Raw genomic sequence first — 61,758 nt, 5'->3', positions numbered from 1 at the left:
GTTTGGACTGATTCTACAGTAATGTTTTGACTGATATTATACAGTAATGTTTTGACTGATATTCTACAGTAATGTTTTGACTGATATAATACAGTAATGTTTTGGACTGATTCTACAGTAATGTTTTGACTGATATTCTACAGTAATGTTTTGACTGATATTCTACAGAAATGCTTTGACTGATATAATACAGTAATGTTTTGGACTGATATATTACAGTAATGTTTTGACATATTCTACAGTAATGTTTTGGACTGATATATTACAGTAATGTTTTGACTGATATTCTACAGTAATGTTTTGGACTGATATTCTACAGTAATGTTTTGACTGATATTCTACAGTAATGTTTTGACTGATATTCTACAGTAATGTTTTGGACTGATTCTACAGTAATGTTTTGACTGATATTCTACAGTAATGTTTGGACTGATATAATACAGTAATGTTTTGGACTGATATAATACAGTAATGTTTTGGACTGATATAATACAGTAATGTTTTGACTGATATTCTACAGTAATGTTTTGACTGATATTCTACAGTAATGTTTTGGACTGATTCTACAGTAATGTTTTGGACTGATTCTACAGTAATGTTTTGGACTGATATTCTACAGTAATGTTTGGACTGATATAATACAGTAATGTTTTGGACTGATATAATACAGTAATGTTTTGGACTGATATAATACAGTAATGTTTTGGACTGATTCTACAGTAATGTTTTGACTGATATTCTACAGTAATGTTTTGACTGATATTCTACAGTAATGTTTTGACTGATATTCTACAGTAATGTTTTGGACTGATATAATACAGTAATGTTTTGGACTGATATAATACAGTAATGTTTTGGACTCATATTACAGTAATGTTTTGACTGATATTCTACAGTAATGTTTAGACTGATATTCTACAGTAATGTTTTTTTACTTAAATTTTACAGTAATGCCTACTTGGTACTCTCAAAGCACTAGTTTAATGTCATTTTCATGTTGGATTCTCCTGGTAAAGAACTGTAAACAACTAGCGGGGAAAATATGTATTGTATAACACATTTTTTTACATTTACATTTTAGTCATTTAGCAGACGCTCTTATCCAGAGCGACACCGATTGTATACTGTAAATGTTTGTGTGTTTAAATATACAGGGTGGTTTTTGTTTGCCGTAGCCTAGCGTGCCAGGCTCACAGCATGACAACAGGAATTATATGATTTGTTTAATTCTTCCATCAAAATATATATATATTTTTTTATACTCCACTTCATGACTCAGTGGTTGTACATTTCAACATTGACAAGAAGACGCTTCAGGAAAAAAGCCCCAAGGCGCTGTAAAAATACTAAACTCAAAACCCACACGTTTTTTAATCACACCTATGAATTAGTCGGGCCTTCCCTGTGGCTCAGTTGGTAGAGCATGGTGTTTGCAACGCCAGGGTTGTGGGTTCGATTCCCACGGGGGGCCAGTACCAAAAAAAAAATGCATGAAAGGAAATGTATGCATTCACTACTGTAAGTCGCTCTGGATAAGAGCGTCTGCTAAATTACTAAAATGTAAATGTAATTGTTTGGTCCTGTGTGGATCAGTTGGTGAAACATGGCACTTGCAACGCCATGGTTGTGGGTTTCGATTCCCAGAGGACCAACACAAAAAAAGTTTGAAAATGTATGCATTCACTACTGTAAGTTGCTCTGGATAAGAGTGTCTGTATAAAATGAAAACTGACTTAATACATGACAAAGGCAGTAAAACATGACCATGGTATAAAACACTGCAGCAATTACTCAACTTACATTACATAGAATTACACTAGAATGACGTAGCACACTTCACAGACAGGAAGACCGATCGATAAAAAATCTTAAAGCGCTTAAAAAGCAAATTAATCAATCGGCAAATGGAAATAAAAATCCAAAGATGAGATCTGGAAGCCAGAAACAAAGCAGTTTGTTGCTTGGGATGGAGTGGGATCTCTGTTACAGCCTTGGGAGGGAGTGGGATCTCTGTTACAGCCTTGGGATGGAGTGGGATCTCTGTTACAGCCTTGGGAGGGAGTGGGATCTCTGTTACAGCCTTGGGAGGGAGTGGGATCTCTGTTACAGCCTTGGGAGGGAGTGGGATCTCTGTTACAGCCTTGGGATGGAGTGGGATCTCTGTTACAGCCTTGGGAGGGAGTGGGATCTCTGTTACAGCCTTGGGAGGGAGTGGGATCTCTGTTACAGCCTTGGGAGGGAGTGGGATCTCTGTTACAGCCTTGGGAGGGAGTGGGATCTCTGTTACAGCCTTGGGAGGGAGTGGGATCTCTGTTACAGCCTTGGGATGGAGTGGGATCTCTGTTACAGCCTTGGGAGGGAGTGGGATCTCTGTTACAGCCTTGGGAGGGAGTGGGATCTCTGTTACAGCCTTGGGAGGGAGTGGGATCTCTGTTACAGCCTTGGGAGGGAGTGGGATCTCTGTTACAGCCTTGGGAGGGAGTGGGATCTCTGTTACAGCCTTGGGAGGGAGTGGGATCTGTTACAGCCTTGGGAGGGAGTGGGATCTCTGTTACAGCCAGGTAGTAGATGTAATATGGTCCTGGTCAGTTCTTTGCTTGGGAAGGAGTGGGATCTCTGTTACAGCCAGGTAGTAGATGCAATATGGTCCTGGTCAACAGTTTTGCACTATATAGGTTGCCATTTGGGACACAGTAAAGTCTCTATTTCTTCAGAAAGACTTTGAAAGGATCCTTGAAGTCCTCCTGGCATACAGAACAGCGTTCTTTTGAAAATGTCTATTTTCTGATGTAGTCAACGCAGTACGAAGGTGTAAAACAATGCAGCAATGATTAATTCACTAGACTGCAGTAGAACACTTCACATACTTCTTCCTGCTACATGCGTGGAGGCATCTCCATGGAAGATTTTCTCTTGCAGACTGGACATTCCCGATTTCTCTTTTTTCTCCAGTATTCCTTTAGACAGCATTTACAGAAGCGGTGGCAACAGGTCAGTCTGACACCCTCCTTGAAGTCACCACCGCACAGAGTACAGCTTGGTTTAGATTCTTCACTAGAAAATAAAGGAAAGCCGCACACTCTAAGAGCTCAGATGCAAAAATTTAATCACCAAAGTTTCGACAGCGAAGCTGTCTTCATCAGGGTATCATCAAACACTGCGAGATGAGTCATTTATATAGTGTCAAGAGACACACAGGTGTTTGTAATCATGGCCAAGTGTGGCCTAATATCATTGGTTAACTCAAATATTTAAAAAAAATGGCATCCATACAAATGGATAGCATACGATCATAGCATTTGTAGTCTAAAATGTATCTAACAAACAATTACAATGGCAAAATCACAATTATCACAAGAATGGCTTCAGATCAAAGTCTATGTTGAGACCGAAGGGAGCAAGGGTCTTTAAATTAAAGATCCAGGCAGCCTCTCGTTTTAACAATAAATTATCAAGGTCACCCCCTCTCCTCGGGAGGGTGACATGTTCGATACCAATATAACGCAGAGACGCAGTACTTTCACTTTTAAAAGACGGCGTGTTCTCTTCAGCTACACTTTTAACGCACTGTTTTTCAGTCCTGAAATGCTGCCAAACTTTCTTTTTAAGTATAATAACTTAAATGATTCAGGAGACACGTATTTTTTGCCATTCACTTCATATCTAACGTTCTACATATCTTTGCCCACACTCAAGTCTCTCGAGCCAGATGTCTTAGTTCCGCAAACAACTTCCACTTTCGGTTTTATGGCGAACTACACAAAAAATGTGTACTGTCGCCACCAACTGGACGGGGGTAAAACAATATTACAAAATAAAAAGAAATACCTTACGGGAAGAGGAAATTAACACTAATCCCCATACACTAAAAACAAATGTTTACACATATACATTCCCACTCCTTCAGTCCTTAATAGCTATTAATTAATCTATGAATGGCAATATAGTGATATTTCTCCGTTTCTATTTTAGATTTCAAATGATAAGATAGGTTAATAAACATATTTCTTGTTACTATTAATGAAATGATGTTACTGTAAATGGTTAGCTAACTGATGTATCCTAGCTGCCTAGACTATATCATTTCTGAAGAGGTGCCATTTCAGAATGAGGGGTGCTGTATTTCTGCTGGTGTTGCTATTCTGTCTGTTGAGGGCATTGTGGTGGCTAATTTCTGCATTACCAAATGAGGAGAGTTAAACTTCACACACCAGTCAGAGTTATACTTAAAATTACATCTTTAATAATTAAGATGCTTTTGCAAAAGCACTTTGACTTTCAATGAACCATTGAAAAAGTGACTACACAAAAGTACAAAGATCTTTTATAGCCAAGATACACCCCTCAATATACATGACGAACCACAGATACATAGAATGGTCACAAGGTTAAGTTTTGTATGAAAGATATCTATAAAACATAGCAGACAGCAACTGCTGTATCAACAGTTTTCATTGTGTAGACCAGTGTCTGGTCCTCCTACTCCAAACTGGAACCGTCTCTCCCTGGTACGGTATAGAACAGAACCATTAGCTCATCCAATGGCATAAATCAATTGTCAACTCCAGATACTCCCATCTCAAGTAAACCCCCTCTTGACTCCACTCCTGGACAAGCTCACTGAGGGAAGTGAGCCTCTAGGTCATACACTACCCCAGGATAGGTGCAAGATCTAAGAGAGGACACACACATACATGGTTCCAGACACAGCCATACACCACCCCACAAAATGGAAAAGGAGGGAGTGACTTGCTCACAGACATTGTGGAGACAAGTAATTGGTTCCCCATTAATCACGCCATCCCTTCACATGGTTTAGAATAGGTAAAGACACATTCACATATGAAGACAATGTTCCCTCCTGTCCTCTTCCCTTTCTGATATTCTGCATAGCACCAGGGACATGTGAAAGACAAGCCTGACCTCTCCCCTCTCTGGGCCCCAGTTGACTGAGCCCCAGCTGAGGGAAGAAGTACAACTGCCAACACCAGTCCAAAGAGATACATACTAATAACAAGTATCTCACATAAGCATATTATGCAAATAAAACATCTTAATTATCTATGTTACCCAACTAATTCGGATTCATCTGCCACAGCATGAGCTCAGGAAAGGAGGAGTGGTCAGAGAATGACATCATTCAATCGAGTGACAGTGAAGAGGTAGAGAGCAGGGTGAGTTTCAGATTAACCCTTGTGTAGTTTTAACATTCTGTATACCCCTTGTCTTAAGGGTAAAAAATGACCCGCCTTCACTAAACCCCTAAAATAAAGCAGCTTAATTGAACTTTAAACCCCAAATCTATTTTGCACGAAGAAACAACCTGTCATTCATTACAAACTGTGTGAATATGTGTTTTCCCTCTTTACAATGCAGAAATACTGCATTTAATCAGTGGACACCACTCGTTTTTATTACAACACACCTGTCAAAATTGTTTTCTTTACTAAAGTAGAGGTTTATTATTATTATTAATGCTAAAGGTACCGCGTAGGTGTAAACATAACTTTTTAGCAAGACATAGCACTTGTATGGCCTAAGAAAGTAGCAGAAATGTGCAGAATGCATTTTATTAAAGGGAAACAACGGTCTTGAACATTTTTGGCAACAAAGTCATATGTTCTTATCTACTGTATAATGAGGAATTCAACTACAAAAATACTATTCTTCTCCCATGTTTTAACCATTGCCCCTGACCACAAGGTGTAACAACAATTAGAATAAAATAAGATAGATACAAAACAAAAACGTGAAGAAAATAAATCAATCAACTCTAATTAGCACATGTAGGACAGTATGCAAGTGTGTGTGCATGGACTTTGCAGATGTATTTCTCACATGTGCAGCACATAGTATTTGTTTTACAGTCCTTCTTTGGGGGGCAGAATTGGCATCTCCTCCTCTTGCCTGCCCCAGCTGCAGCCTCCGGTGGATCAGGACAAGATTCAGCCCCCTGAACAGCTTTCACAAGCGCTGCAGAGACTGCTGTGACTCGGAGTTGCTCCTTTTTTGAAATGTGTGGGGTTACAAGTGCCTTTCCCAGCTGCTCCAGGAACACCCTCCTCATGTTCCGCTGATCAGGCATCCAGGTAGGGTTGATCTTGTTTCATATCACAGAGGCATTGTATGAGGACACATCAATGATGTTATGGAAGATGACCAGGGGCCAGTCATCCTCCTGCAGCTGTAAGTTCCAATCACCTTGTCCAGGTTGTCCACACCTCCTTTGTTGTGGTTGTAGTCCAGGATGATGGCTGGCTTCCTGTCCTCACGATCACTGATCTCAGCCGTTTTGTGCAGTGTGCTCAGGAGGACCACATTCTTGTTCCTCTTTGGGAGGTAAGAAACTAGAGTGGGGGTGAAGGCAAACTTTGATGAAAGGCCTCTCTCCCCCTTGTTGCGAGGACTGCAGGGGGAGCTCAGGCTTGTTCTTTCTAACTGTGCCAACCATGGTGAGCTTCCTCTTCAGGAGCTGAGTTCATAAGAGGAAGAAATTGTCACACGTGACATTGTGCCCCCTCAGTCCCCCTGTCACATCAATCACAACCCGCATCTCCTGGTTCTTCTCCGGGCCTCAACTGGTCGGCTTCCCTGTGTAGACTTGCATCTTCCAAGCGTAGCTGGATTGTGCATCACAAACCACCCATATCTTGATGCCATACTTTGCTGGCTTGCTGGGCATATACTGCCATAAAGGACAGCGACCTTTTGACAAAAGAGATTACTATCAGTAATTAGTATCAGTGTCACAGAAAACAATCACATAAATCAATGATATTACAGCAATATATAATAAAATGAACAGTGAAAATCACTTACATTACAGATATGAAATGTACCTCTGAATGGAACCAGGTGCTCATCCACTGATACTTCAGGCCCAGGGTTGTAGAGGTATGGCCTCATCCACTGTTACTTCAGGCCCAGGGCTGTAGAGGTATGGCCTCATCCACTGTTACTTCAGGCCCAGGGTTGTAGAGGTATGGCCTCATCCACTGTTACTTCAGGCCCAGGGTTGTAGAGGTATGGCCTCATCCACTGTTACTTCAGGCCCAGGGTTGTAGAGGTATGGCCACATCCACTGTTACTTCAGGCCCAGGGTTGTAGAGGTATGGCCTCATCCACTGTTACTTCAGGCCCAGGGCTGTAGAGGTATGGCCTCATCCACTGTTACTTCAGGCCCAGGGTTGTAGAGGTATGGCCTCATCCACTGTTACTTCAGGCCCAGGGCTGTAGAGGTATGGCCTCATCCACTGATACTTCAGGCCCAGGGCTGTAGAGGTATGGCCTCATCCACTGTTACTTCAGGCCCAGGGTTGTAGAGGTATGGCCTCATCCACTGTTACTTCAGGCCCAGGGCTGTAGAGGTATGGCCTCATCCACTGTTACTTCAGGCCCAGGGTTGTAGAGGTATGGCCTCATCCACTGTTACTTCAGGCCCAGGGCTGTAGAGGTATGGCCTCATCCACTGATACTTCAGGCCCAGGGTTGTAGAGGTATGGCCTCATCCACTGTTACTTCAGGCCCAGGGTTGTAGAGGTATGGCCTCATCCACTGTTACTTCAGGCCCAGGGTTGTAGAGGTATGGCCTCATCCACTGTTACTTCAGGCCCAGGGTTGTAGAGGTATGGCCTCATCCACTGTTACTTCAGGCCCAGGGCTGTAGAGGTATGGCCTCATCCACTGTTACTTCAGGCCCAGGGTTGTAGAGGTATGGCCTCATCCACTGTTACTTCAGGCCCAGGGTTGTAGAGGTACGGCAGACGCTCCACCCACTTCTCCCAGACCTCTCTTATGGCCGTCAGTTTGTCTCTCACATGTTTTGCAGGTCTTGACTCACGGTTATCAAATCGTAGCATTCTTGAGAAAGTGTGAAAGACTTTCAGTGGCATCATGGCATGGAAAATCACCCTTCCACTCTCTGCATCCCAGAGACTACATGTAGCCTCACCTCGAGACCTATACACACCCGCTAAGATTAGCAGCCCTATGTAGACACGCAGGTCAATCTCATCCATCCTTTTCCAGTTGTCTCCATATTTACAGAAACCCTCCAAAAATGATTTTTTCGATGGCTGGTGTGATGAGCATGTAGAATGTTGAGCCGATCTCCTGGGCCTAGGCAACTGCACGTCTTGTGGGTCCTGGGGTCATCCTTATGACATTTTGTGCTGCCATCCTGCCCTGGTTGTCATACAGTGACAAGGACCATGTTATTTTGCTGTTCAAGTTGAAAAATATCATTTAGTGGGTTTTCTCTGCTGTTAACATAGTGGCAGGTCATTTTTTACCCTTAAGACAACGCAAGGGGTAAGAGCCAAAGAACTGAGGCTACAGAGACACCCCACAAATGACTGGCCAGACCACCACACACCCCTGCAGTACACTCCTCTCCCCACCCGCCATGTACTCACACACACACCTACAATTTAGGCAAGATCTAGGCCTGTATTCACAAATTTTCCGAGTAGGATCACTGATCTAGGATTACTGACCAGGGCCCCCTTGTCCATGTAATTAGCAGCAAGCCTATCAGAGGGTAAGGTGGAGCCCTCACCATGTCACCACCCATCAATCACTCTCAGGCTAGGAGTTGTCTGGACACGATTCTCCACTGAAAGAGCTTAATCTGAGCCCGGGACACAGACCCATTGAGAACAACAAGCAGTTAGATTGTATTGTTTGGTCCTGTGTGGATCAGTTGATAGTGGTACAGCATGGCACTTGCAACGCCATGGTTGTGGGTTTCGATTCCCAAAGGTCCAACACAAAAAAAGTTTGAAAATGTATGCATTCACTACTGTAAGTTGCTCTGGATAAGAGCGTCTGATAAATGACTGAAATGTAATGTCAGACAAACGCCAATTTAAATGTAATTTAACGTATAAAATGAAAACTGGCTTATTACATGAGAAAGGCTGTAAAACATGACCATGTTATAAAAACACTGCAGCAATTACTCAACTTGCATGACAGAATTACACTAGAATGACGTAGCACACTTCACAGACAGGAAGACCATTACTGATTGAGAAGAAATCTCAAAGCGCTTAAAAACACTAAATAACAAAACAGCAAATGGAAATAAAAAAACAGAAGGATGAATTCAGGAAGTGAGAGGGAGTCAGTTCTTTAGAGGGATGGAGTGGGAGAGAGAGAGGGAGGGAGAGGGATCTCAGTCACAGCCAGTCTGACTCAAAGGTAGTGTTGCATCAACTAATGGTTGCATGTCATTGACTGACAGATTGCTATATCATATGTGGTTAGCGGATACTTTAACTGAACAACAGTAACATTTCCCTAGACAAAATAGTCAAAAGGCCAACGAGGATAGATGTGTTCAGTACACCTGGCATTCAAAATGGAAAACCCCCCCGATATATTCCAAATCTGTCCCATTAAGTCGATGTTGAATGAGATTCAGCAGCAGGCACAAACACTGAAAAACAGCAAACAGAACATAACCTGCAGTTCTCATGTCTCTCATCAAACAAGGGTTACTGATCTTAAGAGACAATAAAGTTAACAATAAACTGATTTATTTCAATTTATGCATTTCAAATTGGTCAACAATGTTCCCACAGCAATCGTTTGTGTCAATTGCCTTTTAGCCTGAAGTTTTGTTTTCACACGAAACCCGACTTGTGTAATTATCAGCTCTAACTGTACTATACTGTTACAGAGACCTTCACTGGCATAACCCTTACATAGTCCCCACTGAGGAACGGAAAAATTCTCTCAGTGAAACTCAGTGAAAATATTTGAGGGTTTTTGAAGAAACAGCCAATCCGTTGGTTATTGACAGGATCAGAAAGTGACACCGTTTCTTTGTCCCAGTCCAGCTGCACTCGGATCCTCTGGGGTTTCACTTTAAAGGGTTCAAGACAGTAACATGCATTCGGTGACACTTGGTCAATATAGTCACTCCCTTCTCTTGAGAGTACATACCAGACTCCACTAATATGCCACCGAGACGTCTCCTTCCTATCGCAAGACTCTATGGCTACACCTACTGCCCACTCTTTGCTGTCCCCAACCTCTACGTCCCAGCTGTGTATCCCTGAGCTGAAGCCCTCTGAGCCCAGGACAGCATAGCGGTGTTTAAACCTCTCTGGGTTGTCAGGAAGCTGCTGTTGGTCATCACTGAGTCTGCATGTGAAGCTGGTCAGGTCACCAGACAGGATGAGATCTGGGTGAGCAGTGTTGGGGTCCAGAATCACAGGAGCTGAGAGGAGAGAGAACACACACAGATTATTTTAAAGTGGGAACTCGTAGTAGTACGAGCAGGTCATTTTTATACAAAACGGATTACTTTTTTTCCCCTTCAGGATTGCGTCCCGTGATTTACACATATTGAAATAAGTGTGATATTGTTAATTTGTTTTATTATCTTGGATATTTTATTCTATACGATTGTAAAGCGTCTTTGGGTCCTTGAAAAGCTCTATATAAGTCCTATGTATGCATGTATGTATGTATGTATGTATGTATGTATGCATGCATGCATGTATGTATGTATGTATGTAGATGCACTATTGTAAGTGGTTGTTCCACTGGATATTATAAGGTGAATGCACCAATTTGTAAGTCGCTCTGGATAAGAGCGTCTGCTAAATGACTTAAATGTAAATGTATGTATGCATGTATGTATGTATTATCATAAAATAGTACTCACTGTACTCAACAATTTCCTGCATGTTCTCCCAGACTCTGAACTGCAGGTTGCCAAGGTGTCTGGCCACGTCGATCAGTGCTCCTGAAACCCTCTCTGGATCTGGCAATATGCACTGAACTCTGGGAGAACATTAAGGAGTCAGTACTGCTGTAGGGTTGGGTTCAAAACCACAGCGTGGAGAGAACATGAAATCAAATCAAACTTTATTTGTCAAATGCACCGAATACAACAGGTGTAGACTTTACCATGAAATGCTTACTTACAAGCCCTTAACTCTTCTTGAACTACACTGTTGGTTAAGAAAATATTTACCAAATAAACTAAAGTAATCAACAAAAAGTAACAATAACGAGGCTATATACATGGGGTACAGGTTAGAGGTAGTCAGTACTGCTGTAGGGTTGGGATAGAAACAGGAGGAAGATCCCTTACCTTTTCTTGATGACCTCGTAATCCTGCAGGAGAACAAAGTGTCAGATTAGACATGACTATCAAAGACATTATCAAGTTGTAGAAGTATCTATCATCTCTACTTAAAACAGAGGGAGATCATTCCTTTTTGTTTCTTACCTGTAGCAAAGAAATGTTTTCAGCCCCTAGCTCCTCCTCTAGGGTTTGGATGGTGTCAGAAAGGGACGATCTCTCTCTGTTCATCTCCTCAATCTTCCTCATCATCATTTGACTCTTGTAGTCTTCGTCCTGCTTCAGGGCAGCTATCCTGACAACCGTTTCTTTTCGTAGAAACTGGTGAAGCTCCTCAAACTGTTCCCTTATTTTCCTCTCTGTGGACAGAGCCTGGCTCTGAAGACAAATATCCAGAGCTTGAGATGAGTTTAAGTTTATTCACCACGTCCACAGAATACAAGGTGTTATACGGTACAATGAAATTCTTACCTTGAGCTCTTTCCCAACAATGCAGTGATGATAATAATAATTTAGATACTAATATAATACTACTAACAAAATAGATACAAATATAAGACAATCATTTAGATACTAATAAAGATAATTTAGACAATAATAATTTAGATGATAATAATATATAGATAATAGATAAATAATTTAGATATTAATAATATAAATAATGATAATAGATAAATACTAATAGTATAGATAATAAAGATAAGAGAGGACATGCGAGTTAAAGAAACAAGACTGCAAGTATATACAGGTCAGTACCTTATTCAATGTTCAGGGGTACTGGAGTGGTTGGTTATACAGGTCAGTACCTTATTCAATGTCCAGGGGTACTGGAGTGGTTGTATATACAGGTCAGTACCTTATTCAATGTCCAGGGGTACTGGAGTGGTTGTATATACAGGTCAGTACCTTATTCAATGTCCAGGGGTACTGGAGTGGTTGTATATACAGGTCAGTACCTTATTCAATGTCCAGGGGTACTGGAGTGGTTGGTTATACAGGTCAGTAGCTTATTCAATGTCCAGGGGTACTGGAGTGGTTGTATATACAGGTCAGTACCTTATTCAATGTCCAGGGGTACTGGAGTGGTTGGTTATACAGGTCAGTACCTTATTCAATGTCCAGGGGTACTGGAGTGGTTGGTTATACAGGTCAGTACCTTATTCAATGTCCAGGGGTACTGGAGTGGTTGGTTATACAGGTCAGTACCTTATTCAATGTCCAGGGGTACTGGAGTGGTTGGTTATACAGGTCAGTACCTTATTCAATGTCCAGGGGTACTGGAGTGGTTGGTTATACAGGTCAGTACCTTATTCAATGTCCAGGGGTACTGGAGTGGTTGGTTATACAGGTCAGTAGCTTATTCAATGTTCAGGGGTACTGGAGTGGTTGGTTATACAGGTCAGTAGCTTATTCAATGTCCAGGGGTACTGGAGTGGTTGTATATACAGGTCAGTACCTTATTCAATGTCCAGGGGTACTGGAGTGGTTGGTTATACAGGTCAGTACCTTATTCAATGTCCAGGGGTACTGGAGTGGTTAGTTATACAGGTCAGTACCTTATTCAATGTCCAGGGGTACTGGAGTGGTTGGTTATACAGGTCAGTAGCTTATTCAATGTCCAGGGGTACTGGAGTGGTTGGTTATACAGGTCAGTAGCTTATTCAATGTCCAGGGGTACTGGAGTGGTTGTATATACAGGTCAGTAGCTTATTCAATGTCCAGGGGTACTGGAGTGGTTGGTTATACAGGTCAGTAGCTTATTCAATGTCCAGGGGTACTGGAGTGGTTGGTTATACAGGTCAGTACCTTATTCAATGTCCAGGGGTACTGGAGTGGTTGGTTATACAGGTCAGTACCTTATTCAATGTCCAGGGGTACTGGAGTGGTTGGTTATACAGGTCAGTACCTTATTCAATGTCCAGGGGTACTGGAGTGGTTGTATATACAGGTCAGTACCTTATTCAATGTCCAGGGGTACTGGAGTGGTTGGTTATACAGGTCAGTACCTTATTCAATGTCCAGGGGTACTGGAGTGGTTGGTTATACAGGTCAGTACCTTATTCAATGTCCAGGGGTACTGGAGTGGTTGTATATACAGGTCAGTACCTTATTCAATGTCCAGGGGTACTGGAGTGGTTGTATATACAGGTCAGTACCTTGTTCAATGTCCAGGGGTACTGGAGTGGTTGGTTATACAGGTCAGTACCTTATTCAATGTCCAGGGGTACTGGAGTGGTTGTATATACAGGTCAGCACCTTATTCAATGTCCAGGGGTACTGGAGTGGTTGGTTATACAGGTCAGTAGCTTATTCAATGTCCAGGGGTACTGGAGTGGTTGTATATACAGGTCAGTACCTTATTCAATGTCCAGGGGTACTGGAGTGGTTGGTTATACAGGTCAGTACCTTATTCAATGTCCAGGGGTACTGGAGTGGTTGGTTATACAGGTCAGTACCTTATTCAATGTCCAGGGGTACTGGAGTGGTTGTATATACAGGTCAGTACCTTATTCAATGTCCAGGGGTACTGGAGTGGTTGGTTATACAGGTCAGTACCTTATTCAATGTCCAGGGGTACTGGAGTGGTTGTATATACAGGTCAGTACCTTATTCAATGTCCAGGGGTACTGGAGTGGTTGTATATACAGGTCAGTACCTTATTCAATGTTCAGGGGTACTGGAGTGGTTGAGGTGGGTTTATACATAGTGACTGGTAGAAGGATATACATGTAAACAGGGTTGAAAAGTGACTGGTAACATGAATATATATACACACGCACACTTGAAGTCGGAAGCTTTCATACACTAATTTTGTAGTCATTAAAACTCGTTTTTCAACAACTCCACAAATTTCTTGTTAACAAACTACAGTTTTGGCAAGTCGGTTAGGACATCTACTTTGTGCATGACACAAGTAATTTTTTAACAATTGTTTACAGACAGATTATTTCACAATTCCAGTGGGTCAGAAGTTAACATACCCCAAGTTTACTGCCTTTAAACAGCTTGGAAAATTCCAGAAAGTCATGTCATGGCTTTAGAAGCTTCTGATAGGCTAATTGACGTAATTTGGGTCAATTGGCAGTGAACCTGTGGATGTATTTCAAGGCCTACCTTCAAACTCAGTGCCTCTGCTTGACATCATGGGAAAATCAAAAGAAATAGCCAAGACCTCAGAAAAAAAATGGTAGACCTCCACAAGTCTGGTTCATCCTTAGGAGCAATTTCCAAAAGCCTGAAGGTACCACGTTCATCTGTACAAACAAAAGTATACAAGCACAAACACCATGGGACCAGGCAGCCGCCATACCGCTCAGGAAGGAGACCAGTTCTCTCTCCTAGAGATGAACGTACTTTGGTGCGAAAAGTGCAAATCAATCCCAGAACAACAGCAAAGGACCTTGTGAAGATGCTGGAGGAAACCGGTACAAAAGTGTCGATATCCACAGTAAAATGAGTCTTATATATCGACATAACCTGAAAGGCAGCTCAGCAAGGAAGAAGCCACTGCTCCAAAACCGCCATAAAAAAGCCAGACTACGGTTTGCAACTGCATATGGGGACAGAGATCGTACTTTTTGGAGAAATGTCCTCTGGTCTGATGAAACAAAAATAGAACTGTTTGGCCATAATGACCATCGTTATGTTTGGAGGAAAAAGGGGGAGGCTTGCAAGCCGAAGAACACCATCTCAAACGTGAAGCACAGGGGTGGCAGCATCATGTTGTGGGGGTGCTTTGCTGCAGGAGGGACTGGTGCACTTCACAAAATAGATGGCATCATGATGAAAGAAAATTAAGTGGATATATTGAAGCAACATCTCAAAACATCAGTCAGGAAGTTAAAGCTTGGTTGCAAATGGGTCTTCCAAATGGACAATGACCCCAAGCATACTTCCAAAGTTGTGGCAAAATGGCTTAAGGACCACAAAGTCAAGGTATTGGAGTGGCCACCACAAAGCTCTGACATCAACCCCATTGAAAATTTGTGGGCAAACTGAAAAAGCGTGTGCAAGCAAGGATGCCTACAAACCTGACTCAGTTACACCAGCTCTGTCAGGAGGAATGGGCCAAAATTCACCCAACTTATTGTGGGAAGCTTGTGAAAGGCTACCTGAAACGTTTGACCCATGTTAAACAATTTAAAGGCAATGCTACCAAATACTAATTGAGTGTATGTAAACTTCTGACTCACTGGGAATATGATGAAAGAAATAAAAGCTGAAATAAATCTCTATTATTCTGACATTTCAAATTCTTAAAATAAAGTGGTGATCTTAACTGACCTAAAACAGGGAATTTTGACTATGATTAAATGTCAGGAATTGTGAAAAACTGAGTTTAAATGCATTTGGCTAAGGTGTAGGTAAACTTCCGACTTCAACTGTACATACACACAGGAAAAGAAACACTACATGCAATTTCTAAATTTTTACTGAGTTAGTTCATAGAAGGAAATCAGTAAATTGATAAATCAATGCATTTCACGACTGGGCAGGGGCCATGCCCCCCAGTACTGCAGTGCATCTCCTCCTCATGGACTGCACCAGATTTGCCAATTCTTGCTGTGAGATGTTACCCCACTCTTCCACCAAGGCACCTGCAAGTTCCCGGACATTTCTGGGGGGCATGGCCCTAGCCCTCACCCTCCGATCCAACAGGTCCCAGACGTGCTCAATGGGATTGAGACCCGGGCTCTGGCCATGGCAGAACACTGACATTCTTGTCTTGCAGGAAATCACGCACAGAACGAGCAGTATGGCTGGTGGCATTGTCATGCTGGAGGGTCATGTCAGGATGAGCCTGCAGGAAGGGTACCACATGAGGGAGGAGGATGTCTTCCCTGCAACGCACAGCGTTGAGATTGCCTGTAATGACAACAAGCTCAGTCCGATGATGCTATGACACATCGCCCCAGACCATGACGGACCCTCCACCTCCAAATTGATCCCGCGCCAGAGTGCAGGCCTCGGTGTAACGCTCAATCCTTTGACGATAAACGCGAATCTGACCATCATCCCTGGTGAGACAAAACCACGACTCATCAGCGAAGAGCACTTTTTGCCAGTCCTGTCTGGTTCAGCGACGGTGGGTTTGTGCCCATAGGCGACGTTGTTGCCGGTGATGTAAGGCAGGTCCTCCCCAGACAACAGGCCTACAAGCCCTCAGTCCTGCCTCTCTCAGCATATTGCGGACAGTCAGCACTGATGGAGGGATTGTGCGTTCCTGGTGTAACTCTGGAAGTTCTTGTTGCCATCCTGTACCTGTCCCGCAGGTGTGATGTTCGGATGTACCGATCCTGTGCAGCTGTTGTTACACGTTATCTGCCACTGCGAGGATGATCAGCTGTCCATCCTGTCTCCCTGTAGTGCTGCCTTAAGCTTCTCATAGTACGGACATTGCCATTTATTGCCCTGGCCACATCCTCAGTCCTCATGCCTCCTTGCGGCATGCCTAAGTCACGTTCACGCAGATGAGCAGGGACCCTGGGCATCTTTCTTTTGGTGTTTTTCAGAGACAGTAGAAAGGCCTCTTTAGTGTCCTAAGTTTTCATAACTATGACAAAACAGAGATGCTTGTTCTAGGTCCCAAGAAACAAAGAGATCTTCTGTTGAATCTGACAATTAATCTGGATGGTTGTACAGTCGTCTCAAATAAAACTGTGAAGGACCTCGGCGTTACTCTGGACCCTGATCTCTCTTTTGAAGAACATATCAAGACTGTTTCAAGGACAGCTTTTTTCCATCTACGTAACATTGCAAAAATCAGAAACTTTGTCCAAAAATGACGCAGAAAAATTAATCCATGCTTTTGTTACTTCTAGGCTGGACTACTGCAATGCTCTACTTTCCGGCTACCCGGATAAAGCACTAAACAAACTTCAGTTAGTGCTAAATACAGCTGCTAGAATCCTGACTAGAACCAAAAAATTTGATCATATTACTCCAGTGCTAGCCTCCCTACACTGGCTTCCTGTTAAGGCAAGGGCTGATTTCAAGGTTTTACTGCTAACCTACAAAGCATTACATGGGCTTGCTCCTACCTATCTTTCAGATTTGGTCCTGCCGTACATACCTACACGTACGCTACGGTCACAAGACGCAGGCCTCCTAATTGTCCCTAGAATTTCTAAGCAAACGGCTGGAGGTAGGGCTTTCTCCTATAGAGCTCCATTTTTATGGAATGGTCTGCCTACCAATGTGAGAGACACAGACTCAGTCTCAACCTTTAAGTCTTTACTGAAGACTTATCTCTTCAGTAGGTCCTATGATTAAGTATAGTCTGGCCCAGGAGTGTGAAGGCGAACGGAAAGGCTGGAGCAACGAACCGCCCTTGCTGTCTCTGCCTTGCCGGTTCCCCTCTTTCCACTGGGATTCTCTGCCTCTAACCCTTTTACAGGGGCTGAGTCACTGGCTTACTGGTGTTCTTCCATGCCGTCCATGGGAGGGGTGCGTCACTTGAGTGGGTTGAGTCACTGACGTGGTCTTCCTGTCTGGGTTGGCGCCCTCCCTTGGGTTGTGCCATGGCGGAGATCGTTGTGGGCTATAATCGGCCTTGTCTTAGGACGGTAAGTTGGTGGTTGGAGACATCCCTCTAGTGGTGTGGGGGCTGTGCTTTGGCAAAGTGGGTGGGGTTATATCCTGCCTGTTTGGCCCTGTCCGGGGGTATCATCGGATGGGGCCACAGTGTCTTCTGATCCCTCCTGTCTCAGCCTCCAGTATTTATGCTGCAGTAGTTTATGTGTCGGGGGGCTAGGGTCAGTCTGTTACATCTGGAGTATTTCTCTTGTCTTATCCGGTGTCCTGTGTGAATTTAAATATGCTCCCTCTAATTCTCTCCTTCTCTCGGAGGACCTGAGCCCTAGGACCATGCCTCAGGACTACCTGGTATGATGACTCCTTGCTGTCCCCAGTCCACCTGGCCGTGCTGCTGCTCCAGCTTCAACTGTTCTGCCTGCGGCTATGGAACCCTGACCTGTTCACCGGACGTGCTTGTTGCACCCTCGACAACTACTATGATTATTATTATTTGACCATGCTGGTCATTTATGAACATTTTAACATCTTGACCATGTTCTGTTATAATATCCACCCTGCACAGCCAGAAGAGGACTGGCCAACCCTCATAGCCTGGTTCCTCTCTAGGTTTCTTCCTAGGTTTTTGGCCTTTCTAGGGAGTTTTTCCTAGGGAGTTTTTCCTAGCCACCGTGCTTCTTTCACATGCTTTGCTTGCTGTTTGGGGTTTTAGGCTGGGTTTCTGTACAGCACTTTGAGATATCAGCTGATGTACGAAGGGCTATATAAATAAATTTGATCTTACTTGACTACTGTCTGTAAGCTGTTAGTGTCTTAACGACCATTCCACAGGTGCATGTTCATTAATTGTTTATGGGTCATTGAACAAGCATGGGAAACAGTGTTTAAACCCTTTACAATAAAGATCTGTGAAGTTATTTGGATTTTTACAAATTATCTTTGAAAGACAGGGTTCTGAAAAAGGGACATTTCTTTTTTTTGCTGAGTTCATATAAACAGGAGTAAAAGTGACCAGTAGCAGGATAAATACTAATGGTAATCAATAGACAGCAGCTTAATGGAGTAATACATCTAATTGAGTGGGTAGAGACCTGTGAATGGGCATAGAATCAGTGTGGAGTCTGTGGGAGAAGGAGCGCAGTAGTTGTTAGCCATTTAACAGGGGATAGAAGCCATTTAGGAGTCTGTCTGAGCCTTTATGAAGCGGTACTGCCTGCCAGACGGGAGCAAAGAGAACAGTCCATGTGTCGAATGGCTGGAGTCTTTGCCCCTTTTTTCAGGCCTCTCTCAGACACCGCCTGGCATGTATGTCCGCATGTGAACGGGTACACACCAGTGGAGTACCGGCACCTCAAATGTTCTACTGCACCTCATAGAATATTGGCTCTGAAATATGATTAGTACTGGCACCTATTATTTCAGTCCACTAAAATCTCTAATTTTACTATTTACGGATGGAAAATGTTCCTAACTTTCAAAAAATTCCCTGGTTTACCAGAAATCCTGGTTGGAAAACTCCTGGAATTGAGAGGGAATAAGGTGGACATCCAGTAATCCTCCAACCAGGAGTTCTAGAAAACCAGGTAATTTTGTAACTCTACTATTGTTATTCTTTAAGGTCATACGGTTCATCCCCAAATCCAGGGAACTAAGGGAAACATAGCCAGCAGATACGACCCGCTTGCTTACAGCTGCACTAGGTTTGGACAGGCGTCCTGGTTAGGTTAAGACACTGCGAAGCTGGTGGGAGATATGGCTCAGAAAACATACCTCAACCCAACGATGAAAAACACCTTTTACTCCAAATTATCCCATCTGTTACACCAAGAAGATTCAGCAACTGCTAGTTTTCTGGAAAACTGCCCTTTTAGTCCTCATGCTAGGTAGCAGAAGCCACAACAGCCATTTTGGAATGGCAGTATCAGACTATCAGCTACTTTGTTGTTCAACGCGATGTGCTGGAAATGTGATGTTGGAAAGGGAAATGGCGCAAATGGATGTTCTGTTTGAATCAGATGGCGTGTCGAATGGAGAATGAGAAGAATTGTATTACGGTGGTAAATACAAAAGGAAATAAGGATTGATGTTACCTGGGAGGTCAGTTTGAAGTCTATAAAAATCGTGGATGCGTTGGATAAGGTGGCATCGGTGAGAGAAACGAGAAATGTGATTATTTTGGTTTTCTGCGCATCTATGGAACAGAAGGAGAGTGCTCAGCACCTCTAGAAGATATAGGTTGGAAATGTGTCGTGTGTGGATCTTCAATGCAGGGAACCTATCAAGGGTGTCATCTCTGGGGTGATGCTAGAAGCGAATGTGAAGGATATACGTGACGAATTGGATCAACTGGTTGGTGCACACCGAATGACCCGCATGGAAAGAGGATGCACACTCCATCATTCTATTGTTTTTTGATGAGGAGTCTCTCCCTTCTCACATGTATTTGAGTTTAGTGAGATTCCCTGTGAGAGGGATGTGATTTGAACTGTGACTGAAGGAGGGGGATGTTTTTTGATGCAGTCCACGGAATGCCAAGAGTGTGCAATGCTGTCATCAAGGCTAAGGGTGGCTACTTTGAAGAAGCTCAAATATATTTTTATTTCTTTAACACTTTTTTGGTTACGACATGATTCCATGTGTGTTATTTCATAGTTTTGATGTCTTCATTATTATAATAATAAAAAAATGGAATGACTAGGCGTGCCCAAACTTTTGACTGGTACTGTGTGTGAGTGAGTGAGTGAGTGAGTGAGTGAGTGAGATATAGATAGAGATATTTTACCCCCTTTTTATCGTCAATTTTGATCTTGTCTCATCGCTGCAACTCTCCAACGGGCGAGGCGAAGGTCGAGTCATGCGTCCTCTGAAAAATGACCCACCAAACTGCGCCTCAACACCCGCCCGCTTAACTCGTAAGGCAGCAGCACCAATGTGTCGGAGGAAACACTGTTCAACTGACGACCACGGTCAGCCTGCAGGAACCCGGCCCGCCACAAGGAGTCCCTAGAGCACGATGAGCCAAGTAAAGCCCCCCCAGCCAAACTCTCCCCTAACTCAGATGACGCTGGGCCAATTGTGTGCCGCCCTATGGGACTCCCGGTCACGGCCGGTTGTGACACCGCCTGGGATCGAACCCGGGTCTGTAGTGACAACTTAGATCGCTATGCCACTCGGGAGGCCTGGCTCTGCAGTGTCTTAATCTACACAGGAAGCCTGTCCGACCGTTGCGCAGTTGTAAGCAAGCGAGTCAGATCTGCTGGCTGAGGGAAACTCTACAACAGAAACATAAAAGCCACTCAGTTCTTACCGTGATAGTATCTGCCGTTTGAACACAAGTTCGACTGTCTGCCTCAAGGACCTCCAGTTTGTTCTGTAGGAGCTTCAGCACAGACTCCTGGAATGAAACATGAACATTTTAAATATATCAGTTTACTGAGAAAACATTTTCTCTAAAGGGCATCAGCACCTACACTAAGGGCATCAGCACCTACACTAAGGGCATCAGCACCTACACTAAGGGCATCAGCACCTACACTAAGCAGTGGTGTTCAGTAATTGTTGCTTTTTTTAAGGAAATAGCTAAATGTAACAGGCATTTATTCTATTGCCACACAGTTTTTATTTCTCACTCACCTTATATTCTTTGGCAGCTTCGTCCATGGGGCAGAACTTGTGGTTTGTGTGTAACTCAGAAGTCTGGCACACCAGGCAAGCTGGTTGTCCGTGGTCCCGACAGAAAAGTTTGTATTTCTCCCCATGCAGACTGCAGAGGACACCTGCAGATGCTTTCTCCTTCGAGTAGGCCTCACAGAGGTTCTTCAAAGCCCGGTTGAGGGGTGCATCACTGAGTTTTGATCTTTTCCTACAGACTGGACATTCCTTTACTTCTCTCTCCCTCCAGTAGCCATGTATACAGTCTTTACAGAAGCTGTGGCTACACAACAGGATGACTGGGTCTCTGAAGATGTCTCGGCATACAGGACAGGTGAGGTCCTCCTCTGGAAGAGAAGATGTGGTGGCCATTTCCCCCCTCAAATCACACGTCTTCCTTCGGGAAAAAGAACAACCGTACTGGCAAACTTTCAGGTGAGTTTCGCTGCTAACTCAAACAAGCACTTGCTTGCTGCTTCGTTATTGTTTCTTGACGTATTGTTTGTAACACATGTAGCTTACACTTGCAACGTATTGAGTAATACAATGACGTGAACTTACTTCTTTGCTGTGTTGTTATTGTGGCTCTTTTATAATTTTATCGCCATCCGCAAACAAACGATAGGAGTGTCGTTATCGCATACCAATGTGACGCATGCAAGAATAACTAAGTACTTCCGGTTCACGGATTTTTGGAATCCTTCAGAATAAGACTTTTTCTTCTATGGTATATTGACGATCACACATCCCGCCATCTACTATGCGGGATGGAAACAGGATTCACCCCAAAAAACGTAACTACCAAACATTTAATACAAAAAAAACGATTATGTTAAAAACAAATGAAACAGATCTGATCCATACACAGGCTCCAGGTGAACCTGGGAGTGCGGGTTTTCCGGCGCCAGGACCCCTTCTAGGTCTTCATTTTCAAAAACGTTTCTGCCGCAGCCACAATAATGTCCAGTTTCTTCGACTTCTTTGAAACTTGTGCTGTACAGTTTATAACTGTGGCAATGAACGCAACAAAATCAAACTTTTTAACACGCAGGGTATTTTTTGTCTGGCGGCAAACATTTACTACATGCTGTGGTGTATCCACTACCATATCTTCACTAGCATCACTTGTTTTCTCAATTTGAATTGTCTCCGCATAGGAAATTTGATTGACCGCTCTAACGTTTGCCACCTCAATTTCACCCTTACAGACCACTCCATGAACTCAGGATCATGATCCCCACCACAATTACAACTGTCCTACACACCGTTCTTCAGTGTACTCTGTTCGTCTGCACACACTTGAAACATGGCCAAATTCTTCACAATTCGTACACTGCAGTGGTTTGGGGACGCACGCTTTACGGCGTATCTTACATAACCAAGCTTCCCATGCGTAGGTATTTGTTCTTTATCAAAAAACAACAGGACCGACACTTTCTTTTTTTCCTCCCTTCACCCAGCGGGTCCGACGCCGGGCACCAACCACACCAGGAATTTTCTTCCGGTATTCAACCTGGACATCCATCGTTAACCCTGAGATGACTCCTTTGACGGGAGCTCTACTCCGAAATTCAAAACACAACATTTCTGTTGTCCGGATTATTTTGAGGCCTATTGCAATCTTCCTCTACTCTTCAGAAATACAATTAATCAAAATAAGACCACTTCTGGTCACTCTGATAGACTCCCACTTTTACAAGCGCATACTTCACAATTTTCGACACCTCAAGTGGGTATCCTACATACCGTATGCATCCTTACTCAGCAAACGCATGCCAAGAAGAAGCGATTCATTATTTTTTACACACGTATCCTCCACTCAAATTTTAGACAATTTCCTTTTGTTAGATTTTTTGACACTAATGTTGTCCATTCAGAACATTCATCTTCACCAACTTTGCTCGACGCGCTGCTTGATTCGAACTCAGCCTCCACTTCTGCCATCTTCACATCACCATTAAATCAGAATAAGACTCCTGTCCTGTATACTATGTAATTTAATAATTAGGGCGAAAATGATGGGAAATATGAAGAATTATTGATAGATTTATACTAGTTATCATAGAAAGAATACTTTAAAGTATTTATATAAGATATTATGTGATTTATTTGTCACATGCGCCAAATACAACAGGTGTAGACCTTACAGTGAAACACTAACTTACAAGCCCTTAACCAGAACTGCAACTTTAACAAGAAAAATATATATATATTGATATACACAGCTGGTCAAAAGATTTAGAACACCTACTCATTCAAGGGGTTTTCTTTATTTTGAGCTATTTTTACATTGTAGAATTATATTGAAGACATCAAAACTATGAAAAAACACATGGAATCATGTAGTAACCAAAAAAGTGTTAAACAAATCAAAATATATTTTATATTTGAAATTCTTCGAAGTAGCCACCCCTTGCCTTGATGACAGCATTGCACACTCTTGGCATTCTCTCAACCAGCTTCATGAGGTTGTCACCTGGAATGCATTTCAATTAACAGGTGTGCCTTCCTCAAAGTTAATTTGTGGAATTTCTTTCCTTCTTAATGCGTTTGAGGCAATCAGTTGTGTTCTGACAAGGTAGGGGGGGTATACAGAAGCTAGCCCTATTTGGTAAAAGACCAAGTCTATATTATAGCAAGAACATCATTACTTTAAGACATGAAGGTCAGTCAATATGGAACATTTCAAGAACTTTGAGTTTCTTCAAGTGCACTGGCAAAAATCATCAAGCGCAATGTTGAAACTGGCTCTCATGAGGACCGCCACAGGAATGGAACACCGAGAGTTACATCTGCTGCAGAAGATAAGTTCATTAGAGTTACCAGCCTCGGAAATTGCAGCCCAAATAAATGCTTCACAGAGTTCAAGTAACAGACACATCTCAACATCAACTGTTCAGAGGAGACTGTGTGAATCAGGCCTTCATGGTCGATTGCTGCAAAGAAACCACTACAAAAGGACACCAATAAGAAGAAGAGACTTGCTTGGGCCAAGAAACACGAGCAATGGACATTAGAGCAGTGGAAATTTGTCCTTTGGTCTGGAGTCCAAATTGGAGATTTTTGGTTCCAACCGCCATGCCTTTGTGAGACGCTGTGTGGGTGAACAGATGATCTCTGCATGTGTATTTCCCACTGTAAAGCATGGAGGAAGAGGTGTTATGGTGTGGGGGTTCTTTGCTGGTGACATTGTCTGTGATTTATTTAGAATTCAAGGCACACTTAACCGGCATGGCTACCACAGCATTCTGCAGCGATACTCCATCCCATCTGGTTTGGGCTTAGTGTGACTATCATTTGTTTTTCAACAGGACAATGACCCAAAACTCCTCCAGGATGTGTAAGAGCAATTTTAACAAGAAGGAGAATGATGGAGTGCTGCATCAGATGACCTGGCCTCCAAAATCTCCCGACCTCAACCAAATTGAGATGGTTTGGGATGTGTCGGACCGCAGAGTGACGGAAAAGCAGCCAACAAGTGCTCACCATATGTGGGAACTCCTTCAAGACTGTTAGAGAAGCATTCCAGGTGAAACTGGTTGAGAGAATGCCAAGCGTGTACAAAGCTGTCATCAAGGCAAAGGATGGCTATTTGAAGAATCTCCAATAAAAAAATATATTTGGATTTGTTTAAAACTTTTTTGGTCACGACATGATTCCATGTATGTTATTTCATAGTTTTGTATGTATGTATGTATGTATGTATGTATGTATATATATATATATATATATATATATATATATATATATATATATATATATATATATATATATATATATATATATACACTGCTCAAAAAAATAAAGGGAACACTTAAACAACACAATGTAACTTCAAGTCAATCACACTTCTGTGAAATCAGACTGTCCACTTAGGAAGCAATACTGATTGACAATCAATTTCACATTCTGTTGTGCAAATGGAATAGACAACAGGTGGAAATTATAGGCAATTAGCAAAACACCCCCAATAAAGGAGTGGTTCTGCAGGTGGGGACCACAGACCACATCTCAGTTCCTATGCTTCCTGGCTGATGTTTTGGTCAATTTTGAATGCTGGCGGTGCTTTCACTCTAGTGGTAGCATGAGACGGAGTCTACAACCCACACAAGTGGCTCAGGTAGTGCAGCTCATCCAGGATGGCACATCAATGCGAGCTGTGGCAAGAAGGTTTGCTGTGTCTGTCAGCGTAGTGTCCAGAGCATGGAGGCGCTACCAGGAGACAGGCCAGTACATCAGGAGACGTGGAGGAGGCCGTAGGAGGGAAACAACCCAGCAGCAGGACTGCTACCTCCGCCTTTGTGAAAGGAGGAGCAGGAGAAGCACTGCCAGAGCCCTGCAAAATGACCTCCAGCAGGCCAGAAATGTGCATGTGTCTGCTCAAACGGTCAGAAACAGACTCCATGAGGTTGGTATGAGGGCCCGACGTCCACAGGTGGGGGTTGTGCTTACAGCCCAACACCGTGCAGGACGTTTGGCATTTGCCAGAGAACACCAAGATTGGCAAATTCGCCACTGGCGCCCTGTGCTCTTCACAGATGAAAGCAGGTTCACACTGAGCACGTGACAGACGTGACAGAGTCTGGAGACGCCGTGGAGAACGTTCTGCTGCCTGCAACATCCTCCAGCATGACCGGTTTGGCGGTGGGTCAGTCATGGTGTGGGGTGGCATTTCTTTGGGGGGCCGCACAGCCCTCCATGTGCTCGCCAGAGGTAGCCTGACTGCCATTAGGTACCGAGATGAGATCCTCAGACCCCTTGTGAGACCATATGCTGGTGCGGTTGGCCCTGGGTTCCTCCTAATGCAAGACAATGCTAGACCTCATGTGGCTGGAGTGTGTCAGCAGTTCCTGCAAGAGGAAGGCATTGATGCTATGGACTGGCCCGCCCGTTCCCCAGACCTGAATCCAATTGAGCACATCTGGGACATCATGTCTCGCTCCATCCACCAACAGACTGTCCAGGAGTTGGCGGATGCTTTAGTCCAGGTCTGGGAGGAGATCCCTCAGGAGACCATCCGCCACCTCATCAGGAGCATGCCCAGGCGTTGTAGGGAGGTCATACAGGCACGTGGAGGCCACACACACTACTGAGCCTCATTTTGACTTGTTTTAAGGACATTACATCAAAGTTGGATCAGCCTGTAGTATGGTTTTCCACTTTAATTTTGAGTGTGATTCCAAATCCAGACCTCCATGTGTTGATAAATTGGATTTCCATTTATTATTTTTGTGTGATTTTGTTGTCAGCACATTCAACTATGTAAAGAAAAAAGTATTTAATAAGATAATTTCTTTCATTCAGATCTAGGATGTGTTGTTTAAGTGTTCCCTTTATTTTTTTGAGCAGTATATATATATATATATATATATATATAGGGAGAGAAATATAACAAATAATAGAGGAGCAACCGTAAAATAACAGTAGCGAGGCTATATACTTGTATTTTTTATTTATTTATTTCACCTTTATTTAACCAGGTAGGCTAGTTGAGAACAAGTTCTCATTTGCAACTGCGACCTGGCCAAGATAAAGCATAGCAATTCGACACATTCAACAACACAGAGTTACACATGGAATAAACAAAACATACAGTCAATAATACAGTAGAACAAAAGAAAACAAAAAGTCTATATACAGTGAGTGCAAATGAGGTAAGTTAAGGCAATAAATAGGCCATGGTGGCAAAGTAATTACAATATAGCAATTAAACACTGGCATGGTAGATGTGCAGAAGATGAATGTGCAAGTAGAGATACTGGGGTGCAAAGGAGCAAGATAAATAAATACAGTATGGGGATGGGGTAGGTAGATAGATGGGCTGTTTACAGATGGGCTATGTACAGGTGCAGTGATCTGTGAGCTGCTCTGACAGCTGGTGCTAAAGATAGTGAGGGAGATATGAGTCTCCAGCTTCAGAGATTTTTGCAGTTTGTTCCAGTCATTGGCAGCAGAGAACTGGAAGGAAAGATGACCAAAGGAGGAATTGGCTTTGGGGGTGACCAGTGAGATATACCTGCTGGAGCGCGTGCTACGAGTGGGTGCTGCTATGGTGACCAGTGAGCTGAGATAAGGCAGGGCTTTACCTAGCAGAGACTTGTAGATAACCTGTAGCCAGTGGGTTTGGCAACGAGTATTAAGCGAGGGCCAACCAACGAGAGCGTACAGGTCGCAATAGTGGGTAGTGGATGGGGCTTTGGTGACAAAACGGATGGCACTGTGATAGACTACATCCAATTTGCTGAGTAGAGTGTTGGAGGCTATTTTATAGATGACATCACCGAAGTCGAGGATCGGTAGGATGGTCAGTTTTACGAGGGTATGTTTGGCAGCATGACTGAAGGATGCTTTGTTGCGATATAGGAAGCTGATTCTAGATTTAATTTTGTATTGGAGATGCTTAATGTGAGTCTGGAAGGAGAGTTTACAGTCTAACCAGGCACCCAGGTATTTGTAGTTGTCCACGTATTCTAAGTCAGAGCCGTCCAGAGTAGTGATGCTGGACGGGCGAGCAGGTGCGAGCAGTGATTGATTGAATAGCATGCATTTAGTTTCACCAGCAGCAAGAGCAACATCACTTGATGTATACAGAGAAGAGAGTCGGCCCGAGAATTGAACCCTGTGGCACTCTCATAGAGACTGCCAGAGGTCCGGACAACAGGCCCTCCGACTTGACACACTGAACTCTATCAGAGAAGTAGATGGTAAACCACATTTTTACATTTTACATTTTAGTCATTTAGCAGACGCTCTTATCCAGAGCGACTTACAGTAGTGAATGCATACATTTCATTTTTTTTCATTCCATACATTTTTTTTTTTTCGTACTTGGCCCCCCGTGGGAATCGAACCCACAACCCTGGCGTTGCAAACACCATGCTCTACCAACTGAGCTACAGGGAAGGCCAATCATTTGAGAAACCAATCATTTGAGAAACCAAGGCTGTCGAGTCTGCCAATAAGAATGTGGTGATTGACAGAGTCAAAAGCATTGGCCAGGTCGATGAATACGGCTGCACAGTAATGTCTCTTATCGATGGCGGTTATGATGTCATTTAGGACCTTGAGCGTGGCTGAGGTGCACCCATGACCAGCTCTGAAACCAGATTGCATAGCGTAGAAGGTACGGTGGGATTCGAAATGGTCAGTAATCTGTTTGTTAACTTGGCTTTCGAAGACCTTAGAAAGACAGAGTAGGATAGATATAGGTCTGTAGCAGTTTGGGTCTAGAGTGTCACCCCCTTTGAAGAGGGGGATGATCGCGGCAGCATTCCAATCTTTGGGAATCTCAGATGATACGAAAGAGAGGTTGAACAGGCTAGTAATAGGGGTTGCAACAATTTAGGCAGATAATTTTAGAAAGAGAGGGTCCAGATTGTCTAGCCCGGCTGATTTGTATGGGTCCAGATTTTGCAGCTCTTTCAGAACATCAGCTATCTGGATTTGGGTGAAGGAGAAATGGTGGGGCCATTGGCGGGTTGCTGTGGAGGGTGCCGGGCAGTTGACCGGGGTAGGGGTAGCCAGGTGGAAAGCATGGCCAGCCGTAGAGAAATGCTTATTGAAATTCTCAATTATAGTAGATTTATTGGTGGTAACAGTGTTTCCTAGCCTCAGAGCAGTGGGCAGCTGGGAGGAGGTGCTCTTATTCTCTATGGACTTTACAGTGTCCCAGAACTTTTTTGAGTTAGTACTACAGGATGCAAATTTCAGTTTGAAAAAGCTAGCCTTAGTTTTTCTAACTACCTGTGTATATTTGTTCCTAACTTCCCTGAAAAGTTGCATATCACGGGGGCTATTCGATGCTAATGCAGAACACCACAGGATGTTTTTGTGATGGTCAAGGGCAGACAGGTCTGGAGTGAACCAAGGATCTTTTCCTAGTTCTACATTTTTTGAGTGTGGCATGCTTATTTAAGATGTTGAGGAAGGCACTTTTAATACAGTGGGTTTGGTACAGAGCCAATGTGCAGGGGCACCGGTTAGTCGAGGTAATTGAGGTAACATGTACGTGTAGGTAAAGGTAAAGCAACTGTGCATGGATAATAAACAGAGAGTAGCAGCAGCATAATATGGGGGTGGGGTGGGGACAATGTAAATAGTCTGGGTAGCCATTTGATTAATTGTTCAGCAGTCTTATGGCTTGGGGGTAGAAGTTGTTGAGAAGCCTTTTGGACCTAGACATGGCGATCCGGTACCGCTTGCCGTGCGGTAGCAGAGAGAACAGTCTATGACTCGGGTGGCTGGAGTACTTGGCAATTTTTTGGGCCTTCTGCTGCCATCGCCTGGTATAGAGTTCCTGGATGGCAGGACGCTTAGCGCCGATGATGTACTGGGCCGTACGCACTAAATCAAATTAAATTATATTGGTCACATACACATAGTTAGCAGATGTTAATGCGAGTGTAGCGAAATGCTTGTGCTTCTAGTTCCTACCGTGCAGTAATATCTAACAAGTAATCTAACAATTTCACAACAACTACCTCATACACACAAGTGTAAAGGAATGAATAAGAATATGTAAATATAAATCTATGGATGAGCGATGGCCGTGCGGCATAGGCAAGATGCAGTAGATGGTATAGAGTACAGTATATACATATGAGATGAGTAATGTAGGGTATGTATTATATAAAGTGGCATTGTTTAAAGTGACGAGTGATACATTTATTGCATCCAATTTTTAATTATTAAGTGGCTAGAGATTTGAGTCAGTATGTTGGCAGTAGCCACTCAATGTTAGTGATGGCTGTTTAACAGTCTGATGGCCTTGAGATAGAAGCTGTTTTTCAGTCTCTCGGTCCCAGCTTTGATGCACCTGTACTGACTTCGCCTTCTGGATGATAGCAGGGTGAACAGGCAGTGGCTCGGGTGGTTGTTGTCCTCCACTACCCTCTGTAGTGCCTTGCGGTCGGAGGCCGAGCAGTTGCCATACCAGGCGATGATGCAACCAGTCAGGATGCTCTCGATGGTGCAGCTGTAGAACGTGTTGAGGATTTGAGGACCCATGCCAAATCTTTTCAGTCTCCTGAGGGGGAATAGGCATTGTCATGCCCACTTCACGACTGTTTTGGTGATTTTGAAACATGATAGTTTGTTGGTGATGTGGACACCAAGGAAGCTCTCAACCTGCTCCTCTACAGCCCCGTCGATGAGAATGGGGGCGTGCTCGGTCCTCCTTTTTCTGTAGTCCACAATCATCACATTTGTCTTCACATTGAGGGAGAGGTTGTTATCCTGGCACCACACTGCCAGGTCTCTGACCTCCCTATAGGCTGTCTCGTCGTTGTCAGTGATCAGGACTACCAATGTTGCGTCGTCTGCAAACTTAATGATGGTGTTGGAGTCGTGCTTGGCCATGCAGTCATGGGCGAACAGTTAACAATGTTTTTTTGAGTGGGTACTCGTATCATTTATTGCACCACACAGAATTTCCTGTATGTTTTGTCACAGTAAAAGGAGGTCCAATCTTCTTTCTATAGTTTACACCCACAGGAGCGTCACTGCTCATTTTGCGGTCGTTAAAGAGTGGCCCATCAGCTTAAATGTAGTACGTTTTTCCCAGTGGACATAAATATTACAGCAGACATAATTGCCTGTGTGTTGTGTCACAGTGAAAGGGGGGTCCATTCTACTCAGGAGCACTTCTCGTGTACAAATCCAGAGTTTACACCCAGTGGAGTGTCAACGCTCATTTTATGAACAGTGCAATATGCCTGTCCAATATGAAAAAACTATTGCATTTAAGATGATGGGCCACTCTTTAAGGGCCGCAAAAAGAGCAGTAAACTCAGTGAATTTGGAAACTAAAGCTGCTCCTGAGTAAAATGGACCCCCTTTTACCGTGTGACACAATGTGGTGAAAATTGTGCATGTCCAACATGAACAACATATGAACATCGTGTAATACAAATGTGCTAAATAACAATAGGATTTAAATGTATTTTCTAAAGTTGATTGTTTTAGTTATAATATTAATATTGTTATTACTATTATTTATAGTAGCATAAATAATGTTTTGTTATTTGTATTACTGTTGCTACCATAATAACTATCTAGTAATCATTACCTTTAATAATATTATTTGTACAATTAAGTCTATGAACTATTTAATTTTTTAAATATTGTTAAACAAAGTTCTCTAACATTTCCTAATAAAATGGAAGGAATTTTAACAATTACTATTGTTTTTTACCATCTTCATTGCGATACTTATATTTTGAAGTCACGGGCTTTTGCGATGTCTTACCAGTGAACGTCGAAGAGGTGAAGCGTGAGCTTTTTCGCCGCAAAAAATCTGTCCACGAAAATAAGGCGCCGGAGTGAGGAATTTTTATATGGAGGGCAGTGAGAGACTGTCGAATTTGGTCAACAAAAATGTAATTCCCAATTTGCTACGTGAGGCTTATTTTATTCGAATAGAAGTTTCGGAATGGTTAGGTTGTTACGAATGCACTGATATAAGTTGACGCACTTGGCATTTCTGTAACTTTGAAAAAAGTAGTGGCTGTCATAGGGATAAATAGAGGACTCATCATGGATATAACCCGTTTTAGCATGGACGTTGTCATTGAGGGCTTCCACCATTTTAAAGTAGTCAACTGGGTGGGGATTCCTATGAGTTGGGAGCAATCAGCCAATGAAGTAGAACATTGACTACTTTAAAATGGAAATAGCCTCTATGGCACGGCCCATGCTGTCACGGACGCTTTTTATGGCACGGCCCATGCTGTCACAGATAGATCTGGCTTTTCAGAGGTTTATCATCTGGCCAATGCAACGATGATTCCTGTGTTAGCTCGGAACTGTGCTATGCATAGGAACCAACGACTTAGCTTCTGTTCCCACCGACCACTATTTTCAGACGGACCTGTACTCTTACCGGTTGAAACAAGTTTTCACTTGACACGGAAACTAACTCAAAAAATAAATTCAATCTACAAATCAAAGCGCGATAGTGTGGAGCTAACTTAATTGGTAAAAGTACCGGTATGCAATATTTGTAAGAGAATAATGCCTAACCGGTCAGTTTAATTGACTACCTGTCGTTAACTTCCTGCAAACATGGCGACTGTAACTCGAGCAGCACCGCTCCGGATCCTGTGCATACACGGTTACCGACAGAACAGCGGCTCGTTTCGCGAGAAGACTGGGGCCCTACGGAAGCTCCTGAAGAAGTATGTGGAGCTGGTTTACATGAGTGCGCCTCACCGGGTACCGCAGACAGGCGACGGTGGGTCACATTCTGATCCCCCAATAATGTCAACATGACGTGACAGTTAACGAGCATTCGGTGACTTTTATTTTTACATGTCAGACGCGCATTGCAAAACTGTAGTTTGTTTAGATGAAAAACTAAGGGATGTAACGTACATCTTTCGATGCATTATATTTATTCTGTGGTGTTTGGTTTCTGGCAACAAGAAAAAAAATCATACTTGACATTTTTTAACATTTTGTTGTGTTACAGCCTGAATTCAACATTGATTTAAGTTGTTTTTTTCTCACCCATCTACACACACTACCTCATAATGACAAAGTGAAAACATGTTTTTATAAAGTTTAGCCAATTTATTGAAACTCAAATACAGTGAACTAATTTACATAAGTATTCACACCCCTGAGTCAATACTTTGTAGTGTGTTTCTGGGTACGTACTTTAGTGTGTTTCTGGGTAAGTCTCTAAGAGCTTTCCACACCTGGATTGTGCAACATTTGCCCATTATTATTTTCAAAATTATTAAAGTTCTGTCAAATTGGTTGTATATCATTGCTAGAAAACCAATTTCAGGACTCACCATAGATTTTCAAGTAGATTTAAGTCAAAACTGTAACTCGGCCACTCAGGAACATTCACTGTCTTCTTGGTAAGCAATTCCAGTTCCAGTGCTTTAGGTTATTGTCCTGCTGAAAGGTGAATTTATCTCCCAGTGTCTGGTGGAAAGCAGACTGAACCAGGTTTTCCTCTAGGATTTTGCCTGTGCTTAACTCCATTCTGTTTCTTTTTTTATACTGAAAAACTTCCCAGGTCTTAACCATTATTGAAGCTGGAGACTTATATCTCCCTCACTAACTTTAGAGCAGCTTACCGATCACTGCACCTGTACACAGCCCATCTGTAAATGGCCCACCCAACTACCTCATCCCCATATTGTTATTTATTTTTGCTCTTTGCACCCCCAGTATCTCTACTTGCACATCATCATCTGCACATCTATCACTCCAGTGTTAATGCTAAATTGTAATTAATCACCACTATGGCCTATTTATTTCCTTACCTCTCTAATCTTACTACATTTGCACACACTGTATATAGATTTTTCTATTGTGTTTTTGACTGTACGTTTGTTTATCCCATGTGTAACTCTGTGTTGTTTTTGTCGCACTGCTTTGCTTTATCTTGGCCAGGTCGCAGTTGTAAATGAAAATATTGGATATCTGTGCATCACTAGTTAGTAGTGTGGCTTAACTACAATGTTGTTGATCCATCCTAATTTTTCTCCTACCATAGTCATTACACTCTGTAACTGTTTTACAGTCACAATTGGCCTCATGGTCAAATCCCTGAACGGTTTCCTTCCTTTCTGGCATCTGAGTTAGGAAGGACGCCTGTATCGTTGTAGTGACTGGGTGTATTGATACACCAACCAAAGTGTAATCTTCTACGCTGCTGCTATTCTCTGTTATCTATGCATCGTCACTTTAATAACTCTATCTACATGTACATATTACCTCAACACCGGTGCCCCCGCACATTGACTCTGTACCGGTACCCCCTGTATATAGCCCCGCTATTGTTATTTACTGCTGCTTATTAATTATTTGTTATTCTTATATCTTACTTTTTTGGGGGGGTATTTTCTTAACTCCGTTGTTGGTTAAGGGCTTGTAAGTAAGCATTTCACTGTAAGGTCTACACCTGTTGTATATGGCGCGTGTGACAAATAATAATTAATTTGAATTAATTACTTCACCATTATCAATGGGATATTCAATATATTTTTTTATTTTCTTTTTTTTTACCCATCTACCAATAGGTACCCTTCTTTGCGTGGCATTGGAAAACCTCCCTGGTCTTTGTGGTTGAATCTGAGTTTGAAATGTACTGCTCGACTGAGGGACCTTACAGATAATCGTGATAACGTTTACATTTTAGTCATTTAGCGACTTACAGTAGTGAGTGCATACATTTTCGTACAGGTCCCCCGTGGGTATCGAACCCACAACCCTGGTGTTGCAATCTCCATGCTCTACCAACTGAGTCACACGTGATAACAGATGAGGTATTCATTCAATCATCTTCAACACTATTATTGCACGAGTCCGACTTATGTGACATTTTTACTCCTGAACTTATTGACTCAATACGTTTCAGTTTTAAATGTTTTATTCATTTGTAAATATAAAAAAAATATATATATATTTTCACTTTGACATTATGGGGTATTGTGTAGGCCAGTGACACTTTTTTTAAAACTTGAATCAATTATAAATTCAGGCTGTAACACAACAACATTTGGTCAAGGGGTGTGAATACTTTCTGAAAGCACAGAGTATACCAAACATTAGGAACACCATCCTAATTTTGAATTGCACCCTCCTCCCCCTTGCCCTCAGAACAGCCTTAATTAATCAGGGGCATGGACTCTACAAGGAGTGGAAAGCGTTCTACAGGGATGCTGGCCCATGCTGACTCCAATGCTTCCCATAGTTGTGTCAAGTTGGCTGGATGTCCTTTGGGTGGTGGACCATTCTTGATACACGGGAAACTATTGAGCGTGAAAAACCCAGCATCTTTTGTCTTGCCCATTCACCCTCTGAACAGCACACACACAATGTCTCAATTGTCTCAATCCTTCTTTAACCTGTCTCCTCTCCTTCATCTACATTAATTTGAAGTGGATTTAACAGGTGACATCAATAAGGGATCATAGCTTTCACCTGGATTCACTGATCAGTCTCATGGAAAGAGCAGGTGTTCTTAATGTTTGGATACTCCGTGAACATTCTGACTGAACAGTGCTGTGAGGATAGGGATTGTTGCGTTACCAAACTTTTGGTAATGCATGGCTTTCTGACTGGTACCTATCAGGGTGATCACACAGATTTCAACTAAATGCAAAATCAACTTAGTTTAATACTCTCTTTCTCGCCCTTCTACCTCTCTCTTCTCTCTCTCTCTTTTGTCTCTCCCTCCAGCAGCCCAAGGGAAGGAGAATGAAGTGGGCCCTGGAAGTGACGAGGCCCCCAGGGGATGGTGGTTCTCTGACACCCAGGCTCGGAGCTTCGACGCCGGCCAGCAGTGTCAGGCGAGCCTGGGGCTTGAGGAGAGTGTGGAGGCCGTGAGGACAGCAGTGAAGGACCTGGGCCCGTTTGACGGTGTGCTAGGGTTTAGCCAGGGCGCTGCTCTAGTTGCCGTGCTCTGTTCTATACAGGAACAGAATCTAGAACCACAATTCCAGTTCCGCTTCGCTATCCTGGTGGCCGGGTTCCGGAGTGCTTGTTCGGAACACCAGCGGTTCTATGGTGGCCCTGCTTCGCTCGCCATCCCGTCCCTGCACATCTTCGGACAGGAAGACCAGGTCATTCCTGATCGGATGAGCCGGGAGCTCCTTCCCCTGTTCCAGGAGCCTCTGGTGCTGACTCATCCTGGTGGCCATTTTGTGCCAGCGGCCTCGGCACACAGACAGACCTATCAGGAGTTTCTCAAGAGGTTTCAGTAGGGGAAGGAGAAGCATGGAAACTATTCCATCCTAGAAGTTTCAGAGGAGGTAAATGTCTGAAAATTAAGAGCATAACTTCATGTGGATGTTGCTCATCCAAAGACGACAAGTAACTTTTTCGAGAATGTTGATTTAAGTTAACACAGTTATCTTGTGTATCCAGAAATTGTAAAAATATTTTATTGGAAAGCGTCTTTAATTTTCATACAATGTTAGTAGGCTACCACAGTAAAAAAAAATGACTGCATGTTGAAAAATAAATTCCAAAAAACATTGACTTTTTTTTTTGCCTGCTTTTGTTGCATTCTATGACAAGATTCTTGATAATTGTATCCGCTCACCAACACCAACCCTGCCATCACTTACCAAAATGTAAATCTAAGTGTTATGTAATGCATGGCATGAAGACCTGTGGTTCATTTCAAACTAAAGTGTACTATATCTGTTGTATTGTGACAAATAACATTTGATTCATTGACGGCTCACAGTAAAGACTAGTTGAGCTGTCTTGTGGGTTGACAGAAATACTTTGGGTTGACAGAAATACTTTCCCTAAAACCTCAAGTAAATGTTAACTGCAAAGTTGTCTTACCTGGCGGAAGTATATAATGAGAAAGTATATAATCTATATTTGTTGTTTGCAAACTTGGCCCTGAAATGAGCAACAGCCGTACAGAACCATCACTAGAACTGCACTTTAGAGGGAAAATTCCTCACTTGCTAGATGTGCAATTAAAGGACCAGATGCGCAATTAAAGGGGAATTACAGTCAAAAATCTAAAAGTGTTATTTTTCTTCCAAACCTAAAAAAAATGGTCTTCTAATGTGATTTAAGCATTGACATTGACTCAGGACATCCAATTATGTTGTTTCTCTACGAACAATTGGAATTTGAGAGTGAAAACCCCCAAAAATCTAAAAACAAAAAATAAAACTGAAAAACTAAATTGGGGGAAAATATACAACATAATATTTGGGTAAGAAATCACAGATTTTATAGAGCTGATTTTTTTTACCAGGTATAACGACAGAAAACAGTGCCCCACTGTCTTGTACACTTAAGGATCCGGGAAAGCAGAGAAGAATGTGCCTATTTGAAATCTAGGAAAAAATGTGTTGCTCGTGATATGTTGCAATTTTTTTTTAAAGTAGCTCTCATGCTAGAGAAGTTGGAGACCCCTGGTGTAGTGTCATATCTGCCACTGATTAATGACTGCTCGTGTGCGTGTGAGAGAGTATGTGTTTGTTGGAAGTGGGCAAGGACTCCGTGTTCTTTTGTAGTGAAAGCTTGTGCGTGTTACTCTCCTCATGATTGCTTCCAGATAGGTTGAGAATATCAATCCCTCCTCTCTTTTTCCCCTCCCTCCTCTCTTTTTTTAATTCTCCCTCTTTCCCTCTCCCCTGCTTTCATCTGAGAGTGTTCCAGAAGCCTGTAGTCAATTGTCATACTTGAGTAGAAGTAAAGATACCTTAATAGAAAATGACTCAAGTAAAAGTGAAATTCACCCAGTAAAATACTGCTTAAGTAAAAGTCTAAAAGTATTTTGTTTTAAATATACTTAAGTATCAAAAGTAAATATAACTGCTAAAATATACTTAAGTATCAAAGTAAAAGTATAAATCATTTGTTATTCCTTATATCAAGCCAACAAGCACCATTTTTCTTTTTTTTCTGTTTTATTTATGGATAGTGTTGGGCGCACTCCAACACTCAGACATCATTTCACAAATAAAAGCATTTATCTTTAGTGAGTCCGCCAGATCAAAGGCAGTAGGGATGACTAGGGATGTTCTCTTCATAAGTGTGTGAATTAGACCCTTTTCCTGTCCTGTTAAGCATTCAAAATGTATTGAGTACTTTTGGGTGTCAGGGAAAATGTATGGAGTAAAAAGTAAATAGTTTTCTTTAGGAATGTAGTGAAGTAAAAGTTGTCAAAAATCTATATTGTTAAGTAAAGTACAGATACTCAAAAAACAACTTACGTAGTACTTTAAAGTATTTTTACTTAAGTACTTTACACCACTGGTGTGTGTAGATTGTGAGTGGGTGTAGATTGTGAGTGGGTGTAGATTGTGAGTGGGTGTAGATTGTGAGTGGGTGTAGTGGATTTGATAGTGGTGTGGGTTGGTGGTTGTGTTTATGTATTTATTTTGTGTGTTTGTGTGTCCCCTTTCTCTTCAGGAAGTGGGGGAAGCTACGTGATGTGGTTGACAGGAAGTACTAAACCATCCGATCCACACTACCTCTTTCCTGACCTCTCTCTTTCTCCCTCTCTCTTTCTCTGTCTCTCTCCCTGTCCCGCTTTCTCTCTCTCACACACACACACACACACACACAACCTCCCTTCTGACGTTTCTCACACAAACATGCTCTCTCTCCTCTCCACTCATCCTCTCCATTCTCTTTGTATCTCCTTTCTACCCTGCCAAGCTCTTCTATCCTCCCTCACTCTCATCTCTTCAATTATCCAATTATTACCTGATGTGTCTGCCTGCCTGTCTTTCTCCTCTCCTCTCTTCTCCCATCCTCGTCTCGTCTCTGCTCCTCTCCTCTCTTGTCCTCTCCCCTCCTCGTCTCGTCTCTGCTCCTCTCTTTTTCTTTACCCTCTCCTGTCCTCTCATGTTTCCCTTCTGTCCTTCCTAGACCTTAACATGTGTACACACAGACACACACCCACACAGTCACACACAGACACACACACACACATGGTTTTGATAACAAGGAGAGAGAAAAAGAAAAACAGAGAGTCAGTGTTGCCAGTAGGTTTTACAACAGAGCTGTGACTCTCTGCTCTGGAATCTGTTCCTTCTCTGTTGCACAACAAGCGAGAAATAACGTAGAGAGTGAGTGAGGGAGGAGGGAAAAGTTCCTCTCCATCTCTGTATAGAGGTTATGTGGGGAACAGGGAGACAGACAGTCACGAAGGTTCTGAAAGCAGTAAGTATCAGTATGTTCGGCGGGACAGACCGACAGGCTGTGTTTTGATTCTAGAAGCCTTGTTGTCATGGGAGATGCTATAGAGGGAGGGGCCACAGAGAGAGTATATAAAAGAGGTCCTTCAACTCCAGACTATCTGGTCATCCTGTTAGCTAAAGCATCAGTCTTACCAGGATACTAGCTAACTTCTACTGCTACTACTACTACTACTACTACTACTACTACTACCACCATTACCACTGCTGCTACTGCTGCTACTACTACTACTACTACTACTACTACTACTACTACCACCACCATTACCGCTGCTGCTGCTGCTACTACTACTACTACTACTACTACTACTACTACTACCACTACTACTACTACCACCATTACCACTACTGCTGCTACTGCTGCTGCTGCTGCTGCTACTACTACTACTACTACTACCACTACTACTACTACCACCATTACCACTGCTGCTACTGCTGCTACTACTACTACCACTACTACTACTACCACCATTACCACTACTGCTGCTACTGCTGCTGCTGCTACTACTACTACTACTACTACTACTACTACTACTACTACCACTACCACTACTACCACCATTACCACTGCTGCTACTGCTGCTACTACTACTACTACTACCACTACTACTACTACCACCATTACCACTACTGCTGCTACTGCTGCTGCTGCTACTACTACTACTACTACTACTACTACCACCATTACCACTGCTGCTGCTACTACTACTACTACTACTACTACTACTACTACTACCACCATTACCACTGCTGCTGCTACTACTACTACTACTACTACTACTACTACTACCACTACTACTACTACTACTACTACCACCATTACCACTGCTGCTACTGCTGCTACTACTACTACTACTACTACTACCACCACCACCATTACCACTGCTGCTGCTACTGCTACTACTACTACTACTACTACTACCACCATTACCACTGCTGCTACTGCTGCTACTGCTACTACTACTACCACCATTACCACTGCTGCTACTGCTGCTACTGCTACTACTACCACTACTACTACTACTACTACTACCACCATTACCACTGCTGCTGCTACTGCTACTACTACTACTACTACTACTACTACCACCATTACCACTGCTGCTGCTACTACTACTACTACTACTACTACTACTACCACCATTACCACTGCTGCTGCTACTACTACTACTACTACTACTACTACTACCACTACTACTACTACTACTACTACCACCATTACCACTGCTGCTACTGCTGCTACTACTACTACTACTACTACTACCACCACCACCATTACCACTGCTGCTGCTACTGCTACTACTACTACTACCACTACTACTACTACTACTACTACCACCATTACCACTGCTGCTGCTACTGCTACTACTACTACTACTACTACTACTACCACCATTACCACTGCTACTGCTACTGCTACTACTACTACTACTACTACTGCTACTACCACCATTACCGCTGCTGCTGCTGCTACTACTACTACTACTACTACTGCTATTACTACTACTACTACTACTACTACTACTACTACTACTACCACCATTACCACTGCTGCTACTGCAACTACTACTACCACCATTACCACTGCTGCTACTGCTGCTACTGCTACTACTACTACTGCTACTACTACTACTACTGCTATTACTGCTACTACTACTACTACTACTACCACCATTACCACTGCTGCTGCTGCTACTACTACTACTACTACTACTACTACTACTACTACCACCATTACCACTGCTGCTGCTACTGCTGCTACTACTACTACTACCATTACCACTGCTGCTGCTACTGCTACTACTACTACTACCACTACTACTACCACTACTACTACTACTACCACTACTACTACTACCACTACTACTACTACTACTACTACTACCATTACCACTGCTGCTGCTACTGCTGCTGCTGCTACTACTACTACTACTACTACTACTACTACCACTACTACTACCACCATTTCCACTGCTGCTGCTGCTCCTCCTCCTACTACTACTACTACTACTACTACTACTACCACCACCATTACCACTGCTACTACTACTACTACCACCACCACCATTACCACTGCTGCTACTACTACTACTACTACCACCACCACCATTACCACTGCTGCTACTACTACTACTGCTACTACTACTACTGCTGCTACTACTACTACTACTACTGCTACTGCTGCTACAGTAATACTACTACCACTACTGCTTCTGCTGCTACTACTGCAGTCACTACTACTAGTGCTGCTGTTGCTGTTACTACAGTTACTGCTACAGGTATTACTGTAACGACTACTACTACCAATACAGACTACTACTATGTTTCTACTGCCCTTACCAGACTGCCTCAGAGCCTCCTGAACCAAAGCATCAATCAATCTTCAACACATCCTTTTCTCCTCAGCTCCATGCTACCACCTTCATCATCATATTTTGTGAACTGGGACATTTGCAATGGGATTTGTTTTGCCTTTTTGAACAAGGAGGTAGAATCAATGTGAGCATGACTTTACATTTGTGTTGTATGTGTTCCTGAATGCTACATGTTCCTGCTTGCCAGTGTGTGTGGTGTGGTGTGTGTGTGTGTGTGTGTGTGTGTGTGTGTGTGTGTGTGTGTGTGTGTGTGTGTGTGTGTGTGTGTGTGTGTGTGTGTGTGTGTGTGTGGCATTCCTGCATGCCAGCTTGTGTGTGTATATGTGTGGTGAAATCGGTATGCTGGTCGGGAGGGCTGTGTTGTTTTGTATGCTGGTCGGGAGGGCTGTGTTGTTTTGGATGCTGGTCGGGAGGGCTGTGTTGTTTTGTATGCTGGTCGGGAGGGCTGTGTTGTTTTGGATGCTGGTCGGGAGGGCTGTGTTGTTTTGTATGCTGGTCGGGAGGGCTGTGTTGTTTTGGATGCTGGTCGGGAGGGCTGTGTTGTTTTGGATGCTGGTCGGGAGGGCTGTGTTGTTTTGGATGCTGGTCGGGAGGGCTGTGTTGTTTTGGATGCTGGTCGGGAGGGCTGTGTTGTTTTGGATGCTGGTCGGGAGGGCTGTGTTGTTTTGGATGCTGGTCGGGAGGGCTGTGTTGTTTTGGATGCTGGTCGGGAGGGCTGTGTTGTTTTGGAGGTTGATAGAGGGACTGATAGACGGTTGATAGACTGATAGAGGGGCTAATAGACGGTTGATAGAGGGGCTGATAGACGGTTGATAGAGGGGCTAATAGACGGTTGATAGAGGGGCTAATAGATGGTTGATAGAGGGGCTAATAGATGGTTGATAGAGGGGCTAATAGACGGTTGATAGAGGGGCTGATAGACGGTTGATAGAGGGGCTAATAGACGGTTGATAGAGGGGCTGATAGACGGTTGATAGAGGGGCTAATAGACGGTTGATAGAGGGGCTGATAGACGGTTGATAGAGGGGCTGATAGACGGTTGATAGAGGGGCTGATAGACGGTTGATAGAGGGACTGATAGATGGTTGATAGAGGGGCTGATAGATGGTTGATAGAGGGGCTGATAGATGGTTGATAGAGGGGCTGATAGACGGTTGATAGAGGGGCTAATAGATGGTTGATAGAGGGGCTGATAGACGGTTGATAGAGGGGCTAATAGACGGTTGATAGAGGGGCTGATAGACGGTTGATAGAGGGGCTGATAGACGGTTGATAGAGGGGCTGATAGACGGTTGATAGAGGGGCTGATAGATGGTTGATAGAGGGGCTGATAGATGGTTGATAGAGGGGCTGATAGATGGTTGATAGAGGGGCTGATAGATGGTTGATAGAGGGGCTGATAGATGGTTGATAGAGGGGCTGATAGATGGTTGATAGAGGGACTGATAGAGGGGCTGATAGACGGTTGATAGAGGGGCTGATAGATGGTTGATAGAGGGGCTAATAGACGGTTGATAGAGGGGCTGATAGATGGTTGATAGAGGGGCTGATAGATGGTTGATAGAGGGGCTGATAGATGGTTGATAGAGGGGCTGATAGATGGTTGATAGAGGGGCTGATAGATGGTTGATAGAGGGACTGATAGAGGGGCTGATAGACGGTTGATAGAGGGGCTGATAGACGGTTGATAGAGGGGCTGATAGATGGTTGATAGAGGGGCTAATAGACAGTTGATAGAGGGGCTGATAGATGGTTGATAGAGGGGCTGATAGATGGTTTATAGAGGGGCTGATAGACGGTTGATAGAGGGGCTGATAGACGGTTGATAGAGGGGCTAATAGACGGTTGATAGAGGGGCTGATAGATGGTTGATAGAGGGGCTGATAGATGGTTGATAGAGGGGCTGATAGATGGTTGATAGAGGGGCTGATAGATGGTTGATAGAGGGGCTGATAGATGGTTGATAGAGGGACTGATAGATGGTTGATAGAGGGGCTGATAGATGGTTGATAGAGGGGCTGATAGACGGTTGATAGAGGGGCTGATAGACGGTTGATAAAGGGCTGATGGAGGGGTTGATAGATGCTTGATAGAGGGGCTGATAGATGCTTGATAGAGGGGCTGATAGATGGTTGATAGAGGGGCTGATGGAGGGGCTGATAGACAGCTGATAGAGGGGCTGATAGAGAGGATGTCTTAGGGACCAGATGTTGGAGCAACCTTAAGTGCAGTAATTAGAAGAGGCAGCAGGATCAGGTGCAAAACAGTTTCCAGTTTATTAACAGTGAAAGGTGGTTCCCGGTGAATGACAAAATCCATTCAATATTTACATAATCTATAAAGGTATTTACAAAATGGTATTTACACCCTCTCCAGAGGGTGGTGCGGTCTGCACATCGCATCACCGGGGGAAAACTACCTGCCCTCCAAGACACCTACAGCACCCGATGTCACAGGAAGGCCAAAAAGATCATCAATGACATCAACCATCTGAGCCACTGCCTGTTCGCACCACTACAATCCAGAAGGAGAGGTCAGTACAGGTGTATCAAAGCTGGGACCGAGAGACTGAAAAACAGCTTCTACAGTTGAAGTGGGAAGTTTACATACACTTAGGTTGGAGTCATTAAAACTCGTTTTTCAACCACTGCACAAATTTCTTGTAATTAACAAACTATAGTTTTGGCAAGTCGGTTAGGGCATCTACTTTGTGCATGGCACAAGGAATTTTTCCATCAATTGTTTACAGACAGATTATTTCACTAATAATTCACTGTATCACAATTCCAGTGGGTCAGAAGTTTACATACACTTTGTTGACTGTGCCTTTAAACAGCTTGGAAAATTCCAGAAAATGATGTCATGGCTTTAGAAGCTTCTGATAGGCTAATTGACATCATTTGAGTTAATTTGAGGTGTACCTGTGGATGTATTTCAAGGCCTACCTTCAAACTCAGTGCCTCTTTGCTTGACATCATGGGAAAATCAAATCAGCCAAGACCTAAAAAAAAATGGTAGACCTCCACAGGTCTGGTTCAACCTTGGGAGCAATTTCCAAACGCATGAAGGTACCACGTTCATCTGTACAAACAATAGTATGCAAGTCAAACACCATGGGACCAGGCAGCCGTCATACCGCTCAGGAAGGAGACCAGTTTTCTCTCCTAGAGATGAACGTACTTTGGCGCAAAAAGTGCAAATCAATCCCCAGAACAACAGCAAAGGACCTTGTGAAGATGCTGGAGGAAACCGGTACAAAAGTGTCGATATCCACAATAAAATGAGTCCTATATCGACATAACCTGAAAGGCCGCTCAGCAAGGAAGAAGCCACTGCTCCAAAACGGCCATAAAAAATCCAGACTACAGTTTGCAACTGCACATGGGGACAAAGATTGTACCTTTTGGAGAAATGTCCTCTGGTCTGATGAAACAAAAATAGAACTGTTTGGCCATAATGACCATTGTTATGTTTGGAGGAAAAAGGGGGAGGCTTGCAAGCCGAAGAACACCATCCCAACCGTGAAGTACGGGGGTGGCAGCATCATGTTGTTGGGGTGCTTTGCTACAGGAGGGACTGGTGCACTTCACAAAATAGATGGCATCATGAGGGAGGAATATTATGTGGATATATTGAAGCAACATCTCAAGACATCAGTCAGGAAGTTAAAGCTTGGTCGCAAATGAGTCTTCTAAATGGACAATGACCCCTAGCATACTTACAAAGTTGTGGCAAAATGGCTTAAGGACAACGAAGTCAAGGTAATGGAGTGGCCATCACAAAGCCCTGACCTCAATCCTATAGAAAATTTGTGGGCAGAATTGAAAAAGCGTGTGCGAGCAAGGAGGTCTACAAACCTGACTCAGTTACACCAGCTCTGTCGGGAGGAATGGGCCAAAATTCACCCAACTTATTGTGGGAAGCTTGTGGAAGGCTACCCGAAACGTTTGACCCAAGTTAAACAATTTAAAGGCAATGCTACCAAATACTAATTGAGTGTATGTAAACTTCTGACCCACTGGGAAGGTGATAAATAAATCCTTCTCTCTACTATTATTCTGACATTTTACATTTACATTTTAGTCATTTAGCAGACGCTCTTATCCAGAGCGACTTACAGTAGTGAATGCATACATTTCATACATTTTTTTTCTGTGCTGGCCCCCCGTGGGAATCGAACCCACAACCCTGGTGCAAACACCATGCTCTACCAACTGAGCTACAGGGAAGACATGTCAAATTCTTAAAATAAAGTGGTGATCCTAACTGACCTAAGACGGGGTCTTTGTAGTAGGATTAAATGTCAGGAATTGTGAAAAACTGAGTTTAAACGTATTTGGCTAAGGTGTATGTAAACTTCCGACTTCAGCTCTATCTCTAGGCCATCAGACTGCTAAACAGCCATCACTAACTCAGAGAGGCTGCTGCCTACATAGAGGCTCATATCAAAGGCCACTTTAATAAATGGGTCACTAGTCACTTTAAACAATGACACTAATAATGTTAACATATCTTACATTACTCATCTCATATGTATGTACTGTATCTTACACCATCTATTGCACCATGCCTATGCCGCTTATCCATATATTTATATGTACATATTCCTCCCTTTAGATTTGTGTATTAGGTAGTTGTTGGGGAATTTTTAGATTACTTGTTAGATATTACTCTACTAGAAGTACAAGCATTTCGCTACACTCGCATTGACATATGCTAACCGTGTGTATGTGACCAATAACATTTGATTTGATTTACCTATATTTACATATTCCGTCTAATTAAACATCTTAAAAATTCCTGGCTTATCCTCAAAGCGGGATTTACTTTCCATTAATGAATACAGATTTCATAACAATAATTCTGCAGACCAACAGGCGGCAAAACGTATTACTTATGGAGCTGCGCACCCGCGCGCGCTCCCATTACGCACGGACATGACAGACGAGACATGGAGCTCCGAGACACGCGAACTTCAAACACGGGCAAAATTACAATATGGAAATGAAGAAACGTATTTCTCGTCAGTGTGGCAAGTGTTCATGTGCACCTGAACATCGCATCCACTGGGAGGTGGGCAAAATGGTAAATTACTGCATTTAAATATGAAACTGAAATGCGTCACAATGCAACTTGACTAAAGATTTCCTCGACACGCAATTAGCCTTTCGCACAGTAAATACCCATGATACTGGCAAAAGAGGAAAAGAACAACACTATATAATATACATGTAGGATAAATTCATTACTAGATGTATATGGAAACATGAACACTAAACAATTTATAAGGGTAATTAAATAATGCGCGTTCGTGACGAGAACCAACGAGTCAGCTTCGTCACAGGGGCTGATAGAGGGGGTGATGAATGTAGAGGGACAGACTGGATCAGGGCTGTATGCACTAGGAACAAAACAGAACCAAATTAAACCTAACAGAATTAAATTCATCCAAACAGAACCAAATAAAACAGAACCACATGAAAACGAACAGAAACAAATGGACCTAAACAGAACCAAACAGAACCACATGAAAGCGTACAGAACCAAATGGAAGCAAACGGAATGAAACAGGGTGGGACATAATGGAATGAAACAGGGACTGACATAACTGAATTTGGCCAATAGAAACTCTTGTTTTCGTTGCAAAATGTTTTCTCTTTGCTATGGTGTGCACTAATGATTACACCCCAGGTTACTGTGCCCCTTAAATGTGTGTTTGTTTGTGTGAGTGATCACATTCTTTGCATGTTATGTCCTCTGTGTCCATATTGGTGTGATTTGTGTTTAACATTATTCTCTCTCTCTCCCTCTCTCTCTCTCTCGCTCTCTCTCCTCTCCTCTCCTCCTACATGGTTTTCCTGTTTGTGTATACTATGGGTGAAGACAACATCTCTCTGTGTACCATTACTTCTGTCTCCCCCCCCCCCCCCCCCCATTTCCACTCCCCCTATCTCCCCCTCCTTTATTTCTCTCTCTCTAGGTCAGAGGAAAGGGTATGAAGCGAGGGCAGAGAGCAGGTCACATGACTGCTGTATGTCAGCATCCACGAGGGTCCTGAGGGAGTCCTGGCAGACACAGCTGTGGTTTGGCCGTCCTCACAGGTTCCTGTCTGACTCTGACACATCTGACTGGGCTAAGTATTAGTCATCATCAAGATGGGATGGAGGGAATGGGGGTGTCTGACTACGCTGACACGTCACATGTTTATTTATTACTGTTTTAATCCAATCACTGTCTAGTTTATGCCCAAACCATTGTCAGTTGTGTGTGTGTGTGTGTGTGTGTGTGTGTGTGTGTGTGTGTGTGTGTGTGTGTGTGTGTGTGTGTGTGTGTGTGTGTGTGTGTAGAGAGTGAGTGTTTGTATAAATTATTATTTATACAGTCTCCTATATCCTCTCTCCTTCTCTCTGCCTTCGTCCTCCCTCTTCTCTCCTCTTCTCTCTGCCTCCATCCTCCCTCTTTTCCACCCTCCTTCTCTTCTCTCAGCCTTGAACAGTAAGAGTTTTATGTGCTGTGTTCTCAATCAGCATTTGATCTCTTACAGTACACAGATGAGAGGACACACACGCCTTTTCCTCTCTCCATTTCTCTATCTATCCATCAATTTCTCCATCTATGTAACTATATGGTATCTCTGACCCTTAATGTACATAAAGGTGTACCACAGGGGTCGACTTTGGGACCTATTCTCTTCACTATTTATATAAACACCATTGGTCAATCTGTTAATTAAAAATGGTAAACTTCATCTATATGTGGATGATAGTATTATGTATGTTATTGCCCTGTCTGTTGATCTGGTTGTGTCAAGACTAAAGTCAGACTTTATACCTACGCTGGAATCACTTGTTGATTCAAAACGTGTGCTTAATGCGTGCAAAACGAAGTACATGTTGTTTTCAAACTCTCGTAAGAATGTTTCAGATGAACTACATATTCACTCATTAGATGGTTCTCCAATCGAACGTGTTCCCGGATATAAATACTTAGGCATTTGGATTTATATGGATTTGATGAGCTGGTTAAGAAGCTAAGGTTTAAAGTTGTCTCTTTCTACAGAAACAGATCGTGCCTTTCTCTTAGCAGTAGGAAGCAGATTATTCAATCAACCTTTTTATCTGTTCTTGGTTATGGTGATATTATCAAAGTGCAGCTGCTACTACTCTTGATCCTTTGGATGCCATCTACCATAGTGCTCTTTGTTTTGTTAAAGGTGACAGTTTTGATACTCATCACTGCATCCTGTATCAAAAGGTTGGCTGGATCGCCTCCCGAATGGCGCAGCGGTCTAAGGCACTGCAGTGCTTGAGGCGTCACTACAGATCTGGGTTCAATCCCAGGCTGTGTCGCAGCTGGCCACGACCGGGAGACCCATGAGGCAACGCACAATTGGGCCAGCATCGTCCGGGTTAGGGGAGGGATTGGCCGGCTGGGATGTCCTTGTCCCATCGCTCTCTAGCGACTCCTGTGAGTGCCGGCCAAATGCACTCTGACACGGTCGCAGTTGTACGGTGTTTTCTCCGACACATTGGTGTGGCTGGCTTCCAGGTTAAGCGGGCATTGTGTCAAGAAGCAGTGCGGCTTGGCAGAGTCATGTTTCGGAGGACGCATGGCTCTTGACCTTCGCCTCTCCCGAGTCCGTACGGGAGTTGCAGCGGTGGGACAAGACTGTAACTACCAATTGGATATCACGAAATTGGGGAGAAAAAGGCGTAAAAAGTTGTCTGGACTTCGCTGAAGACCCGTAGATCTCTACATTACTCCCTTTTTGTATAGACACCTGAGTTGCCTAACCCGTTCACAGGATTTGTTAACACTTGAGGTTCCTAGGGTCTCCACCGAGCTAGGTAAATTCGCTTTTAGTTTTAATGTACTGTATTGCTGGAACAAAATTTTAAATACATTTCATCTCTGTTCTGGTGCCGTTCGGCAATTTAAAGTATGGATTGGAGACTTATTTGTAGAGGAATGTAACTGTTTTTCTGGATAATTTGTAGTGTTTTATTTGTGCTTCCCATGACTGTGTTTATGTATTTTATTGTGTATATGTTTGGGTATAATGTATATATTTATGTTGTATTATACAGGTCATATTTGTAAAAGAGACCTTGGTCTCAAAGTTGTCCCTGTTCAAATAAAGGTGAAATAAAAAATAAAAAAATGTGACCCAAATATTTGCAACACATGCCACCCCCAAAAACCAACAGACAAATTACATTTATCCAAATATCACTTTATTGTTTTTTTTTATCAATCACATTGTTTACAGTGCTTTAAATGTTTACAGATTAAAGTGTGTGTTGAGGTTCTGTCTCTATATCACATGAGATCCTTTCTACCTAAGACATAACTTACTCTATCCAGATGTGGCATCAATGACACGCACTGACCTGTTGAGCTAAGCAAACAGCAAGACATTTCATGGCCAAATCATTGCCTAAATGGATTGTGTTGCTCACTGACTTGGTTGAAAGACAATTTTAGATGATTTTGGAATAATATTTAAAAGATGCTAAATGGGAAAATTTGACTGAAATGGAAATTGATCCTAAAAAAATGCTAATATTAATTGGCTAGTTTATCAAAATCAGACTGTTTTCACATATACTTGTTTTACAAATATCAAACTATGTAAAATATGCCTTTATGCAGAAATATAGCCATCGTGTTGCATTGAGAGAGAGAGGAAAGATCTAAATTGCATACTCTTCTCGTCTTCCTCTCTACTCATTGGAGGAAAAGGTCAGAGGTCAGGGATCTCAGGCTCTCTCATCCAATGGGTTTTGAGAAGTAAACGAGCAGAGAGGACGCGAAGGAGTACGCAATTGAGATCTTTACAGAAAGAGAAAGAGAGCTATGTCTAAAATGAAAGTTAATCCTTTTTTGTTTTAAAGTGTTGTGTATGTATCATTTTTGCCAATGACATATATAGACAACTCTGTAAAGAAGTGTATATAAGAACTTCCAGCAGTGAACGGCATCTGTGTCCCTTTGACCTACTAAGAGATAGTAGGAGACTGCAGCAGGCAGCGTCTGGCTCAGAAAGCTGTGTGTGTCAGATAGCTGGCCTGAGCTCTGGGTTGCCTGCCTGTTGGGAAAACCATCTCTCACATGCCCGCTCTGCTGTCGTCACACACACACACACACACACACACACACACACACACACACACACACACACACACACACACACACACACACACACACACACACACACACACACACACACACACACACACACTGCTCTGATCTCTTCTTATTCTTTTTCATCTCTTTCCGTTGCCTTCCACTGTCGCCGTGACGCATGCCCCCTAACGACCATGGCTGTAGACTGTTACCATGGTGCTGTCTCTAGAGTAACAATCTAAAGCCACGGTCGCCATGGAGACAGCAGGGAGATGGAGGAGCGGGAGTTGGCATGGTAACTGGAGATGGTGAAGTCCGATTGGCTGGTGGGTGGAAATGATGTGCGCACATCAGCATAGGGCTCCCCCAATGCAGGCCCACGCAGGCAGGCTCACTCACACACAGGCACACACACAAGACTGAGAGATAGTGAGGTGGTGCGGGAGAAAGACAAAGAGAGAGAAGGAGAGATTATTGTGGAGTTTCCATGTCCTCTGGAAAGTTGCTATCGTAGCATACCATACTCGGACATTACTGAGACATTACCGGCACAGACATCGTTAGGGTCTTCCCATAGTCTTAGTTGCCAATGCCATACCATTGTCATGGTGTTAGTTACCCTATACCCCAGACTACAGTTTCCATGGCAGCACTTCCAGGGTGGTGTCTCCGGGACAGGTAGTGTGTTACCACGGTGAGTTGCCAGGCGTCAGTAGCCATGACTGTAGACTGTTACTGTAACTGTGAGACTGTTTCAAGCAGTAAGCAGTCTAAAGCCAAGGTGCTGATGCTCTGGCTGTCATGGGTCAGTGGTCGTAACCATGGTAGCCAGAAAGAGGACGAGGAAGAGAACAGACTGGAAATATAACACTGCACCTGCAATGAAAAGAAGAGAAGACTTCATAGTGTTAAGCGGTTAATAAGACATGGACCTGAATGAATTAAAAGTTTATACATTACAGAGACCCTATTCCGTATATAGTGCACTACTTTTGACCAGTGGCCTATGCCATTTGGGATGCAAGCCTTAATGTAAGGCTTTCTTCCTGTGTAGTTCCCTGGTACCATTATGTTAACCAGGACAGCATGACGGTCAGCGTCCCGGTATGTAGTTGTTTATCTGGCAATGGGAGCGGTTAGAGACATTCAAAAAGGAATACGTCTTATTTTTGAGAGAAATCTATTAAATATCAAGCAAAACTATAACTATCCCCCTGTCTCTGGCTCTCTCTCGCTGATGACCTGGTTCTCGTGTGTGTGTGTGTGGTACAGTATTGATTAAACCCAGGCTTATCTCATATCTGTGATATTCCCCATGGGGACCATGTTCTGTCAGAGAGAGGGAGAAGGGGGTGGGGGTTCTTAATGCGTCTCCCTGCTACCCTGCATTGACGTACTGGATAGAATGAGGCACTCAACTGTTACACATCACTGGATCGACAGAGGTTACACTGCTGATTACGTGGCTGAGCAACAGACCGGAAGTAAAGAAAAAGAGAGCGATCCCAAACATTATCATACAATTCAAATCATTGATGAATCTTGACATTTGGGAAAGAAGTATACCTATTTAGTACTCTCTCTCACACTATCTCTCTCTCTCTCACCTGTATGCCTGTCAGATTATAATTTATCTCTCTCTCTCACCTGTATGCATGCCAGACTATAATCCCTGTAATGCCTGAGCTGGTGTTAGATCTTGTCACTCAGCCCCTCTAACCCCGGCGAGATGTACCGGATTAAACGAGTCCCGGCGGCTCTGGCTGACTCAGTGACTAACTGACCGAGTCTGGAGGACAGTTCTTTAAAGCTACAGACACCGCATGCAGTGTTCATTGTCTTTCGAGCAGTTTTCTCGGGGGTTTCAACTTGATGAGAAATTCCTCAAATAACATCTATAAAGTTACACATTTATTTTAGAATCACTAAAGTTATGTTTCTTTATATACATTTATTAAAGCCCTTCGTAAACTAGAGCTCTTTCTCTGCCGCTTATTTCAGCACCACGGGGAAAGGGACAGTGCCAGCAGCAGAATGGATCGTTTGCCGTTTTGCTAGCTACCAATCAGTTTTTTTACTATAGACAGCTTGTCAACGTGACAAATAATCAACGATGTAGCATTGTTGAATGGCAAATAGCCTGGCCCGTCAGCTATGGTACAACACTGCAAAAACGCCAACTAATGAAATGTTGGGGAAGCTATTAGCTTCCCCAACTGTGTCAACATTTCTGTGTGGCTTTAATTAAGAAATCATATTATATTATGCTTTTGAAATTCCTCTGTAAAAATGCTGAGTGAACTGGCAGAGCCAACATATTTTTGGGCCGGGAACAGCCGCTAGTGCGTTCTATGTCACACAACACATGCACATTCAATATCTGAGGAGTGAGCCAATTTCAGATTCAGGTGAAAAACCTTGGAGTTGTCCATAAAGTTACACATTTCTTGTATAATCACTTCTGCCTATCCCAGTACCACGCAGAAAGGGAAAGAGGAAGTGGCAGAGATGGACGTTTACGGTGGTGCTGTCCATGGGACTGAACTGGCTACAAGTCTGTTTCAACTGTAGCCAGCTTGTCAACTTGGCAAATAATCAACCATGTAGCGTTGTTGAACGCCGAAATCTGAGTCTGGTAATCAGGCTATGGTCCTAGGCTACCACTCTGTATTACTTGGGGTTCACTAGCTGTCCTCTGATATTATGACATCTTTTCCACAGGATATTCTCTCTATACAAGCTAGGCAAGACTTGCTCTGCTAGCTTGTCTATCAGTGTCCAGCCAACTGATGCTGTAGCCTACATTCAGCAAAGAGTAGTATGTACATCTTCTGTGTGCCTGTTAACATTTATAATCTACTCCTCCACCTTCACTGCAATACCAGCTAAGACTAAACAATGATTAACCAACTACAACGCGCTAACTACCTACCGAGCACATTGTTGTTAAGCAGTGTTTGTGTTTTAGCTACCTACAGTGCATTCGGAAAGTATTCAGACCCCTTGACGTTTTACACATTTTGTTACATTACAGCCTTATTCTAAAATGTATTAAATCGTTTTTTTTCCCCACTCATCAATCTAGGCAACTTTTGTTTTGCAAATGTATTAAAAATAAAAAAACGGAAATATCACATTTACATACAGTTGAAGTTGGAAGTTTACATGCACTTAGGTTGGAGACATTAAAACTCGTTTTTCAACCACTCCACAAATTTCTTGTTAACAAACTATAGTTTTGGCAAGTCGGTTAGGACATCTACTTTGTCCATGACACAAGTAATTTTTCAAACAATTGTTTACAGACAGTTTATTTCACTTATAATTCACTGTAGCACAATTCCAGTGGGTCAGAACTTTACATACACTAAGTTGACTGTGCCTTTAAAAAGCTTGTAAAATTCCAGAAAATGATGCTTTAGAAGCTTCTGATAGGCGAATTGACATCATTTAAGTCAATTGGAGGTGCACCTGTGGATGTATTTCAAGGCCTACCTTCAAACTCAGTGCCTCTTTGCTTGACATCATGGGAATATCAAAAGAAATCAGCCAAGACCTCAGAAAAAAAATTGTAGACCTCCACATGTCTGGTTCATCCTTGGGAGCAATTTCCAAATGCCTGAAGGTACCACACTCATCTGTACAAACAATAGTACGCAAGTATAAACACCATGGGACCACGCAGCCATCATACCGCTCAGGAAGGAGACGCGTTCTGTCTCCTAGAGATGAACGTACTTTGGTGCAAAAAGTGCATATCAATCCCAGAACAACAGCAAAGGACCTTGTGAAGATGCTGGAGGAAACAGGTACAAAAGTATCTATATCCACAGTAAAACGAGTCCTACATCGACATAACCTGAAAGGCCGCTCAGCAAGGAAGAAGCCACTGCTCCAAAACCTCCATAAAAAAACGCCAGACTACGGTTTGCAACTGCACATGGGGACAAAGATCGCACTTTTTGGAGAAATGTCCTCTGGTCTGATGAAACAAAAATAGAACTGTTTGGCCATAATGACCATCGTTATGTTTGGAGGAAAAAGGGAGAGGCTTGCAAGCCGAAGAACACCATCCCAACTGTGAAGAACAGGGGTGGCAGCATCATGTTGTTGGGGTGCTTTGCTGCAGGAGGGACTGGTGCACTTCACAAAATAGATGGCATTATGAGGAGGGAAAATTGTGGATATATTGAAGCAACATCTCAAAACATCAGTCAGGAAGTTAAAGCTTGGTTGCAAATGAGTCTTCTAAATGGACAATGACCCCAAGCATACTTCCAAAGTTGTGGCAAAATGGCTTAAGGACAATGAAGCTAAGGTAATGGAGTGGCCATCACAAAGGCCTGACCTCAATCCTATAGAACATTTGTGGGCAGAATTGAAAAAGCGTGTGCGAGCAAGGAGGCCTACAAACCTGACTCAGTTACACCAGCTCTGTCGGGAGGAATGGGCCAAAATTCACCCAACTTATTGTGAGAAACTTGTGGAAGGCTACCCGAAACGTTTGACCCAATTTAAACAATTTAAAGGCAATGCTACCAAATACTAATTGAGTGTATGTAAACTTCTGACCCACTGGGAATGTGATGAAAGAAATAAAAGCTGAAATAACTCATTCCCTCTACTATTATTCTGACATTTCGCATTCTTAAAATAAAGTGGTGATTCTATTTGACCTAAGACAGGGGATTTTTACTAGGATTAAATGTCAAGAATTGTGAAAAACTGAGTTTAAATGTATTTGGCTAAGGTGTATGTAAACTTCCGACTTCAACTGTAAGTATTCAGACCCTTTACTCAGTACTTTGTTGAAGCATCTTTGGCAGTGATTACAGCCTCGAGTCTTCTTGGGTATGACGCTACAAGCTTGGCACACCTGTATTTGGGGAGTTTCTCCCATTCTTTGAAGATCCTCTCCAGCTCTGTCAAGTAGGATGGGGAGTATTGCTGCACAGCTATTTTCAGGTCTCTCCAGAGATGTTTGATCGGGTTCAAGTCCGGGCTCTGGCTGGGCCACTTAAGGACATTCAGATACTTGTCCTGAAGCCACTCCTGCGTTATCTTGGCTGTGTGCTTAGGGTCGTTGTCCTGTTGGAAGGTGAACCTTCTCCCCAGTCTGAGGTCCTGAGAGCTCTGGAGCAGGTTTTCATCAAGGATCTCTCTGTACTTCGCTCCTGACTAGTCTCCCAGTCCCTGCAGCTGAAAAACATTCCCACAGCATGATGCTGCCACCACCATGCTTCACCGTGAGGGTGGTGCCAGGTTTCCTCCAGATGTGACACTTGGCATTCAGGCCAAAGAGTGCAATCTTGGTTTCATCTGACTGAAGAATCTTGTTTCTCATGGTCTGAGAGTCCTTTAGGTGCCTTTTTGGCAAACTCCAAGCAGGTTGTTGTGGTGGTTAATTTCTTTACTATCAAATGAGGAGAGACAAACTTATCACACATGTCAGAGTTGTACTTAAACTAAATCTTTAATCACTTATTAATAAGGGAGCAGGTCAATACAACGCACATATATAAAGTGAATCAATTGAGTGCTCTACGATAATGATGGCTGGTTGACGATTCACGCTCAGATGACTTGTTGAGAGCCCCGAGACCAAAGTACAAATGTATTTTTATAGCCAAGATACACCCCTTTCAACCTACATGACAAACAACATATGTATGGAATGGGTCACAAGGTTAAGATTTGTATGAAAGATACCTATAATTCACAGCAGACAGTATCTGACGTGTCAAGAGTTTTCAATGTGTAGAGACCAGTGTCTGGCCCCCCAACTCCATACTGGAGCCATGTCTCCCTAGTACCATATAGAACAGAAACATTAACTCATGCTCTTGAATGCTCTTTACGTTTTATCACCCAAAAGACATTGTAAATCTCCTGTCAGTTTTATCTCCCAGAGGCCCATCCTAAGTAGAACACACACAATAGTTCATTTAACATTTATTTAACTAGACAAGTGAGTTAAGAACAAAATCGTATTTTCAATGACTGCCTAGGAACAGTGGGTTAACTGCCTTGTTCAGGGGCAGAATAACAGATTTTTACCTTGTCAGCTCTGGGATTCGATCTTGCAACCTTTTGGTTACTAGTCCAACGCTCTAACTACTAGGCTACCTAGGTTACCTGCATAAAGGTCTGATTGGTGGAGTGCTGCAGAGATGGTTGTCCTTCTGGAACGTTCTCTCATCTCCACAGAGGAACTCTGGAGCTCTGTCAGAATGATCATCGGGTTCTTGGTCACCTCCCTGACCAAGGTCCTTTTTCTTGATTGCTCAGTTTGGCCGGCGACCAGCTCTAGGAAGAGTCTTGGTGGTTCCAAACTTCTTTAATTTAAGAATGATGGAGGCAACTGTGTTCTTGGGGATTTTCAATGCTGCAGACATTTTTTGGTACCCTTCCCCAGATCTGTGCCTCGACACAATCTTGTCTCAGAGCTCTACAGACAATTCCTTCAACCTCGCTTGGTTTTTGCTCTGACATGCACGTTCAACTGTGGGGCCTTATATAGACAGGTGTGTGCCTTTCCAAATCATATCCAATCAATTGAGAAATTTCTCAAGGATGATCAATGGAAACAGGATGCACCTGAGCTCAATTTCGAGTCTCATAGCAAAAGGTCTGAATACTTGTGTATATAAGGTATTTCAGTTTTTTATTTTTAATACATTTGCAAAACATTCCCCAAATAGCATGTTTTAGCTTTTTGTCATTACGGGGTATTGTGTGTGGATTAATGAAGAAAAAAATATTTAATCCATTTTCGAATAAGGCTGTAACTTAACAAAATGTGAAAAAAGGGAAGGTGTCTGAATACTTTCCGAATGCAATGTACCTAACAAGCCCATTGTTGTTTACCAGTGTTCGTGTGTTAGCTACCTACCTACCAATCCCATTGTTGTTAACCGGTGTTTGTGTTTTAGCTACCTACCTATCTACCAAGGCTGTTGTTTTTAACCGGTGTTTGTGTTTTAGCTACCTACCTACTAAACCCGTTGTTGTTAACAACTGTATTTGTTTTAGCTACCTACCGACCAAGCCTGTGTTTGTGTTTTAGCCAGAGTCATATAGATGTACCATAGTATAAGGCTCTGCTTTTAGCCGCAAAGACGTCAGCTTGACATAGCGACGTGGGATCCGTGAGCAAAGTGGTGTCAAAAACACACAAACACACACGCACACACACATACACGGAGGAGTAGGAACTGATGAGGAAGAGGGAGACTTCGGCCCAAGGGCCTTTTACTTCAGACAGTTTTTCATCATATCACCGTTCACTCAGCGACTACCTCAGCTAATCGCAGCGCACAGGGAGTGCCCTCTGCTGTGGTTGGTTTCCATAGCGCCGCCAGCTTCCGCTGAGCTCTGCTCTGTTCACGTGACGGTGTGTGTGTGTGTGTGTGTGTGTGTGTGTGTGTGTGTGTGTGTGTGTGAGAGAGAGAGAGAGACCAGTGTGCGTTAATACAGAACACGCCGATTTGGCCACATTATGACTGATAAGAATGAACCCTAAAACCTAACATGAATCTCAGAGATACAATAAAGTCCTACATCTGTCCAATGTCCATTCAGAATATAAACCCCTCCACTTCGTGACTGCATATGAAATATATAAGTAATTCTCATGATCTTCCTTGACTTCTAAAATATCACGGCGTGAGGATAGGTTAGCTCTCCCTCTCAGTCCTCCCTCCTCACGCTGCTGCGCCCTCAAATCATGAATCAGATCAACGTCAATTACAATGAATGAACAAAGACTTTCATTGAAGCTTAATGCCATTCACACGCCCCCTATATCCTCACCCACTTCTCCACCTCCTTCCTCACTCTCCTCCTCCCCCCAGTGCCCCCTACACACGAGCTACTTCTCACCACCCATTCATGTTACCACCCAGCACGCTGATCACTGCGGTTGTAGAGTGTGTGTGTGTGGGTGGGTGTGTTTGTTAGAGCTGTGTGCTTTAAAGGGTTACAGTTGGTGACTGCGAATCATCTGCAATGTGCGCAAGAATGACGCAGGGCTGACTTCAACGCCGAATACACGTCACTGAGCTGAGAATACATTTGAAAAAGTTCAAGGAAACGCCGGACTGAGCGGAAATACATGGAGGCGGGTGGAGGGAGGAGAGCGTCACAGGGGATATGATAATGAAAGAGCAGCGGGAAGCAGCATGGGTTTAGGTGGGGGGATGAAACACCGTAAAGAAAGGGTGGAGATGCAGTCATCATCACCACCACAGGAAACCTCCCGGTGCCACGCGCTCCCGGGAGTGGAGGAGAGAGGGGGTGGTAGAGAGAGAGAGAGAAATGAAAAAAATGTGGCAAAAGAAGAGGCAGAATGGTAGCCAATTCAGCACCATGGACAGTGACTGTGTAGAAAACAAGATGGATGTCTTATCCTGGTTTGAAAATATTTCCAAATGGATAGACAGCGACTCTATCATGGCAAAGTCTAAGTATCTGACACTAGAAGGAGGTGAGCACCTTCAAAACATTATCCATCCCTACCAGGTGTTGCGTAATGTATTTGAGAGTCATAAACAAGTTGTGCAGATATGTAGCCAACGATCCAAGTACAGTTCCAGTCTGATCAACCTCCATGCATTAAAATATTTTGGAGAGAGAATGTCTCGAATGTGAACTGACTTGGCTATTCCAAAAACCAGTCGCAGTCAAGGCGAGTCTGGCCCCATGTTCGGCGTTGTTCGTGTGTACTCGGGCTCGATTGCCGATCCCGAAGCCCGTCTCGTCTATAGGCTGCATGCTGCCCACGTGCTAGAGAAAGTGAGTCACACTGCAGTAACTTTCAACCGCCGAGAAGAGACCCGCGGTGCCACGGAGACCTAACGGTTTTAAGACTGCATACAAACGAGCCTATAGCTCAATTACAATTTCGAAAAGTTAGCTTTTAGATAAGAATGTTTTCGAATATAAGCCTATAACTGCACCTCAAATAAGCCCTTTATACCTAGCAATAAACCAATGTCGAAAACAAGCCATGAGAAACAGTTTGAACTTACCTCACACAACCTCCCATCTTAAAGTGTCCGCAACACAACCACAGCTTAGTTACAGGAAAGATGCTGAAATAGGAACTTCAACAGATGTCAGTACGGACTTCTTTTTCGTATTCTTTTTCTCCTGTTGCAGGACAGTGTGTATATATATATGTCACACTCTCTCTTTCCAAGAACATCTCTTCTCCTCTTCTTATTCTCTTTCTTCTGTAAAAGTTGTTCGTCTGAGCCGGATCTATGATAGGGTTTTTATAGAGAGGCAGTAGTAGGCTAATAGAACCGGAGCCGGGACACCGAGGGGAGGGGACAACCCATTCACTAAAAACCAACACCTACACATCTACGTGCGCGGCCTACGTCATTGACGGAATGTTTTCAACCGAGAGGCTATTTATACAGGCAAGACGCGCGGGGGAGAGAAAGAGCCCACCGTACGGTCCCGAACACTGCCCGGGGAGATGAAAATAGACTGTTTATACTTTTATTAAAATCGTTCCTAATATATATATTTTTAAAAAACGACTTCTAAAATATGCTATCTTTTGTGTTAATAATGTTCCCTAATGAATGGGTCCTTTTTATTGATCTTGTTTCATTCGCTCTGAAAAAAATGGCCTCAGAAATAGGAACATAATCTATCGTGAGGATTAGTTGTTGGAGCGGACGCGAGCAGTAACCGAGCAGCCATTCGTTCGTTCTGTCGGTCAGTTGGTTGTAGAGCAATGACCGAGGCTGAAGTGAATAGTAATAGTAATAGCCTTGTTTCAGACTAGCCACACGATGACGTGTGATTAAAGTCTGTAGCTAAAACATTTATCCAAATAATGCAGCACAATATTCAGGTCATTCTGGTATCATGTTGATAATAATATAACGCCCCATCGGTATACAACGAAGGACATGATTCGTGTCATGGAGTGGGTAACTTCAATGTCAGAGTTAATGCTACAAATGTAACACAGTATGCTATTTCAATGGTGACATTTTCCAATGTTACATCTTCTGCAAGGTTAGCCTACTTGACAGACATATCTGGGTATTGTCTCACTACTATCCTACGAGTGTGTGTATCAGCCCCGCTGGAGAACGGACAAAGTCTGAGTGAAACGTTCTCAGTGGCGCTGAACTGCGCTACGCAACGATCTGTTCCTCTCGTCAGCTCCCAAGCCCTGAGCGACACGACCAAAAAGCAGGAGTAGCAAGCTAACTTGCATGCGGAGTTATCATGATCAGTGCTTGCTTAGAGACAGCCGACGGGGTTAAACCCCCAGTCGAGATATGCTTGCAGTGGTTCGTCGCGCGCTAGGATTACCCTAGTAAACCTTATGATGAGCGAGTCTGAGAAGATGATCCGAAATCCAACAGACTCTCCAATCACATCACAGCCGTTATGAATGAGCATTGAGCAGGTCCACCAAGCAGCGAGTTACTTTGATTGCCCGTTTATTCAGATAACCATTTCATTATCATTCGGTTGTAAGAGTGACATACTGTACACCACAGCAGAATTATCATCATAGCTTCACACCACTATATAGGCTAAGCAATTGGTCACAGACGTGTCCAATACAGCCTACTAAAATAAACCGTGATCCGCCGTCATCCAAGTAAAACACACACGCACACACAGAGAGAGATATATAGGTTATATATCACTATGTGGGTAGAATAAACCAAACCAACCGAGCATAAATGAGTCTGGAATTAATCCAGGAATTTAACCCAGATCTGCCGTGGTTGTAAAGCGCAATGAGGGGGTTAGAGGGAAGAGGCACAATCATGCGTAAAAGAAAATCCCAAGTTACATATTCATGGTGACTTTTGGGGACTCCTGCTCTGAGCACTGCGTAACAGAACGTGTCAGACGTGTGTAGGAGTGAGCCCCGCGCCGTTAATTGGGAGTTGTGGGCGCAAGGAGGATAGTGAAATCGAGCGCGATCTGGTATTCGTTGCTACGTGGTGGCTTCCCTCTTCCGTCTCGAGGGATCATATTATTGTTTAAGCGTATGTGTAGTGTGTTTCCGTGTGTATGCCTATGTTTGTGAATCTTGGCGAGTTAACAAACCACAATAACACATCCCTCTTTTTCTATACTGTCACTTTCCAATCCGAGGTCCATTATCTGTTCTGCCTATTTCAGCACCGGGGGGAATGGGACCGCGCCAGCGGCAGAGAGGGACGTCGACTGCAGTGCTGTCCATGGTTCTGAACTGGCTGCAAGTCTCTTGGGGCACCTTTCCTATCTCCTGAAGTGT

The 61,758-nt window shown here is 43.2% G+C and overlaps 2 protein-coding genes across 4 annotated transcripts; one reads left to right on the top strand and one right to left on the bottom strand.

The window, feature by feature from the left end:
• Positions 1–8,861: 8,861 nt before the first annotated feature.
• LOC106563800 (zinc-binding protein A33) lies at positions 8,862–22,801 on the bottom strand. The gene is made up of 7 exons (XM_014129662.3): positions 21,845–22,801; positions 21,266–21,680; positions 20,940–21,026; positions 11,246–11,476; positions 11,108–11,130; positions 10,676–10,794; positions 8,862–10,225 (listed from the first exon to the last, which is right to left on the bottom strand). Exons 2-7 carry the CDS (start codon positions 21,653–21,655, stop codon positions 9,669–9,671), a joined length of 1,407 nt encoding a protein of 468 aa, XP_013985137.1. The 5' UTR covers positions 21,656–21,680; positions 21,845–22,801; the 3' UTR covers positions 8,862–9,668.
• Positions 21,969–36,280, top strand: ovca2 (OVCA2 serine hydrolase domain containing). 3 transcript variants are annotated; one of them, XM_014129634.3, is made up of 2 exons: positions 21,969–22,077; positions 35,480–36,280. In XM_014129634.3, exons 1-2 carry the CDS (start codon positions 22,044–22,046, stop codon positions 36,001–36,003), a joined length of 558 nt encoding a protein of 185 aa, XP_013985109.1. In that variant the 5' UTR covers positions 21,969–22,043; the 3' UTR covers positions 36,004–36,280.
• The last annotated feature ends 25,478 nt before the right edge of the window (positions 36,281–61,758 follow it).

Source organism: Salmo salar, chromosome 11 (genome assembly GCF_965601325.2).
Source record: "Salmo salar chromosome 11, fSalSal1, whole genome shotgun sequence".
Taxonomy (NCBI): domain Eukaryota; kingdom Metazoa; phylum Chordata; class Actinopteri; order Salmoniformes; family Salmonidae; genus Salmo; species Salmo salar.
The sequence above is the reverse complement of the archived record's forward strand: the minus strand, read 5'-3'. Positions and strand labels throughout refer to the sequence as shown.

Coding starts and splice junctions, on each gene's coding strand:
- LOC106563800 (XM_014129662.3), bottom strand. CDS start 21,655: ATGGCCACCACATCTTCTCTTCCAGAGGAGGACCTCACCTGTCCTGTA. Junction 11,477..20,939: donor AAACGGCAGATACTATCACG/GTAAGAACTGAG, acceptor ATTTGTCTTCAG/AGCCAGGCTCTGTCCACAGA. Junction 10,226..10,675: donor GCAGGAAATTGTTGAGTACA/GTGAGTACTATT, acceptor CTCTCCTCTCAG/CTCCTGTGATTCTGGACCCC.
- ovca2 (XM_014129633.3), top strand. CDS start 32,345: ATGGCGACTGTAACTCGAGCAGCACCGCTCCGGATCCTGTGCATACAC. Junction 32,514..35,482: donor GGTACCGCAGACAGGCGACG/GTGGGTCACATT, acceptor TCCCTCCAGCAG/CCCAAGGGAAGGAGAATGAA.